The sequence below is a fragment of the Saccopteryx leptura genome, chromosome 1, assembly GCF_036850995.1.
Source record: "Saccopteryx leptura isolate mSacLep1 chromosome 1, mSacLep1_pri_phased_curated, whole genome shotgun sequence".
Classification (NCBI taxonomy): domain Eukaryota; kingdom Metazoa; phylum Chordata; class Mammalia; order Chiroptera; family Emballonuridae; genus Saccopteryx; species Saccopteryx leptura.
Window position 1 is genome coordinate 245041135 of NC_089503.1, and position 70333 is coordinate 245111467.

At 50.9% G+C, this 70333-nt stretch overlaps 2 protein-coding genes across 2 annotated transcripts; both read right to left on the minus strand.

Annotated features, from left to right (window-relative positions):
- Positions 1-6074: 6074 nt before the first annotated feature.
- Positions 6075-34822, minus strand: BTBD2 (BTB domain containing 2). The gene is made up of 9 exons (XM_066342798.1): positions 34409-34822; positions 17334-17453; positions 13847-14003; positions 12772-12877; positions 12272-12469; positions 9494-9686; positions 8541-8628; positions 7948-8094; positions 6075-7155 (listed from the first exon to the last, which is right to left on the minus strand). Exons 1-9 carry the CDS (start codon positions 34783-34785, stop codon positions 6994-6996), a joined length of 1548 nt encoding a protein of 515 aa, XP_066198895.1. The 5' UTR covers positions 34786-34822; the 3' UTR covers positions 6075-6993.
- A 22102-nt stretch (positions 34823-56924) lies between these two features.
- Positions 56925-69203, minus strand: MKNK2 (MAPK interacting serine/threonine kinase 2). The gene is made up of 14 exons (XM_066342681.1): positions 69034-69203; positions 68766-68901; positions 65931-66018; positions 65722-65823; positions 65540-65637; positions 63279-63358; positions 62610-62683; positions 62232-62336; positions 62012-62067; positions 61813-61908; positions 61069-61263; positions 60368-60532; positions 59379-59422; positions 56925-59086 (listed from the first exon to the last, which is right to left on the minus strand). Exons 2-14 carry the CDS (start codon positions 68814-68816, stop codon positions 58849-58851), a joined length of 1392 nt encoding a protein of 463 aa, XP_066198778.1. The 5' UTR covers positions 68817-68901; positions 69034-69203; the 3' UTR covers positions 56925-58848.
- Positions 69204-70333: the final 1130 nt, after the last annotated feature.

Here is a 70333-nt window from a genome sequence, read left to right on the forward strand (position 1 = left end):
ACCTTGGGTCCAAGCTGGTGAGCTTTTTGCTCAAACCAGATGAGCTTGCGCTCAAGCTGGTGACTTCGGGGTCTCGAACCTGGGTACTCTGCATCCCAGTCTGATGCTCTATCCACTGCGCCACCGCCTGGTCAGGTGGGTTGTCTCTCTTTTTAAAAAAAAGTTTTGTTTGGTTTCATCAAAGAACCCAACTAATTTTATATTTCGTTTATTTTCTGATTTTTGGTCTCATTTTTTTAATTTGATTTTTATAGAGAGAGAGAGAAAGGGAGAGAAAAAAACATTGATTTGTTATTCCACTTATTTATGCATTCATTGGTTGATGCTCATATGTGCCCTGACCAGGGACCAAAACCTGCAATTTTGGCATATTGGGACAATACTCTAACCCAATGGTTCCCAACCTTTTTTGGGCCACGGACTGGTTTAATGTCAGAAAATATTTTCACAGACCGACCTTTAGGGTGGGACGGATAAATGTATCACGTGACCAAGACAAATGTCAAGAGTGAGTCTTAGACTGATGTAACAGAGGGAATCTGGTCATTTCTTAAAAATAAAACATCGTTCAGACTTAAATATAAATAAAACAAAAATAATGTAAGTTATTTATTCTTTCTCTGCGGACTGGTATCAAATGGCCCACGGACTGGTACTGGTCCACAGCCCGGGGGTTGGGGACCACTGGGTTAGAGCATCATCCCGAAGCGCATAAGTTGCTGGTTTGATCCCCAGTCAGGGCACATACAGGAACAGATTGATGTTCTTGTTTCTCTTCCTGTCTCTAAAATCAAAATAAACATAAAAAATATTAAAAATACATAATCTCAATATTATTTAGTTCCAAGTATTTTCTATTTTTCATATGGTTTTTTACCCTGTTTATGCAAAAGTGTTTGTTTTGTTTTAGTGAGACAGACAGGAAGGGAGAGAGATGAGAAACATCAACTCGTAATTGTGTCACTTTAGTTGTTCACTGATTGCCTTGACTGGAGGTTCTGCCCAAGCCAGTGACCCCTTGCTCAAGCTAGAGACCTTGGGCTCTAACCAGTGACCTTGGGCTTCAAGCCAGCGGGGCTCAAGCCAGTGGGGCTCAAGCCAGTGATCATGGAATCATGTCTGTGATCCCATGCTCAAGCCAGATGAGCCCACTCTCAAGCTGGCAACCTCAGGGTTTCGAACCTGGCCCCTTGCATCCCAGTCTGACGCTCTATCCACTGCACCACTGCCTGGTCAGGCAAAAATGTTTTAATATCAATGTAAAATGAGATCAGGGTTTCACAAACAAGTTTCAGAACAGAAACACCAATTTTTAAAAAGGTTTATCTTCCTTTCAGAAGCCTAAATATGAATACATAAAGTTGACTTTTTTTAAAAAAAAAAAGACTTTATTCATTTTAGAGAGGAGAGAAGGAGGAGAGAGAGAGAGTGAGAGAGTGAGGGAGAGAAGAGGGGAGGAGCAGGAAGCATCAACTCCCATATGTGCCTTGACCAGGTAATCCCAGAGTTTTGAACCGGCGACCTCAGCATTCCAGGTCGACGCTTTATCCACTGCGCCACCACAGGTCAGGCAAGTTGAGGACTTTTAAAAAATATGATGGTATCTTTCACATTTTAAGTTATATACAGTTGACAGACATGCAAAAATAACTAATTTGCAAATCAAAAGTCTGTAGTAGAAACATTCAAATTAAAAATCAAGCATTTTAGCCTGACCTGCGGCGGCGCAGTGGGTAAGAGCATTGACCTGGAGTGCTGAGGTTGCCGGTTCAGAGCCCCGGGCTTGCAGGGTCAAGGCACGTATGGGAGTTGATGCTTTCTGCTCCTCCCTCCCTTCTCTCTCTTGGCCTCTCTCTCTGTTCCCTCTCTCTAAAATGAATAAATAAAATCTTTAAAAAAAAAATCAAGCATTTTAGCCTGACCTGTGGTGGCGGTGAGGTCACAGGTTTGAAGCCCTGGGCTGCCTGGTTAGGGCACTTACAAGAGGAAACTGAAGGTTGATACTTCTTGCTCCTTCCTACTACCTTTCTCCTGTCTGTAAAAATCAATAAATAGCCTGACCAGGTGGTGGCACAGTGGATAGAGCGTCAAACTGGGATGCGGAAGGACCCAGGTTCGGACTCCGAGGTCGCCAGCTTGAGCGCAGGCTCATCTGGCTTGAGCAGAGAGCTCACCAGCTTGGACCCAAGGTCGCTGGCTCCAGCAGGGGGTTACTTGGTCTGCTGAAGTTCCCACGGTCAAGGCACATGTGAGAAAGCAATCAATGAACAACTAAGAAGTCGCAATGTGCAACGAGAAACTGATGATTGATGCTTCTCATCTCTCTCCGTTCCTGTCTGTCTGTCCCTGTCTATCTCTGCCTCTGTAAAAAAAAAAAAAAAATCAATAAATAAAACTTTTCTTTAAAAAAAGCATTTTAATTACTTATTGGCCATAAACCCAACAAAAACTCTCCTTTCCTCCCTCACCTCAGAAAAACCACCACCATTTTCTTTTCTAGGGCATTGATGGCATTAAGAGTACTTAGTCCTCCCTTGTCATCTGGACATCCTGGTTTGATCTGTGTAAGTTAATGATACAGTTACAGTTGCTGGAAATGCCTCAACATCTTTCTTTTTCTTTTTTTTTTATTAAGTGAGAGGCAGGGAGGCCAAGAGACAGACTCCTGCATGCACCCTAACTGGGGCAATACTCTGCCTATCTGGGTCCTGGGGCCACTGCTCCATTGCTTGGCAACCAAGGTATTTCAGCACCTGAGGCAGGCCATGGAGCCATCTTCAGCACCCGGGGCCAGCTTGCTTGAACCATTCAAGCCATGGCTGTATGAGGAGGAGAGAGAGAGAAGGAGGGAGGGGTGGAGAAGCAGATATTCTTTTCTGTGTGCCCTAACTGGGAATCAAACCTGCGACTTCCACACACCAGGCCGATGCTCTACCGCTGATCCAACCGGCCAGGGCATATTTTCCTCACTGCATTATACTTGGCAAGGCACCTACCAGTATTACACAGGGTACGAAATGAGACAGGAAGAACATAATGGCTTGACTGAAAAGCTAACCAATCATGGGTCTGCTGGTTGAGTGAGGATATTAAGGAAATGTATAATTCAAGGAAGAATTCTTTTTTCATCCTGTCCAAGGTACCAGCATGAATAGTACTGGGAAGTAAATAGTAGAGGAAGGTGAAAACAGCCACATAGATGAAAACTCCCTAGAATTAAAACCAAACTAAACAAAATGCAAACTATAATGGGCTAAAGAACTTACTCCCATTTGGGTTTTATTTGTGGCTGCAAGCAGTGTCCGAACTGAGAGGTTCATAAATTAGTTCCAATGTACTGAGGAATCAGAACTTTGCATAAGAATACTATTTAAATATTTTCTAAGAGTTGTGTATGCTTCATTGTTGAATTAGTGCCAACAAAAGTTAAGAAATAACCAAATAGCCCTGGCCAGATAGCTCAGTTTGTTAGTGTATCACCGGATGTGCAGAGGTTGCTGGCATGATCCCCATTCAGGGCACTTACAGAAACCAATTGATATTTCTGTCTCTCTCCCTCTCTCCCCTTTCCTCGCTCTCTATAAAGTCAATCAATCAATTAAAAACAAAAAAGAGCCTGATTAGGCAGTCACGCAGTGAATAGAGCATTGGACTAGGACATAGAGGACCCAGGTTTGAAACCCCATGGTCGCGGGCTTGAGCACAGGGTCTCTGGCTTGAGTATGGAGTCATATGACCCTATGGTCACTGGATTGAGCACAAAGGTCACTGGCTTGAGCAAGGGGTCACTTGCTCTGCTGTAGCCCCCCCCCCCCGTAAAGGCACATAGGAGGAAGCAGTCAATGAACAACTAAGGTGCTGCAACGAAGAATTAAAGCTTCTCATCTCTCTCTTCCTGTCTGTCCCTATCTGCCCCTCTCTCTGACTCTCTGTGTCTCTGTCAAAAAAAAAAAAAAAAAAAAAAAAGATTAAAAACCCTCAAACATTTTTTTACTATTCCCACTTCCAAATATTACACAGCATCTTTAACACAATTTTTTCTGCCATTCCTCAAGTGAATCAGTAAAACACTCCAAAAGTTTTAAATTTTAATTGATTTTATGGGGAGGGGGTAGGGAGAATGAGAGGTATCAACTAATAGTTGCTTCACTTTAGTTGTTCATTGATTGCTTGTTGTAGGTGCCTTGCACAGACAGGCAAGCCCAGGGTTTCAAACTGGCAACCTTATCATTCCAGGTTGATACTTTATCCACTGCGCCACCACAGGCCTGGCAGAAACTCAAAATTTAACTGTAATATTACACATAATTTTCCTTCAACAACTTTGTTGCAGAGTTTTTCTATCCAAAATGTATAGTTGCAACAGGATGAACTTCAGTAGTTAAAAGTGTGATCTCTGGAAACTCGAATGATTGACTTGGCACCATGAGGAGTGGAGAACAGACTGAGTAGGAGGATAATATTGGGTTGAACTCCATGTTCAATTACATTATTCCCAGTGCTGCTTCTCAATGTGCAGACCCCACAATTTCTCTCAAATTTCACTCCTTCATACTTCTACCATGTTGGAGTGGTCACCATGCTTTTTTTTTTAAGTGAGAGGAGGGGAGAGAAACAGACTCCTGCATACACCCCAGCTGGGATCCACCTGGCAACCCATCGGAGGCCGACACTTGGACCAACCGAGCTATCCTCAGCGTCCAGGGCCAATGCTCAAACCAGTTGAGCCACTGGCTATGAGAGGGGGAAAGTGATAGAAGGGCCCTGGGGTGGGGGGAGAGGGAGGGGTGAGAAGCAGATGGTCGCTTCTGCTGTGTGCCCTGACTGGGAATCGAACCCAAGACACCCATATGCCTGGCTGATGCTCTACCATTGAGCCAGCCAGCCAGCCAGGGCCAGCTCTTATCCCTTCATGTACATCCTGTGTGGTGTCTTCCCACCCCACCTTTGGGACTCCACTGACAGATGCCATGCCCTTATGTCCCATATCTCCTGTGCTTTGCTCTTTTTATTCTTCTTTTTGTTGTGCTTCACCTTGGACATTCTTCATTGTCGTGTTCTAATTCACTAATTCTGTCTTCTGTTGCTCCTAGCCACTTAGTTCTTCCATCATAGAAACTGCATTTTTTAGTTCCAGGATGTCAAAAGATATTCTGTTGAAATTCTCCATTATTTGGCCTGACGTGTGATGGTACAGTGGATAAAGCGTCGACCTGGAACACTGAGGTCACTGGTTCGAAACCCTGGATTTGCCCCGTCAAGGCGCATACAGAAAGCAACCACTATGAGTTAATGCTTCCCACTTCTCCTCCCTCCCTCTCTCTCTCCTCTATCTAAAAATCAATAAAAAAAATTCTCCATTATTTCATCTATTTTGTTCATCATTTTCTCTACTGCTTTAAATGCATAAATCTTCTGATGATTCCCGTTTCTGAAGTACATGTGCCAGAAGTCCCCAAGGGGCCTATGACATGTGTCTATTTGTTTTCTATTTTTTCTCCCACTTTTTAGTTCTCAGCATGCCCTGTAATTTTTAAATGGATGCGAACATTGTCATGATAGCTAGCAGTGACGGGCAGAGGCTGCCCAGGTCAGGTTATCTATGCCTGCGCAGGTATGCCTTGGACAAAGCTAAGCATTTCTGGTTGCCTGCCTCATGCCAGGTGCAGCTCCCAGGTCCGGAGAGCAGAGTCCATAAGAGCTCTGCACAGCTCACTGCAGCAGCTTCCCTACTGACACAAAGTGCCAGGAAGCCCCAAGGGGCCCCACCTGGGCTCAGCCCCACAGTATGACCTCCCATGCTGGTGCCCATGGCCATGTTGCCCATCCACCTCAGGGTCCCCTAATACTGTACAGCAGGGGCAAGGCAAGGCCCCAGAGGTTTCATGCAAAGGACAGAAGTCACAGGAAGGGTTCCCAATCACCCCAGAACCCCTATGTAATGTGGATGTTTCCAGATGTAGGTGGAGGTTCCAGGTCCCCCTCTTAGAGTGGGGAAAAGAGCCACAGAGAGGACAGCACCAGGGCTCAGAGCTACAGGGTTCTGCTGGTTCGGACAGGAAGAAACACACAGGTAAGGGCAGGCATTTCTTTTCCTTTATTAAAAAAAATCATTTAGGGTGTGGTGTGAGGAGGGCACACCTTTCATGGCTTTGGGGAGAACAGTTTCCAGAAGGAATCACAGGGGCAGAAATACATGGGGAGGGCCTGGGGGTCAAGGAGAGGGCTGTGCCCTCCAGCACCTCTGGACAGAGCGCACACTCAGGCTGGGTAGGGTGGGGAGACAGTATGTACAGGCAGGTAGGCGGGCAGTGCCCTCTGGCCCCTATGGGCCAACGGGGATGGGACCACTGTGGCCAGCCCACAGCATTGCTCCTCCCTGGCAGATGGGCTGAGCCCTGTGCCCTCATCTGCAGGGCTAGGAGGGGCCGGTTCAGAGAGGTTGGGGCGGGGCCTGGTGGTAAAGGCAGCCTGCAGGACCTCCCATGGATCCTATCCCCTGGGACTCGGGCCTACATCCTGGGGGCCAAGATCAAGGTGGCCTGAACATCCCCAGTGAACAGACAAGAATGAAAAGAACAGAGGACCCCAATCAAATGCACTAGAGGCGCCCCACACACCATCTCCTAGATAAATGGAAATCCAAGATGCATTGCCATGTGCAGTGACACAAACAAGACGATGGCTTCCGTGATCTTACCGTCAGGCAGCTGGTCAGGCAGCCCTGAGCTGCAGGGATGGTGAGCGGGACACCCACACCCAAGGGCCTCTCACCCCCAGTCTTGAGGGATTGTCTCACGGTCCTGTCTGCCCAGCCACCTCTTGGCTCCTGAATAGGCAGCCATATTCGCCACCATGGAGACACCCAGAAACGTGGCCACAGGTGGGCACGGCGTGGGGAGCTTGCCAGGGCTGGCATGGAACGTGGGGCAGTCCACTTGTCTCAGGTGGCCTAGCACTGCCGTCCTCATGGCTGTGTGCCGTCTTGGGGGCCTAGGTGTAGAAGATCACCTCCGGGATCTGGCCGTCCTCCACGGACGTGCCATTGTTGTTCCCAGCCGCGTAGCAAAAGGTGAAGCATGTCTTGGCCCCCGTTGTGGGTGACTCGTGGGTCACCTTGCGCAGGCCTTTGGTGCCGTAGTGGGAGTCTGGGCCCTGTGGGGTTGGGGCCATAGTGCAATCAGGACCCCCACCCCAGCACTGGGATGCCAACTGGGCAGAGGGCAGCAGAGCCCCACACAGAGGTGTCTGCTGTGGGACCCCAGGATAGCAGATCCTCCACCCTACAACCGATGACCAGTCCTCTGAGCCCCACACCACTGGAGGTAAATGGTGGAGTGGGTCAGGATTCAAGTCAGAGTCCTGGAGAAGGGTCAGGTTTTAAGGTTGAGGTCAATATGAAAGGTTCTACCAGGCATTCTACACTGGTTAGGGGTCAAAATTAAGGTCAATGTGGGGGCAGGGTTACAGTCCTAGATAGAGTGTAGGGATCAGAGTAAGGGTCAAATATTGAGGTTGGGGTTCTGGATAGGGTTCAAGGATCAGATTTGGGGTCAGATGTCAGGATCTGGGTCCTGGATAGGATGGAATGGGGAAGCAAGATTTTATGCTATTCAGGAGGGCACACAATTTAAAGTTGATGAATTATTTTTGTAATTTTCCACTTAATATTTTTGGACTATGGGTAACTGAAACTACAGATAAGGGGGCACTACTGTACTACCAAACTAGAATTCTATGCCTTTCAAAAATTAAAGACAGAGTTGGGTTCAGGACTCAGTTGGGGTCAGATGTCACGTGCTGAGTGAGGGTGTCAGGGGTCCGGGGTCGAGTTCAAGGGTCAGATTTGGGTTTCTGTATAGTGTTCAGGGATTGGAGTTTACTTCAGGGTCAGGGTTGGGATCAGGATCAAGGCTCTGTGTGGGGTAGGGTCAGGGTCAGGCACACCTTGAGTGTGGCGCAGGCTGTGTAGTTGACGTTGGGCAGCACCTCCACCGGCTCCTTGAACATGACTCGGAAAGTGCTGGCAGAGCCGTCACAGCTGAAGCCTGTGTCATTCTGGCCCAGCACCGTATTGCTGTCTGTGTGGATGATCTGCGAGGGCAGGAGCCAGGCACTGCTCACCTGGGGCCTCCATCCCCCTGCCTCCACCCATGGGACCCCACAGAGGCAGGAGATGGGGCTGAACTCCACTCCGAGCCCTACAGCACCGAGTCCCACTGTGACCCATAAGGAGGCCATGGGGTTGGAGGCATAAGTCTTCTCAGACTGCAAAACATTCCCTCCATACAGGGTTTGACATGGCACAGTCCCTAGCAGAGGAGAGATGGGGGTATTTGAAGGGGGTACTGGGGATGGGCTGTAGAGGGGCAGGGCAAAGGGAGGAGTCTGGGACACTAGAGGGGCCGGGCCAGATAGGACGTGGGCTGGTATCTGGGTGTTGGGCCTGAGATGGGACAAGGGAGCAGGGCATGATACAGGGTGGGGCCTGACCTAGGATGGGACCTAAATCTGGAAGTGAGGTCAGGCTGGATGGGTACCTGAATGTTCACTTGATAATCCGTGGGCCCATGGATGGAGCCATACAGTCCAAAGCCAACCACGAAGATACGCTTGTTGACCGAGAACCTGATGGACAGAGGAACAGGTGCTAACTTCAGGATGACCCTACAACCACGTGAGAATATACAGGGACAGGAGCCCTACAGAGCTTCCACCTGCCATGGTGAGGTCTAGAGACCTCCCTGGTGGGGCTGACTCCTCGCCAGGAAGCCCCTTCCCAGGGCACCCTAGCAGCTGCACTTACTGCCTGCACCTCACTCTGGCAAACCAGCTCCCCCATCCCCAGCACCCTCACTCAGCACCCCGTCCCCAGCACCCTCACTCAGCACCCCGTCCCCAGCACCCTCACTCAGCACCCCGTCCCCAGCACCCTCACTCAGCACCCCATCCCCAGCGCCCTCACACAGCACCCCGTCCCCAGCGCCCTCACACAGCACCCTGTCCCCAGCGCCCTCACTCAGCACCCCGTCCCCAGCGCCCTCACACAGCACCCCGTCCCCAGCGCCCTCACTCAGCACCCCGTCCCCAGCGCCCTCACACAGCACCCCGTCCCCAGCGCCCTCACACAGCACCCCGTCCCCAGCGCCCTCACTCAGCACCCCGTCCCCAGCGCCCTCACACAGCACCCCGTCCCCAGCGCCCTCACACAGCACCCCGTCCCCAGCGCCCTCACACAGCACCCCGTCCCCAGTGCCCTCACACAGCATCCCGTCCCCAGCGCCCTCACTCAGCACCCCGTCCCCAGCGCCCTCACACAGCACCCCGTCCCCAGCGCCCTCACTCAGCACCCCGTCCCCAGCGCCCTCACTCAGCACCCCGTCCCCAGCGCCCTCACACAGCACCCCGTCCCCAGCGCCCTCACTCAGCACCCCGTCCCCAGCGCCCTCACACAGCACCCCGTCCCCAGCGCCCCACTCATCCCCTCACTCACCTGATGCGGTCACTTGTGCCACTGTAGCCCCAGCGGCTTTCTACCTGCTGGAAGCGGTTGATGCTGCATTCCTTCCCACGGAGGCAGCAGCGTGGCCGGTCTATGAAGTCCACGCGGGGCTTGGGGTTGACGGTGAAGTGCAAGAAGAGGCTAACAACCTCCCGGTCCACAAGGATGCCCGACTGTGCAGGCCCTGCAGGCACAGGGGGCAGTGAGTTGGGCTGGGGTGGGGTGGGGTCTGGCCTCAGGTTGGGAAAGGGCAGGGAAGGGAAGGCAGGGGTGAACCCCCAGTGCAGAGAAGACACTGGAATGCAGGGGCATCTCAAGTGCATAGCATCTCTCAGAAGTGATGTTGGATCTTCTGCAAAATGTTAGGGGTCCAGGCATCCCCCAAATGGGACCGTTCTGGTGTTTAGGGAGGGGTCCAACACAGACCCTGACACTGATTAGCTGGCTCATTGGGAAAAATGTCCCCTCATGGCCCCAGGTCTCTCTCCCTGCACTGGGACCACCCCTCAGATCCATCCCTACTTGACAGAGCAGGTGGCACGCTGCCTGTCCACACTAAGTGCTATTAATGGCTGAGGGGTGATTCTCAACTACAAGTAGCCTGGGGAATTCAGGCCAGGCAGCACTGGCACAGAGCAGGGAGCTGACAGGACCTGCCTAGGACAGGCCGGGAGCCAGGGAGGGGAGAACCCAGGGACCTGCCTAGGACAGGCCGGGAGTCAGGGAGGGGAGAACCCAGGGACCTGCCTAGGACAGGCCGGGAGCCAGGGAGGGGAGAACCCAGGGACCTGCCTAGGACAGGCCGGGAGCCAGGGAGGGGAGAACCCAGGGACCTGCCTAGGACAGGCCGGGAGCCAGGGAGGGGAGAACCCAGATGGCGACAGTGGAAGACATGTGCAAACAAAGACAGGCGGGAATGGGGTAGAAACCTGGGCCTGGGCGCCTTACACATGCCCTGCCCATCGCTGTTCAGCCTCTAGGACAGAAGGCTTTACAAGAATCACTCATTGATCCTGGCTGGTTAGCTCAGTCGGTCAGAGCATCATCCAGAAACACCAAGGTTGCAGGTTTGATCCCCAGTCAGGGCACATATGGAAAGCGACCAATGAATGCACAGCTAAGTGGAACAACAAATGAATGCTTCTGTTTCTCTCTCTCTCTCTCTCTCTCTCCCCCCCCCTCCTTTGTCTCTCAAAAATCAATCAATAAAAAAAATCACTCATTTACCAACTTGGACCCCATTTCTGCAGGATGGCCACAGCATCACTCACAGCTCCCATAGCCCCACATAACAACAGAGACCTTTGCAACAGTGGACAAGGCACATCTATGGATTCAGTGAATAAGGAAGATACAAAATTGAATGCAGAGTGTTGACTATTTTTTTTAATATCTGCATAGAAAATGCAGAAAGAAAAATACATCTGACCTCAACCATGATATATGGAGCTAGGAGGATTCAAACCTACTTTCTTATATATTCCAGTGGAACATAAGCCGGGAATTCTCTAATACACAGTGACAAAGGGCTGAGGCCCCAGAGGAAGCATCACAGAGAGACAGGGCCAGAAAGCCCAACGCAAACAGGAGGACACACAGTCCTTCCCTGTGCTTTTAAGCTGGGTGGGGGATTGAGGGGGTAGCAGTTCCAGAAGATAGGCCATGTCACAGGTACCTAAGACTCAAGGGGGAAGGGGTGTCTCCTGTCAGCCAGGTAGGCTGGGGGGACCTTGAGGAGAGGGGCTTTGGAGGGGAAAGGTAGTCTGGAGAGGGAGATCCAGCAAGACTCCTGTAGGTGGTCTTAAGATAAGACAGTCCAATGGGTACACCTCAGGGGACACCAGGCAAGGTATGAAGACATCTATGATTATTATGACTGAGGGTGCTCCTGGCTTCAAGTGGGTGGGGCCAGGGCTGCTGCTCAACACCCCATAGGTGCCCGGAAGGCCCCATAGAGAGTAACCCTACCCTAGTGTCCTCAGAACACAGACTCTCTGGGGCAGCACCCCAGCACTGATGTAACACCGTGGACCTCCAGAAGAAACACAGGACAGCCAGGAAATCCGATTTGGATCAAAGAGAACACATCTGTAGGGTAAGCTTGTTCCAGCCAGTGCATGGGAGATACACTCAATTATTCGTTTGTTGCTATTGCTAAATCAGGTGACCGTAAGCCTAAGCAGGGCCAGCGACATCATGGAGCCAAGAGAGACAGGGTAGCCAATATGCACTGGCCCCAGGGCTGCATTACAGAGCCCCATCCAGAACTTTCCAGGTCTGTTTGGCCCCAAGATGTGGGCATCCACATGGGACAGGACGCACAGTCAGGGCCATCCCCACATTCAGCCAGACCCAGGCCTGCACAGGGTCACTATGAGCCTGGCCATTTCCCAACCCTTCACAGGCTTGTCAAGGATACTGAAGCTGGAGCCCAGCCCGCAGGTCGTGAGCCCAAGACGGGGACCTCAGTGGCCAGTACACTCATATATGTGTGTGGACACGGGAGATACAGAGGGGAGGAAACATTGAGATGAGGGATGGCCGGATGGCATCTGTGGGTCACCTGTGTTTACACGTTTGTGTACAGTCCAAGCTTACCATCAACATGAAGAGTCATCAGCACAGAGGGGCGCACTAGTGGTCCAGGAGGGGCTCTCGGGCCAGCACAAGGCTGGTGCAAGACCCAGCAGGACGTGCAACTGAGTCACACACCGGGCTCCCAGGGGTCACACTCCTCCCGAGCGGCCCCCCAGACCCCCTGAGCATTACCTGCAGCAAACTCCTCGATGGTCATCAGTGGGAAGCGGATGAGGGCCAGTGCCTTGCCCAGGACCTTCCGCTTGTTTTCAGGTGTCACCTGCAGCTGCTGACGCTGACATTCAGCCTCGGACCAGCGGACAACGGCACTGAACAGGCGCACTTCGCGGATGCCCAGCGTGTCCCGCTCCAGGACAGCCACCAGCGTGTCTGTGGGGGACAGGGGAGCCAAGTCAATGTGGATACTGTGGTCTCAGACTGGGGTTTTTGGCACACCACACACTGCCTCTGCCTCTGCTGGTGAATGAGGTCTTGCTGGCTCATGGCCATGCTCATCCACCATCTGTCACTGATGGCAGAAGACTGCGGTGGACCAGGCAGAAGCCCTCTGGCTGGCGAGGCCGAAAACAAGGACGACCTAAACCTCTGCAGAAGCAGTATGCCCACCCTACCTTAAGATGGTGGAGCCCAGGACACGAGGTGACCTCCCCGAGGTGCCCCACAGGCTTTACCCAGGTCAATATCCGTGAAGCCCTCTGCAGTGATGGCATCAGCTGTGTTTTTGTCAATGTTCTCCAGGCACAGGCTGGCAAGCTGTGGTTCGTCGAAGAGCCGGGCCTGCGAGGGACAGTCTGTCAACATCCAGCCTGAGACAGGCTCAAAATGGACTCCCTGATTCAAACCCTGTCATAAGTTTTAAGTCTTGGGGCCTGTGTACACGCCTGCACAGTGTCAGCCCCAGGGACCGGGAGATTTTCTCCAAGTTCACTGACTTAGTGAATGAAGAACCCTGCTCCAGGCCAGCACACTTAAAGCTGAGCCGCTAGTGGTTCGGGGTTGCAGCAGACAGGACTGACCCCCAGGGAGGTAGGCCCCATCCCCTCCCAGGTAAGCTGGGAGTCCCTGTGGAGAGGGCCACAAAAGATGTCAGGACACAAAAGCACTATGCCGCAGACCATCTGGGATTGCCCTGTCAGGAAAGGGCACACAGGGCAGGGGCCAGGGAGGGAAGAAGATCCTGACTCCTGCCCAGGAAGCTGGGCAGCAGCGAGACCCCTAACCCCTTGGCACTGTTCTTTGCCCAAGGCCTGGATAAAACATCCACATGGCCACGTATCTCAGGAGACGGCTGAGAGTGCTCCCCCAACAGTTCTCGCTCTGGCAGTTCCGAGTGGCTCAGTGAGTAGCCAGTCACGGGCCGAGGTCACTCTGAGGTCAGCAAGCAATTTGCAGATCTAACTTGTCTGTGACCCACCAGGGAGAGGGCACCCCAACTCCCACATGTGTACAGGCCTCCTGGTCCCCTACAGCCTCACCACAGCCAGCTGACCTCAGAGTCTGAAAGGGACCTTCTCAAAGAAACATGGACACTGTTCTCCCCATACCTAACCCCCTATAAAAAGGGCAGAGTCAATGGGAAACCTGCAGCTGAATGAATGTGGGAGCCCTGCCTCCTGACCAGCTGCCAAGGCCACCTAGAGACTCACGGGGCCACCACAGTGGAGGGATGAGGGCACACTCCCAGGGTGTCAAAAACTCAGAAATCCTCCCCCCCGCCTGCCGCCGTGCCCCAGCCAGGCCCCACACCTGCGTCAGCAGCATGAAGGCATTGTCCGCCCGCAGGTTCTTCTTAAGGAACTCCACACAGTGGGCCTCTAGCGCAGGCACCGCATACTTCTTGGCGGTGTACAGTGTGGTCATGACTGTCTCAGGCCCAATCTGAACCTCATCCGAGTAGAGAAACCTGGGGTGAGATGTGGGTGGCCATGAGGCAGGACCCTAGGGACTCTGGTGCCATTAGACCCCTAGCAAGACCCTACACCAGCCCCCCACCCCCACTGACCCGGCCCTGAGAGACCTTCCAGAGCTAGCATCTGTTACCCTCTGGCCTGCAGCCATGACCCATCAAAGGCCATTACCAGTGAAAACAGTAACAAGCTAAACCACCCAAGCTCCAACATGGGGAACACGTCTCTATCATAGGCCTGCTCCTTTCTCATGCAGGGGCACCAGGGCTGAAGACCACTACTGGTTTACCAGGGACACAGGACATTTTCACACCTCCTGACTTGATGGCAAAGCTAAGTGAAGTCTGGGCAAATCACAGACACTCTTGGGCAGTATGAGCAATCACCATTGGCCCAACTCTAAATGTGGGTCAGAAGTTGGGGGTTGGCTCTGCCCAGTTGGCTCAAAGGTAGAGCATAGGCCCAGTGTGTGGATGTCCTGGGTTCGATTCCCGATCAGGGCATACAAGAGAAGCATCCATCTGCGTCTCCATCCTTCCCCCTCTCGCTTCTCCCCCCCCCTCCCCCTCCTGCAGGCATGGCTCGATTGAAGGAATTGGCCCTGGGTGCTAAGGATGGCTCCATGGCCTCTGCCCCAGGTGTTAAGAAGAGCTCAATTGCTGAGCAATGACCCAGATGGGCAAAGCACACCCCCTAGTGGCCTTGCCAGATGGATCCTGGGTGGGTCACATGTAGGAATCTGTCAATCTGCCTTTCCCTCCTTTCACTGAAATAAAAAAATAATAAAGAAGTTGGGATCAACAGAAATAATGATGAAGCCATGGAGACATCAGAGTCCTGTCCATGGCAGGTGGGAGTGCAGAATGGAGCCCAAACACAGCCTAGCAGCTGGTGTCCATGGGGTCCCTGGTGTGAACTGCTGTGAACACAGGTGTGCAAATATGTTTGAGTCTCTGCTTTCAATTCTCTTGGGTAAATATCCAGAAGTGGAATTGCTGGGTCATATGCCAACTCTGTGTTTGATTACTTAAGGAACCCCTTGGACTGTTTTCCATAGGGGCTACCTCATTTCACGTCCCCTCCCCAGCCATTCACAAGGGTCCCAATTTTTCCACATCCTTGCCAAATACTGTCATTTAAAAAAAATAATAGCCATCTAGTGAGTGTGAAATGATGTCCACTTGTGGTTTTCTCACCTGTTTTTGTAAATAAAATTTTATTGGTACACAGCCCCACCTATAGTTTACCAAATGTTCTGGCTGCTTCTCCAAGAACCGAGGCCCAGATGAATGAGCTGACTAGTGGGCCAAGAAGCATCTCCCATCCAGCCCTGGGCCGGGGGAGCCATCTGAGACGGTGCAGAGAGATAGATACACAAACTTGTTCCTCAGAGTGCTGTTAAGACCAGGAAGATGCTGGGAATGGCCCACAGGACCCATCAATATTAGAGGAATCAGGGGTTATGGGGCATCCACAGACAGGACTAGAACAAAATTATACCCAGCGATGAACCGTGGACACCAGTGGGAAAAGGGGATGAAGACACAATGGGGTGGAAGGGGGCTGCAAAAACATCACACTCACGGGACACGAGCCAGGTGGGACCAGCAGAGGTGGCGTCCTGGCTGTCTGAGAGGGGAGGCAGGGTTAGCTTCACCTCGTTCATTGTGCTTTTTGGTATTAATTTTTCTGTGTTTCTGTGTTCGAGCCTATGCCATTTTTATAATCAGGATGGAATAAATAAACTATGCATTCAAAGAAATTTTTTCACTGACTGGGATAATTTTTAAAGTTACACATGACAATTTACATCCAGTGTTCCTGGAAGCCAGCTGGGCCAGGAGAATGGAGGACACTCTGGAGCTCACCCCCTGAACAGTCAGGGCCTCCACACAGAAGCTCATAATGCCTGTGTGGCCACCTAAGCTCCTCCTCTCCTCCCTCTTGTCCGAATTCGCTCCATTTCCTGCAATTGTGTGACAGCACCCTCTAACCCCAAGCAGTCATTGTACTTCAGAAAAAATTCTGAAACTTAAAAGGGAAAAATACAGGGGCATTTAAAATCCTCACCTTATGCTATTTTTTAACTCTGTCAACTACAAAGGACCAAAAGCCTCATATGCATATCATATAAAATGTGGATGGACCTTGAAAACGTGATGCTCAATGAGAGAAACCAAACAAAAAGGTCAAATTAAACAGGTGACAAAACCACAAGTGGACATCATTTCACTTTCACTAGATGGCTATTATTTTTTTTAAGTGACAGTGTTTGGCAAAGATGTGGAAAAATTGGGACCCTTGTGAATGGCTGAGGAGGGGACGTGAAATGAGGCAGCCCCTATGGAAAACAGCGTGCTTCCATTTATGTGAAATGCCCACAACAGGCACATCCAGAGAGAAAGGGGCTCATGCTTGCCAGGGGCTAGAGAGGGGGCTGGGAAGTAACTGCTAATGGGGATGGGGCTTCTTTTTGGGGTGACAGGATGTTCTAATAGTATTTACAGGTGGTGGTTGCACATATCTGTAAATTACTAAAAACACTACTAAACTGCACACTTTAAATGAGTAAACTAGGCCCTGGCAAGCTGCTCTATGGATAGAGTGTCAGCCTAGTGTGCATATGTCCCAGGTTCAATAAAATGAGAAGCAACCATCTGCTTCTCTGCTTCTCTTCCCCTCCCTCTCCCCTTTCTCTCTCTCTTCCCCTCTCGCAGCCAGTGGCTCTGTTGGTCCAAGCATCAGCCGCAGGAGTTGAGGATAGCTCAGCTGATTTCAGCATCGGCCCCAGACAGGGGTCGCTGGGTGGATCCTGATCAGGGTGCATGGAGGAGTCTATCTACCCATCTCTTACTTAAAAAAAAAAAGAGTGAACTATGTGATATATGAATTAAATAACTTTTTTTTTGCTTTTAATTATTTATTTATTCATTTTAGAAGAGAGAGAGAGAGAGAGAGAGATTGAACGAGAGAGAGAGAAGGGAGAGAGAAAGGGAGGGAGGAGCAGAAAGCATCAACTCCCACATGTGCCTTGACTGGGCAAGCCCAGGGTTTTGAACCGGCGACCTCAGCAGTCCAGGTCGACGCTTTATCCACTGCGCCACCACAGGTCAGGCCTAAAATAACAATTTTAAAAATACAAAAATTAAATCAGAGTGGGGGCCTCACTATGGAGGCAAATTCTAAAAAGTTCCAGGGAGCCAGGGTTTTGGGGGCAGTGGCAGCAGGACCTTTATTTTATCCCTGAGCTCTGCCTGTTTCCCAACATTTAAACCATCAGGCCATCTACTCCCTCTCCTCTGCTGAGAGGTCCCAGAAAGTCTTACTTGAGCAGCGCCAGGAAGGCAGCCGGCTCCACGTCAGGCAGCTCAATCTCAGTGGACGTGGTAGCCATGCCCCCATTAAACATGGCATCAAAGACGGCGCTGCCCACGGCCAGCACGAACCTGGAGTGAAGAAAGGACCTGGTTACCCTCCGTGTGGCCCCGCCTAACCCCGTCATCCAAGCCTGGGACTGTGGGAAGGAGGGGTGAGGATGTGTAAGTCAAGTGTCCCCACCACAGGCTTCCCCATCGGAGGGAGATGCTGTAGCAGCTACTCATCTGCCAGGTGCCCCCAAATAGCCACCATGCTCAGAGCATCCTGGTTGCAGATGCTTCCAGAAGGAAGGCATTGCAGAGTAGGAGGGCCATTTGATGGACCAATAACAACACAAGGCCAGAAGTGAGATTGTGTTTCCCACGGCAGAGGGGTAAATGTTCTCTGCCAGCTCCCTCTGTTCTTCCCTCTGCTCACTCAGTCACCCACTCACTCAACTCATTCACTTACTCACTTGTTCGCTTGCTCTACACACACCTCCCCCATGCTCGGGCTTAGGTCCTAGGGTCCCCACTTTCTTGGAAGGAGGCAGACAGAGGTCAAGGGCACAGACAGCCTGACAGTGGAGTAGAAAGCAGGTGAACACAGGCTGAGGGAGTGAGTCAGGAAAGGCCTGGCAGGGACATCTGGGCTGGGCTGTGTGGGGGGGCAGGGCATCAAGGTCAAGGGAGTGGCGGGGCACTAGAAGGCAGTGGCTGTGGGGAGACCCGTAAATTCTGCCAGGAGTGACTCCCCCACCCGGCTACCTGCCTCTGTCCTCTTTACCTCAGAGGGCAGGGAGGCCCGGTGGGTGAGAACAAGCTGTGAGGAGCCCCCAGCTTTCCCTCCAGCCTGCTGGGAAGCCTCCTACTGACCTAATCGGTGGGGGCCAGAAGATAGTTGCGGGAGGACTCCACGGTGACCACACTACGGACAGTGCCATCCACTCGCAGTGCTGCCCAACCTCGGTTACCAGGGCCCACCCCACAACAGTCTCTTCCCAGGGAAGCAGAGATGGCGTGGGAGCCATATCCGCTCACTACAGAGTGCCTGTCCCAAGGTCTGCAAGGCTCCAGCATCACACCGCTTCTTGGGGTCTCCACTGTGACAAATGCTGGGCCCTGGGCAGCCAACCTACTCAGAAGCCTCTAAAGTCAGCAGCCATCAGTGGGTGGGACAGAGCCAGTCTCACATTGCCTGTCCTGGCCTCTGTGCGGTGCCTGGGTGCCCTACCCGTAACATCTGGCCAGACCCTGCCTTAGACTAAACTGCATGCTGGATCAAAGGCTGCTCTCCTCCCCATCTCTTTCTCAAGCTCATATCACCAGGCTGGAACAGACAGACTTCACAGTCTTCCTGATATGATGCACTGAGGACACACATCACTGGGTAACATCCAAAGACACAAGGCGGATGAAAACAGAAAGATGGAAAAGATGTGTGCTGCAAACCGGAACCGTGAGAGCAGGAGGGCCTGCCTTACAGTAGACATAACAGTGTGAAGACTAAGAACATTTCATGTGAACAGAAGGGCAGCCCACCAGGAACAAGTAACAATTATAAACATGACACCTAGCAACAGAGTCCCAAAATACACAAAGCAGAAACAGTGTTCAAAGGAGAGACAATTCAATTACAGTTGGAGGTTTACACACCCCACTCTCAGTAACTGACAGAACAGCCAGAAAATCAGCAAAGACAGGGAAAAACTGAACTTCAGCATCGACCAACTTGACCAAAGTGACTTTTAGGCACACACAGGACACTGTGCAGGACAGAATACAAATGAGACCACACAAATACACTTAAAGGTACTGCAATCAGGCCCTGACCAGGTAGCTCAGTTGGCTAGAGTGTCAACCCAGTACACCAAGGTTTCAGGTTCAATCCCCAGTCAGGGCACATACAAGAAGCAACTAATAAATGCATAAGTAAGTGGAACAATAGATCAATGCTTCTCTCTCTCTCCCTTTCTAAAATAAATGAATAAATAAGTACTGCAACCAGGCAAAGCATGTTCTCCAAAGAGGGATTAGATTATGTATCAACAATAGAGAGAAATATGATATATCCCCAAATGCTTGGAAATGGAATGACACACTTCCAGGTAACCCAGTGGTCACAGAAGGAACACAAGGGACATGGGAAAATGGACACGACACATCCAAATGTGAGGGGTGTAGCTAACCCAGTGCTCATGGGTAAGTATCATGTATTTACTAAATAAAGACTTCAACAAGGTAAGCTTCCACTTTAAGAATCTAGAAAATGGCCTGACCTGTGGTGGTGCAGTGGATAAAGCGTCGACCTGGGAACACTGAGATCGCTGGTTCAAAATCCTGCACTTGTCTGGTCAAGGCACATATCGGAGTTGATGCTTCCTGCTCATTTCCCCCCCCCCCCCTCTCTCTGTATCTCACTCTCTCTCTTCTCTAAAAAAAATGAATAAATTTAAAAAGAATTTAAAAAAAGAAAATCTAGAAAATGAAGAGCAAACCAAACCCAAAGAAAAAAGGAAATAATAAAAGTGGGAGCAGGAATTAGGGAAATTAGGAATGGAAAAATAGAGAAAATCAATGAAACCAAAATTGTTGTTCTTTGCAAAGAAATGAATTGCTTAACCTTTAGTTAAACTGACCAAGAAAGAAAAGTGTGACACAACCAGAATCGAGAACAAAAGAGGGACCATCACTGCAGACCCAAAAGAAAAGAATTCTAAAACAATTTCATGGCAACAAATTAAGACAACTTAGAGTAAATGAACACAAACCATCAAACTGATTCATGAAGAAAGAGAAAATCTTCCAGCAAAGACAAGCCCAGCTCAGATCACCCCATGGGAGTACTAGCAAGAATTTTAGAAGAAATACCACTACCCCATGCACGCTGCTTAGGAAACTAGACGAGAACATTTCCAACTCATCCACAAAGCCCCAGGCATCACAGAGCCCTCAGCATTGTGGGGAGTGGGAGATGGTGTGGCTACTTGGGAAGGTAGTTTCCTACAATGTCAAAGGTAAGAGCCCATGATGTATCCTTCCACCCCTAGGCATTTGCCCATGAGAAAAAGAACCATATCGCCACACAGATCTGTGCATGCATGTCATGGCAGTTTTTCCCAACAGTGAAACACTGAAAATACCTCCTAGGACCATAACTAGGGAACACACAAACTGGCATTCAGCAGTAAAAAGGAGAGACAATTCAATTACAGTTGGAGGTTTACACACCCCACTGAGAACATGCTTTGCCTGGTTGCAGTACTTATTTATTTATTCATTTATTTTAGAAAGGGAGAGAGAGAGAAGCATTGATCTATTGTTCCACTTACTTATGCATTTATTAGTTGCTTCTTGTATGTGCCCTGACTGGGGATTGAACCTGAAACCTTGGTGTACTGGGTTGACACTCTAGCCAACTGAGCTACCTGGTCAGGGCCTGATTGCAGTACCTTTAAGTGTATTTGTGTGGTCTCATTTGTATTCTGTCCTGCACAGTGTCCTGTGTGTGCCTAAAAGAACATGAGTGAGGGTTCCATAAAAGTCACTTTAGTCAAGTTGGTAGATGCTGAAGTTCAGTTTTTCCCTGTCTTTGCTGATTTTCTGGCTGTTCTGTCAGTTACATCTGGCCTGCCTTAGACTAAACTGCATGCTGGATCAAAGGCTGCTCTCCTCCCCATCTCTTTCTCAAGCTCATATCACCAGGCTGGAACAGACAGACTTCACAGTCTTCCTGATATGATGCACTGAGGACACACATCACTGGGTAACATCCAAAGACACAAGGCGGATGAAAACAGAAAGATGGAAAAGATGTGTGCTGCAAACCGGAACCGTGAGAGCAGGAGGGCCTGCCTTACAGTAGACATAACAGTGTGAAGACGAAGAACATTTCATGTAATTCTACTTTAGCAAGAAAAAGACATTAATTACTGAGACACACAACAGTGTGAATGAATTTCAAAAACATTATACTAAAAGAGAAAACTAGAGAAACAGAAAGAATATAGATCAGCACTTGCCTGGGGATCAGAATCGGAGGTGTAGAACTTTTGGGATGATGGGTACCCTAAAACTGGCCTGTGACAGTTGACAGCCATATAAAATTTTGTCGTCAGATCAAACAAGCCCAAATCTAGCAGTGCTTGATAGCACTCCATAGCCATATTTCCTGAACACTGAATAAACAAGGTATAAAAAGGTTCCATACCTTGTAAATAAGAATTTGTGGGAAACCAATCTCAAGGCTCACATGTAATTATGAAAAGCACCAAGGGAGGATGTTACTGTCACCCCTGTGGCAGAGCAACACCCTGGGGGGTAAGAAATGCAGTAAGAACCAAAAAACAGCCCTCGCCAGGTTGCTGAATTGGTAGAACATCATCCCGATACGCCAAGGTTGTGGGTTCAATCCAGTCAGGTCACATACAAGAATCAACCCATGCAGGTGACGCAGTGGATAAAGCATTGACTTGGAATGCTGAGGTCACCAATTCAAAACCCTGGGCTTGTCCAGTCAAGACACATATGGGAGTTGAAGCTTCCTGCTCCCCGCCCCCCACTACCTCTCTAAAATGAATAAATAAAAGTTTTTTAAAAAAATCAACCAATGCATGGATGGGTGGAACAACAAATTGATGTTTCTCTTTCTCTCTCTCTCAACCCCTTCCTCTCTCTAAAATCAATAAATAAAACATTTTTAAAAAGAACCAAAAACCGTCTGATCAGGCGGTGGCGCAATGGATAGAGCGTTGGACTGGGATGCGGAAGACCCAGGTTCGAGACCCCGAGGTTGCCAGCTTGAGCGCGGGCTCATCTGGTTTGAGCAAAGCTCACCAGCTTGGACCCGAGGTCGCTGGCTCAAGCAAGGGGTTTTCTTGGTCTGCTGTAGCCCTACAGTCAAGGCACATATGAGAAAGCAATCAATGAACAACTAAGGTGTCGCAACAAAAAACTGATGATTGATGCTTCTCATCTCTCTCCGTTCCTGTCTGTCCCTCTCTCTGACTCTCTCTCTCTCTCTCTCTCTCTCTGTAAAAAAAAAAAAAAAAAAGAACCGAAAACCGACTGGACCTGTGGTGGCGCAGTGGATCAAGTGTTGACCTGAAATGCTGAGGTTGCCAGTTCGAAGCCCTAGGCTTCCCTGGTCAAGGCAAAAACGAGAAACAACTGCTGCAAGTTAATGTTCCCCACTCCTCACCACCCCCTTTATCTCTCTCTAAAGTCAATAAATAAAATCATTTAAAAAAATTTTTTTTTACAGAGAGCGAGAGTCAGAGAAAGGGATAAATAGGGACAGACAGGAACGGAGAGAGATGAGAAACATCAATCATTAGTTTTTCGTTGCGACACCTTAGTTGTTCATTAATTGCTTTATCATATGTGCCTTGACCATGGGGCTACAGCAGACCGAGTGACCCCTTGCTCGAGCCAGCGACCTTGGGTCCAAGCTGGTGAGCTTTGCTCAAACCAGATGAGCCTGCGCTCAAGCTGGTGACCTCGGGGTCTTGAACCTGGGTCCTCCGCATCCCAGTCCAACACTCTATCCACTGCGCCACCACCTGGTCAGGCTAAAATAAAATTTTAAAGAATGAAAATATCAGCCCAGGCCTGTTGGCTCAGCAGTAGAGTGTCGGCCCAGTGTGTAGAAGTCCTAGGTTCAATTCCAGGTCAGGGCACAAAGGAGAAATGACCATCTGCTTCTCCACCCCCCCCCATCTCTCTTTCTCTTCCCCTCCTGCAGCCATGGCTCGAATGGTTCGAGCAAAGTTGGCCTTGGGTGCAGAGGATGGCTCCGTGGCCTTGCCTCAGGCACTAAAATAGCTTGGTGCCAAGCTATGAAGCAGCAGCCCAGACAGGCAGAGCATCTCCTGGTAGGGTGCTTGCCAGGTGGATCCCAGTCAGGGTACATGCAGGAGTCTGTCTCTGTCTCCCTGCCTCTCACTTAATAATAATAAAAAAAGAACCAATAAATCTAAGAGGCAGAAATACAAGAGAGGGAGAGAAACAATTTGCCCACAAAAATGATTCTTTAGCCTGACCTGTGGTGGCGCAGTGGATAAAGCAGGGGTCCCCAAACTGCGGTCCCCTGAGGCCATTTATCCGGCCCCTGCCGCACTTCCAGAAGGAGCACTTCTTTCATTGGTGGTCAGTGAGAGGAGCATAGTTCCCATTGAAATACTGGTCAGTTTGTTGATTTAAATTTACTTGTTCTTTATTTTAAATATTGTATTTGTTCCCGTTTTGTTTTTTTACTTTAAAATAAGATATGTGCAGTGTGCATAGGGATTTGTTCATAGTTTTTTTTATAGTCCGGCCCTCCAACAGTCTGAGGGACAGTGAACTGGCCCCCTGTGTAAAAAGTTTGGGGACCCCTGGGATAAAGCGTCAACCTGGAAACACTGAGGTTGCCGGTTCAAAACCCTGGGCTTTGTGGCCCTGGCCGGTTGGCTCAGCGGTAGAGCGTCGGCCTGGTGTGCAGGAGTCCTGGGTTCGATTCCCAGCCAGGGCACACAGGAGAAGCGCCCATCTGCTTCTCCACCCCTCCCCCTCTCCTTCCTCTCTGTCTCTCTCTTCCCCTCCCGCAGCCCAGGCTCCTGGGCGCTGAGGATGGCTCTGTGGCCTCTGCCTCAGGCACTAGAATGGCTCTGGATGCAACAGAGTGAGCCCCCAGAGGGGCAGAGCATTGCCCCCTGGTGGGCATGCCGGGTGGATCCCGGTCAGGTGCATGCGGGAGTCTGTCTGACTGCCTCCCCGTTTCTAGCTTCAGAAAAATGGAAAAAAAAACAAACAAACCCTGGGCTTGCCTGGTCAAGGCACATATGGGAGTTGATGCTTCCTGCTCCTCCCTCCTTCTCTCTCTCTCTCTCTCTCTCTCCTCTCTATAATGAATAAATAAAAATCTTAAAAAAAAAAAGATTCTTTAATACAAAATTCTAGTTCGGTTGGCTAGTGCATTGTCCCAGCATGCCAAGGTTGTGGGTTCATTACTCAGTCAGGACACATACAAGAATCAACCAATGACGGCATGAGTAAGTGGAACAAATTAATGCTTGTTTCTCTCTCTCTCTGCCTCTTTCTCCCTTCCTTTCTCTCTAAAAATAAATAAATAAATAAAAATCTAAGTCTTCACTGCCAGCATGGTAGCTACTGGCTACACAGTGCTGTCTAAATTAAAATTAAAGTCCATAATAGTTTGATTTCTTGATTGCAACAGCTACATTTCAAGTGCTAAGGAGTCACATGTGACTTGAATACAGATCTAGAATACAGTGGTCCCTCATCTATCACAGGGGTTAGGTTCCAGAACTCCCCGCAATAGACGAAAATCCGCGAAGCAGTGACCTTATATTTATTTTATTATTTATAAACCTTTCCCACACTGTTATTAACCTTTTGTACACTCTTATAAACACTTCCTACGCACTTAAACATTTTATAATTAAAATAATATATAAAAATATCTATATACCACAAAATCCCGCAATATAGCAAAAAATCCACGATACAAAATTAGACATATACAATTTAAAAGTCCGCGATACAGTAAGACCGTGAAAAGGGAATCGTGATATGGCAAGGGATGACTGTATTCTTATCGGCACAGAAAAGCTTATACTGCACAGAGCCAGGCCAGAGTCTGCTGAACAATTATGAACACTAAGAATGTTCAGAAGAAAACTGTTTAAATCATATAAAAATATACCCTAAAGCCTGACCAGGCGGTGGCGCAGGGGATAGAGCGTTGGACTGGGATGCAGAAGACCCAGGTTCGAGACCCCGAGGTCGCCAGCTTGAGCGCGGGCTCGTCTGGTTTGAGCAAAAGCCCACCAGCTTGAACCCAAGGTCGCTGGCTCCAGCAAGGGGTTACTCAGTCTACTGAAGGCCTGCGATCAAGGCACATATGGGAGAGCAATCAATGAACAACTAAGGTGTTGCAACACGCAATGAAAAACTGATGATTTATGCTTCTCATCTCTCTCCGTTCCTGTCTGTCTGTCCCTGTCTATCCCTCTCTCTGACTCTCTGTCTCTGCAAAAAATAAATAAAAAATAAAAATATGCCCTAAAATCTACAGTTTCCCAGCAGTAATCAGCAAGAAAAATATGGAGATTATTTAAAACAGAGAAAAACAAACCACCTACACAAAAACTCAGCAAAAAATCATGCAAGAGTTATACAATGATGAAAACAATAAAACTTTCATAAGGACACCAAACAATGCCCTGACTAAATGAAGAAACCATGTCCCCAGACATACTTTGTACTTTGTTAGTTCTCTCCAACCCCGCATCTCTGGGAAGACCAATTCCTCACTAAATTTCTTTAGCAATTGACCAACTGATTTTTTTTTTTTTTTTTTTAGAGAGGAGAGACAGAGAGAGAGAAGGGGGGAGGAGCTGGAAGCATCAACTACCATATGTGCCTTGACCAGGGAAGTCCAGGGTTTCGAACCGGCGACCTCAGCATTTCCAGGTCGACGCCTTATCCACTGCACCACCACAGGTCAGACCCCTGATTTTTTTTTTTTTTTTTTTTTTTTGTATTTTTCTGAAGCTGGAAACGGGGAGAGACAGTCAGACAGACTCCCGCATGCGTCAGACCGGGATCCAACCGGCACGCCCACCAGGGGGCGATGCTCTGCCCCTCCGGGGGGTCGCTCTGCCGTGACCAGAGCCACTCTAGCGCCTGGAGCAGAGGCCAAGGAGCCATCCCCAGGGCCCGGGCCATCTTTGCTCCAATGGAGCCTCGGCTGCGGGAGGGGAAGAGAGACAGAGAGGAAGGAGCGGGGGGGGGGGGGGGGGGGGGTGGAGAAGCAGATGGGCGCTTCTCCTATGTGCCCTGGCCGGGAATTGAACCCGGGTCCCCCGCATGCCAGGCCGACGCTCTACCGCTGAGCCAACCGGCCAGGGCCTGATTTTTTTTTTTTTTAATTGACTTTACAGAGAGAGGGTGGGAGAACGGGGAGAATCAACTCATAGCTGCTTCACTTTAGTTGTTCATTGATTGCTTGTCATATATGCCTTGACCGGGTAAGCCCAGGGTTTTGAACCAGCGACTTCACTGTTCCAGGTTGACGCTATATCCACTGCGCCACCACAGGGACAGGCTGGGCAACTGGTTGTTAAGATCATTAAGAAACAACTAGATCAGCCTGACATGTGGTGGCACAGTGGATAAAGCATAGACCTGGAAATGCTGAGGTCGCCGGTTTGAAACCCTGGGCTTGCCTGGTCAAGGCACATGTGGGAGTTGATGCTTCCAGCTCCTCCCCCCCTTCTCTCTCTCTCTCTCTCCTCTCTAAAATGAATAAATAAAATAAAAATTTTAAAAAATGAAACAACTAGATCAGGGGACAGCAAACTCGGCCTTCAAATCCAATCTGGCCCACAACTTGCTTTTGTAAATAAAGGGTTTTTTTTGTTTTTTTTTTACAGAGATAGACAAGGACAGACAGACAGGAACGGAGAGAGATGAGAAGCATCAATCATTAGTTTTTCGTTGCGTGTTGCAACTTCTTAGTTGTTCATTGATTGCTTTCTCATATGTGCCTTGACCGCAGGCCTTCAGCAGACCGAGTAACCCCTTGCTGGAGCCAGCGACCTTGGGTCCAAGCTGGTGAACTTTTTGCTCAAGCCAGATGAGCCCGTGCTCAAGCTGGCGACCTCGGGGTCTCGAACCTGGGTCCTTCCGCATCCCAGTCCGATGCTCTATCCACTGCACCATCACCTGGTCAGACTGTAAATAAAGTTTTAATGCAACACTGCCATGCTTATTCACTTAAGTGTTAGTTTTTGTGTTGCAAAGGCAGAATTAAGCAGTTGGGATAAAGACTGTGCAACCCACCAAAAATATTTATTATCTGGCTCTTTACATACATTTGCTGCTGCTATCTTAGAATGTACATTCCACAGGGAAAGAGACGTTTTTCTGTTAGCACCATGTTTCAATGGCTGGTGGCTGGAGGGATGGACAAGTAGACCTTTTTTAAAAAATTTATTTTTTACAGAGACAGAGAGTCAGAGAGAGGGATAGACAGGGACAGACAGATAGGAATGGAGAGATGAGAAGCATCAATCATTAGTTTTTCTTTCCGCATTGCAACACCTTAGTTGTTCATTGATTGCTTTCTCTTATGTGCCTCGACCGTGGGCCTTCAGCACACCGAGTAACCCCTTGCTTGAGTCAGTGACCCTGGGATCAAGCTGGTGAGCTTTTTGCTCAAACCAGATGAGCCGGCGCTCAAGCTGGCGACCTCGGGGTCTCGAACCTGGGTCCTCAGCATCCCAGTCCAACACACTATCCACTGAGCCACTGCCTGGTCAGGCTTTTTTTTTTTTACAGAGACAGAGAGAGAGATAGAGGGATAGACAGGGACAGACAGACAGGAACGGAGAGAGCTGAGAAGCATCAATCATCAGTTTTTCATTGTAACACCTTAGTTGTTCATTGCTGGTTCTCTCATACGTGCCTTGACTGTGGGGCTACAGCAGACCAAGTAACCCCTTGCTCAAACCAGATGAGCCCACACTCAAGCTGGTGACCCTGGGGTCTCGAACCTGGGGCCTCCACATCCCAGTCCGATGCTCTATCCACTGCGCCACCGCCTGGTCAGGCCAAATAGACTATTGATTCCAGAAGAGTCCATGTATTAGACCAGCTGAAAAAGTCTTGACACAATAAAATTGGGAAGAACTTCCTCAGCAATATTATTTGTTTTATTTATTGACTGATTTTAGAGAGTTAGGGGGAGAGGGAGAGAGGAGAGAGAGGGAGAGAGGGAGGGAGAGGAAGAGAGAAACATCAATTTGTTGTCCCACTTATCCATGCATCTATTGGTCAATTCTTTTTTTTTTTTTTTTTTCTGAAGTTGGAAACGGGGAGGCAGTCAGACAGACTCCCGCATGCGCTGGACCGGGATCCACCCGGCATGCCCACAAGGGGGCAATGCTTGCCTATCTGGGGAGTTGCTCTGTTGCAACCAGGGCCATTCTAGCGCCTGAGGCAGAGGCCATGGCGTCATCCTCAGCGCCCAGGCCATCTTTGCTCCAATGGAGCCTTGGCTGCAGGAGGGGAAGAGAGAGACAGAGAGGAAGGAGAGGGGGAGGGGTGGAGAAGCAGATGGGCGCTTCTCCTGTGTGCCCTGGCCAGGTATCGAACCCAGGGCTCCTGCATGCCAGGCTGACGCTCTACCACTGAGCCAACTGGCCAGGGCTTCTATTGGTCAATTCTTGTATGTGTCCTGACCAGATATTGAACCCACAACTGAACACATTGGAACAACACTCCAACCAGCTGATATATGCAGCCAGGGTTTCCTCAGCAATTCTTAAAAACACACCATACAGCCACTGTCATCATAAAAAGGTGTCAATGGACTAAGAACACAGAACAGATCCATGCCACACAAAAAAACACCCAGACATAATACTGTTCCACATTCTAAACTCCTCGCGGTGGCTACATTTTCCATGAGAGTGAAGAAAGATATCTGAGATTGATGGTCTCATCAGGCTTGAGCACAGGCTTACCAGCTCAAGTGCAGGGTCACCTGTTGACCATGGGATCACAGACATGACCCCATGGTTGCTGGCTTGAGCCCAAGGTCTCTGGCTTGAGCAAGGGATCACTGGTTTGACTTGAGCCCCCCAGTCAAGGCCCGTATGATAAAAAGCAATCAGTGAACAACTAAAGTGCTGCAACTATGAGTTGATGCTTCTCATCTCTCTCCCTTCCTGTCTGTCTCTCTCACAAAGAAAGAAAAGGGAGTGAGGGTGGGAGGAAGGGAGGAAGGAAGGAAAAAAGAAAGAGAGAGAGAAAGAAAGGGAGTTATCTGGAAGGTTAATTTTGTGGATCACCAGATTCCATGAATGTGCTACCCTGAAGACATTCGCTATTTCCTCAGAGCAAGCCCTAAGAGAGAATGTACACATTTGATTCCAGAAAAGGTCAATGTGTATTTATTGAGCACCTACTGTATGCCAAGCATTACTCTGGTCACTTAGGATACAGGATGAAAGGAGACAGGCAAAGCTTTGTTCATAGCAAGTCAAGGATAACGTAATATAGACTTCAGGCTTAGGAAAGTTAGAAGAAAAAAGCACATGGGCCTGACCAGACAGTGGCGCAGTGGATAGAGCATCAGACTGGGATGCCAAGAACCCAGGTTCGAGACCCCAAGGTTGCCAGCTTGAGCAAAAAAAAAAAAAGGCTCACCAACTTGGACCCAAGGTTGCTGGCTCCAGCAAGGGGTTACTAGGTCTGCTGAAGGCCCACGGTCAAGGCACATATGAGAAAGCAGTCAATGAACAACTAAGGTGTCACAATACACAACAAAAAACTAATGATTGATGCTTCTCATCTCTCCATTCCTGTCTGTCTATCCCTGTCTCTGATTCTGTCTCTGTAAAAAAAAAAAAAAAAAAAAAAAAAGCACATGGGGTGATGGGGTGGGAGCTGCAGAGCTAAGCAGAGCAGGAGACAGTACATGAACTTATCCAGGGCCTGGGCCAGCCCCTCCCACTGTCACAAATGCCCTCTGTTCCAGGGCCTCAGGCCCCACTTCACCCTGTACCCAGAGTTCAGGGGCAACTCTAAGCCCTAGCCATGACCACCCCAAGCTGGGCCCTGGGAGCCAATGGGTACAGACCACAACTTAAAATTATGTGGCCTAAATCTCTCCCTGTTTTCTTTTGTTTTTTGTTTTTCTCTATTCTTTTTATTTAATGAGCTTGTTTGGGGGTTTTTTTACAGAGACAGAGAGAGAATCAGAGAGAGGGACAGATAGGGACAGACAGACAGGAATGGAGAGATGAGAAGCATCAATCATCAGTTTTTTGTTGCAACACCTTAGTTGTTCATTGATTGCTTTCTCATAAGCGCCTTGACTGTGGGCCTTCAGCAGACTGAGTAATCCCTTGCTCAAGCCAGCGACCTTGGGGTCTAGAACCTGGGTCCTCAGCATCCCAGTCCAACGCTCTATCCACTGCGCCACCGCCTGGTCAGGCTCCCTCACTGTTTTTTAAAGTCCTCCTTAGGCCATGCTCCCAAAAACCAGTTCTGGCATTAACATCCTCTTTCTGCCCCAGGACCGTATCCAGTATCCCATGTGGCACGTAGTTGTTCCCTTAGGCTGCCCAGGCAGTGACACTTTCTCTACCTTTCCTGGTATTCATGCCAGGAGGAGCACTGGCTGTGTCCTGCACAAGCTCTCCCAGGCTGGGTTTGTTGTGTGTTTTCTCCTGATTAGACTGGATAGACTGGTTTCCTGGGGCTGCTATCCAAAGTGCTGCAAACTACTCACAGTACTGGAGGCCAGACTTCTAAATTCAAGGTGTCACAGGGCTGTGTTCCCTCCAGAGGCACTTCCTGCCTCTCCTAGCTCTGGGGTCTCCAGTGTCTCTGGGGCTCTGGCCACTTCACCTTAGTCTCTATCATCACATGGCTGTCTGCTCTGTCTCTGCTCTACGAGTCTCTTTTAAGGACCTTGTCATAGGGGTTAAGGCCCATCTGGATAATGAACTTATCTTGAGATACTTAACTGAATCACATCTATAAAGTCCCTTTTTCCAAATAAGGTCCCAATCACAGGTTCTGGGAATTAGAATGTGAAGAACATTATCTTTTGGAGGTCCACCACTGAGCCCACTACACCAGCGTCAGAGTTTTGGGAGAAAAGTATAACCAAGTGAGGTATTCTCATCACATTCCATTGGGGTCCCTGACACACACACATATACGCACACGACATCACCCTCATGTTGACACTTGACCACCTGAATGAGGAGTGGGAACAAGGGCCCGCTGGGGGGTGTCCCACATATAACCAGGAACTCTCCAGACCACTCTTCTCCCCCACTCACTCACATGTGTTCAATGGTCGCTCTCCATCAATATGGCCTCCAGGATGTTAACTCTGCGCCGGATTATGTCCCTGCCTTCATTTAAGCTCCCCGATCCTTTAGAGGAGCCCTGGGCCACTAGGATAAGCACATGGTTGGGTCATGGAGTCAATCCTGCCAGTGGTCCCAGGACAGAGATGTCTGAGTGGTCAGTCTCATTTCACAGGTATGGTACAACAAACCCAGGGTCACTCACTGGGCAGCCATCCACGTGATCATCACAGGTAAAATTTTAACAATTTATATGAAATAATAACCCAAAGGCTAAAAAGAACTGGAACCTTCTACTGGGGGATCTAATAGAGTGAGGCATCAATACTAGGACAATGGGCCTGACCTGTGGTGGTGCAGTGGATAAAGCATTGACCTGGAAATGCTGAGGTCGCCGGTTTGAAGCCCTGGGCTTGCCTGGTCAAGGTACATATGGGAGTTGATGCTTCCAGCTCCTCCCCCCCTTCTCTCTCTCTGTCTCTCCTTTCTCTCTCTCTCTGTCTATCCCTCTCCTCTCTAAAAAAATGAATAAATAAATAAAATAAATAAATAAAATACTAGGGCAATGGAACAAGAAAAGTGCCATCAGCCTGGCCCAGACACCCTCTGGACATCAAGGGCACAGGGTCAGGAAGCTCCCAGGTCCCAGGGGGTCAACCAATGCCTGTAGGAGCAGCAATGTATGCCAGAAAAACCAGGCAGAGAGCCACTGGGTGACATGGGACTTGTGAAGCTACTGACATGAGAAAGTGAAAGGTCCAGGGGGTGGGCCAGTCTGATAGTGAACGTCAGACTGGCCCCACCTTGCCACCCAGAAAAGCCTACATGCCAGCCCCTACTTTCAGGGTGGCTCCCTGCTGCCACTCCTGAAAATCCGTCCTGCTCCATCCGTATGCTGCCCACAGGCTGGCCCATCCACTTCCATCATTATGGAGCCCTGCAAACTGCAGACCCCAAAGGCACACCCCTCTGGTCATCTCTCTGGGTGTCTCAGTCCCTCCAACACAATGTGTCCATCCCTCTATGTCTGTTCTCCCCTGGGATTCTCAAACCACAAGTCCAAGAAACCCCATCATAGTCCCCTACTCTCCTTCAACTGCCAAGCCATCTCCTTAGTACATCACAAGAATGTGCTTCAGCCAAAGAGAAGATGAACCCTTTGTGTCCCCACCAAGGCCATCATCTCCCATGGCATCCTGGCCCATTCTAGCCTTCAAAGCAGAGGCAGTCACTGCGGCCCACAGTACCTCTCACTCACTCCCTCTGCTTAGGCCTTGGTTTGTGTCTCACTAGCCCAGCTGCTCTGGTCTCCATGCCTCATATCCCTGAGCGAGAAGCCCTGTACTCCCCTTCCTTCCCGTTGCCCTGCTCAGCATCACTTGCTCAAGTGTCTATCCTGGAACATGTCAGCCTTGTCATCACCCCCCGGGCCCTGTGTCCCCCTTCTGCTTTTAGAAATTCTCAGTATATGTCACGCCTGTCCTTCCTCACTTCCATCACCTACCAGATACCAGGCTCCAGGGCCACCAGCCACCTGGCCGGGCCAGGCCCCTCTCATGCTTCTCTCCAGGGGTTCCTCATGGTCACCTTTCTTGTTCCTATTTTTCCACCGGCCAGTGGACCTTCAAGCACAACTGAGTACTTACTCCAACGTCAGCCAGCAATCTGGGGTAGGGACCCCCACCAGTCCCCTTGCTCCCCTGAAGCAAAAACCCTGAGGTTCCCTCGGGGGAGAGCATCCAGCTGCATTGACTTGCCCATTCCCAGAGGGCGCTAGTTTAAGAATCATGTGGGTGGGAGAGCCCGGACAAGACTGAGCAGTATTTAGGAGCCAGGGGTCAGGGAGGGACTCAAAGGTGGCAATCCAACCAGCCCTCCTGCCCCCACACTCTGAGCTTAGAGGGGCAGCCCACATAGAAGACAGGAGAAAGGGCTGCACAGACACAAGGGAGGGACAAGCCAGGGGAGGTCCTGGGGACCCAATCACAGGCCTGGAACTTCTGAGGACAGGAATCCAGACCCAACTGTACATAAGTAACCAAGAAGTCAGAAAGACTCTGCAAGGCACAGATTAGAGAACACACGTCAGAGAGGTAGGAGGACCTTCACAGCATGTTGTAGGTTAAACACTACCAGAGGAGAAGCAAGGAAGCCCCCAACCCCTGCCCTAGTGGAGCGTCCACCCACCCACCCAGTGAGCCTTCCCCACCAAGGTCCCCAGGGTGCAATAGAGAGCAGGGTCAGAGGGATCAGAAGTAGGCAGGTCGGTGTCTGACATCAGCCCACCCGGCTCAGGAATCTGGGGGCTACACTCTGGAAACTGGCAGAGGGATGGGGCCTAGATCAACAACGCCCCCTTTTCCAGAGGCCTAGGGATTGGGGGGGTGAAGGCACTGAGGAGGTTCAGGGACTCAGATGAGGGGGCTGGAAGGGGTCAGGGAATAGTCGGGGGTGAGGGGACTAGGAAAAGATCAGGAGTCTGGGGGAGGCAGCGGACTGGGGGTCACTCCATGGAAGGCTGGGAGGGGCTATGTGGTTCAGGAGTCTGGGGGAGGCTTGGGTTTATGAGGGGGAACTCTGGTGGAGTTCTGGGGGTCACAGCTGGGAGAGAATGGGGCATTGGGTGGAGGTTGCGGGGACAGGATAGCAGAGATGGTGGGGGTTCGGGGCCTAGAAATTCTGGCCCTGGTGGCACGGTAGTGGGTCATGGGGCCAGGAATCTCTGATGGGGGTGGAACGATGGAGATCCTGGGTCTAGAGAATGGCTAGTATTTGGAGGATGCCGGGTGGGTGGGGGCCTGGCAGAATCACAAGGCCCATGGTTGGTGGAGCCTAGGGAAGGTGGTTGGACAGGAGAATGTGGAGAGGTCCTGGGATATAACGGGGACCTAGCAGGGTCCTAGGGTCCACGTGTTGGGACATAGGAGTCCTGGGGGGTTCTTGGAGGGTTCCGGACATGGCGGGTCCTGGGATGGTTGGGTCTGGGTATGGGCCGTCCGAGGGTCCTGTAGGTGGCGGGTACGGGGATGGTGGGGTCCCGGGATGACGGGTCCCGGAGATGGTAGGTCCCGGGGTCCGGGGATGAGGGCTCCGGGGTCCCGGGTTCGGGGATGGTGGGTCCCGGGGTCCGGGTCCCGGAGCGGCGCGGCCCACCTGTGCGCCGGGATGCGCTGCGCGCCGAGCCCCTTGCCCACCAGGAAGTGCACGTCGCACAGCACCTCGTTGTTGAAGAGGAAGGCGAAGCGCTCCTGCACCGTGGGCTTGGTGGCCTGCCAGTTGTACACGGGCTCGCGCAGCAGCGCCGCCGCCCCCGGCTCCTCCGCCGCCCGCTCCCCGCCCGACGCGGCCTGCGCGCCCGGTCCGGAGCCCGGAGGGGACGCCCCGGGGGCAGCGGGAGCCGAGGCGGCGGCAGCGGCGGCCGCGTTGCCGAGGGCGGGGGCGGCGTTGGCACTGGGACCCGGGCCGCCCCCCGCGCCCGCACCGACACCCGGCGGGCAAGACGCGCGGCCGCCGCTCCCACCCGCCGCCATCTTGTCGGTGCGGCGCCGCGGGGCGGGCGGGGCTGGCCTGTTTGGTGGTGCAGGCGCAAGGAGGGGGCGGGGAAGTGCGAGGGGAGGAGGAGGAGAGGAGGGGGCGAGGGGAGGGGGAGGAGAGAAGAGGGCGAGGGGAGGGAGGGAAATGGGGTGAAGAGAGGAAAGAGAAGGGGAGGGAAAGAGGGAGGGACAAGGGAGCATTGGGGGGGGGGCATGTTGGTCCAGACCCGGTACCTCAAACCCTGGCCGGAGAACCCCAGATCCCAGACCTCAGACCTGGGGCCAAACATGCTACACCTCCTACTTAGACCCGCACCTTGGATTCTATAACTTTTGTGGTAGGCAGTTTGACAGAACAAAGCAAGGACTATAAGCCAGACACAGGTCACCAGGGCAAAAAGCCCCAGGTGCCTAACAAGGGGCAAACTGGGAAGATAAGGATCTCCACCAGCATATTGGTGGTCATGCAGTTTAGACCCGACCCCCCCCCCCCCCCCCCCGATTTCGTATCTCCAGTCATGCGATTCCCACCCTCCCCTGACCTTTACTCCGTTGGCAAGTTGCTAGTCATTCGGGTTTAGACCCCTTTAGCAGGGAGTGAAGAAGGGAGCCAGATAATAGCCCTTTAAGCATTAACTCCTAGGGATAACATCTAGGCCTCAGTTGTGTTTCAGTTCTAGACCCAGAAAAGTTACAAAACCAAATCGAGGGATGCCACAGCTAACCCCAGGACCAGCTGCAGTTACCTAATGATCCCCTGCTGTGCTGACCAACCAGTGGAGACCAGGACCCTGAAAGGACACACCTGGAGAACTGATGACTGTTCCATTGAGATCCTTCCCTGGGATCTTCCCTAAAATCCTTAACCTTATTAAAATCCTTAGGACTGAGGACCTGGTACATTCTCCCTCCAGGGAGTACCCCAGCACCTTTCTCTGCCCTATTCCCCTCTCCCCCCCCCCCCCCCACAGGGTTGTATCTCCTAAACTCTAAGGGTCCTTAAGAGACTTGCAACAGGGGAACAGTCAGCAGTAGCATCTCATCCCGGCCTAACCCGCTGAACCTGTCTCCAAGGCCAGAGACAGATTAAGGTAGGTTGAGGCCCCGAGGAGGGGCAGAAGAAAATATTGGGCCCCTTAAAAAAAGAGAGAGACAGGGAAAAATACTACACTTGATCTTAGCCAAAGGCCGAGAAGCGATAGAGACAGGGAAAATAAAAATACATGTTAACCATATTTTTAAATAAGTAAAAAATATTATGTACCTGACCAGGCAGTGGCACAGTGGATAGAGCGTCGGACTGGGATGCAGAGGACCCAGGTTCAAGACCCCGAGGTCGCCAGCTTGAACGCGGGCTCATCCGGTTTGAGCAAAGCTCATCAGCTTGGACCCAAGGTCGCTGGCCCAAGCAAGGGGTTACTCAGTCTGCTGAAGGCCCACGGTCAAGGCACATATGAGAAAGCAATCAATGAACAACTAAGGTGTTGCAACACGCAATGAAAAACTAATGATTGATGCTTCTCAGCTCTCTCCGTTCCTGTCTGTCTGTCCCTGTCTATCCCTCTCTCTGACTCTCTCTCTCTGTCTAGGAAAAAATTAAAATAAATTTAAAAAAATATTATGTACTGTACTATTAATGTTAAAATTGCACACATGAAACCAAACTTGGTGTCATTAGAAAAAAGTGTAAAGTTGGGGTTTTGCGGGGCCCTTCAGAAATTGGGGCCCAGGGTATGTGCCTGGTGTGCCCGCTGTTAAATTTGCCTTTGTTTGAGGCCCCCTTTTCTCTGACTTCCCAGGGAGCCAAAGCAGACCTGCCCAAGGCTCTCCAGTTGCTTCTTCTGTTCTAGGCCCTTTCTTGTTTCACTGCCCCCAGCTTTATTAAATTTATTCTCAAAATCACCTGGACTCATGTTGTGAAATTTTTCCTGCACAAAGTCAAGAACCCGGCCCTGGCCAGTTTGCTCAGTGGTAGAGCATTGGCCCAGTGTGTGGATGTCCTGGGTTCAATCCCCAGTCAGGGCAGACATGGAAAGCGACCATCTGCTTCTCTTTCCCTTCTCTCTCTCTCTCCTCCTCTCTCGCAGCAGTGGCTTGATTGGTTTGAGCGTCAGCTCTGGGCACTGAGGATAGCTCAGTTGGTCTGAGCATCGGCCCCAGACAGGGGTTGTAGGGTAGATCCTGGTCAGGGAGCATTCAGGGAGTCTGTCTCACTATCTCCCCTCTTCTCATTTAGAAAAAAATAATAAGAAAAAAAAACAAAGTCAAGAACCCACACATTACTGGCTGGCCTTAGGAAGATTTCAATGGCCAGATCCCATGTCCAGTAACAATTTCACCTCAGAACCCAGCCCCAAACTCTAGATCCCATTCCTTAGATCCCCAACATTAGACTCCAGACCCTGGATCTTTTTTTTTTTTTTTTTTTTTTTTGGTGGCAGAGACGGAGAGTCAGAGAGAGGGACAGACAGACAGGAAGGGAGAGAGATGAAAAACATCAATTCTTCGTTACAGTTCCTTAGTTGTTCATTGACTGATTTCTCATATGTGCCTGGACCCGGGGGGGGGGGGGCTACAGCAGACCAAGTGACCCCTTGCTCCAGCCAGCGACCTTGGGCTCAAGCTGGTGAGCCTTGCTCAAACCAGATGAGCCCGCGCTCAAGTTGGCGACCTCGGGGTCTCGAACCTGGGTCCTCCACATCCCAATCCGACACTCTATCCACTGCGCCACCGCCTGGTCAGGCAGACCCTGGATCTTGAATGCTGAATCCTGGATCTGGACATCAGACTTTCGGTCCTAGACTGAACCCCAGTACTCACACCCCAGATCCTACATCCCAGACCTCAGGCCTCAGTCCACTTGCTCCACATACCAAACTTCGGACCCCAGACTCAGGACTGCTAACATCAGACCCCAGTCCCAAACACTGAACCTAACCACTAGACCCCACATCCAGATCTCTGACCCAGGTCCCCAGATCCCAAATCAGTCCCCAACCCAGAACTTGGACCCCAGAGTCCATATCCCAGACCTACGATCCTGGACTTCAGCCCTCAGCCCTGGTTGGTCTGTCTGCCCAGTGGAGGGGATCCCTGCTGTACAGAAGGATAAACTGACTGAGGCCAGGGGTAGGGGTGGGGAGGAGAATTGCTGCTGTATTGGGTGGGGGATACTCTGTGCATCCAAGACTTATCAAATACACAGGCCAGATCCCTGTGGATCCTACAGCCCTCCTATTTCAATGCCTTGCAGCCTCACCTCATACAATACATGTATGAAAAATAAAGGTAGATTCTGGCCATGAAACTCAGTTGGTTAGACTATCATCCCGAAATTCTAAGGTTGCAAACTTGATCCCTGGGTCAGGGCACACACCGCTCCCTCTTTCTCTCTAAATATCAATCAATAAGAAAAATAAAGGTGAAAACTTTCAAATGACAGAAAAACATAGGGAAAAGATTAATATCATTGGTCAATGTATTATGCATAAACTACTACTGTATTTGCTTTTATTATGTTTGTTTTTTTTGTTTTTGTTTTGTGTTTTAAAAAGAGTAGAATATTTTTATAGAGTTGGGATCACCAACTATATATCATTTAGTAAGGGGATATCAGTCTTTTTATGTGGGGATGCTGAAAAATGGTTCACCCATATGAAATCAGGCATGCATATAGTACTAGTGTCTTGATAAAGAATGAAAATCCTGATCTGACTTTTGAGAGGATAATTATGAATTCATGGCATTCAGACTTGACTCATTTTAATTACCTATAATCATTATTGATGAGGGATACCTTCAGCTGGACTCCTGTGCGCCTTCCAACACTCCCCAGCACTTGGAGAAGTATCCGCACTTGCTGACAATGAGATATTCCAGCCCATATTGTACCTTCTCTGCCCAGAAACATAAAAGCAGCTATTTTTCAAAAAGCCCTCATTCCTTGGGATGAGAAAGAGTATTGATGACTGCAGTTTAAATATTGGGAAGTTCCTTCCAATTATTTCACACAAATTTTTGGTGGAAAATGGACTAAAGGTTACTTCAGGGTTCAGGTAGAACCTACGATCCTGGACTTCAGCCCTCAGCCCTTATCAAGTTTTATTTTTTGTTTTTCTCTTAATTTTTATTTATTGATTTTAGAGAGAGACAAAGGGGGAGAAAGAAACATCAATTTGTTTCAATTATTTATGAATTTATTGGTTGATTCTTGTATGTGCCCTGACTGGAGATGGAACCCACAACCTTGGAGTATTGGCATGATGCTCTAACCCAGTGATTTTCAACCTTTGTTTCTCACGCACTCATAAACTAATTACTAAAGAAAAAAGGGCCCTGATCTCTTCTTCCTTAGTAACTAATTTATTTGTGCCATGAGATGAAAATGGTTGTATTTAGTCAGGGGCACTGACTTTAGTAATTAGTGTGTGTTTGTGCCATGAAAAAAAAAGGTTGAAAATCACTGCTAACCAACTTAACTACTTGGCCAGGGCCACAGTTTAAGGTCCTGATTATAATTTGTGTAATTTCTTATTCATTTTATTTATCAAAATAAGGTATAAGTTTAGCCCTGGCTGGGTAGCTCACTGGCTTAAGAATGGGGTTATGGCTTGAGCATGAAATCACTGACAGTGGTGGGATTTAGCTGGTTCGCACCGGTTTGGCAGAACCAATATCTATTTTTTTTTGTTGACTTCAGTGAACTGATTGTTAAAATGGTACTTGTAATCAGGGTTCTCTCTAAGGTAGGAGCCTGGTTAGTCACCCAATGTGGAAATCACAAATTTACATTCCTCTTTTTTTTTTAATTTTTTTAAATTATTCATTTTAGAGAAGAGGGAGGGAGAGAAAAAGAGAGAGAGAAGCAAGGAGGATTAGGAAGCATCAATTCCCATATGTGCCTTGACCAGGCAAGCCCAGGGTTTTGAACCGGTGACCTCAGCATTCCAGGTCAACGCTTTATCCACTGTGCCACCACAGGTCAGGCCCTTACTTTGTTTTTGTTTTTGTGTTTGTTTTTTTACAGAGTCAGAGAGAGGGATAGACAGGGACAGACAGACAGGAACGGAGAGATAAGAAGCATCAATCATTAGTTTTTCGTTGTGTATTGTGACACCTTAGTTGTTCATTGACTGCTTTCTCATATGTGCCTTGACCGTGGGCCTTCAGCAGACCGAGTAACCCCTTGCTTGAGCCAGTGACCTTGGGTCCAAGCTGGTGAGCTTTGCTCAAACCAGATGAGCCCGGGCTCAAGCTGGCGAACTCAGGGTCTCAAACCTGGGTCCTCGGCATCCCAATCCGATGCTCTATCCACTGCGAAACCGCCTGGTAAGGCCGGCCCTTACTTTTTCTTAATGTTCATCTATGCAACAGCATATTCTGAGCACCCACAGTAATGTCCATTCCGTCCATAGGTGAAAAAAATTGCAAGTGAGGACGCCAATCGAGAAGCAATATAAAAATATCTTAAATCACAGTTTTATTGTTTTTTGTCAGGTATTTTTATTATCTTTTCATTAATATTTTTAAACTTTCTTATAATCTAGTTTTGTGTACCTCTTTTATTGTTCTTAGTTAGGTATTAAATGCATGAAATAATAAACTACCTTTCAGAATATCTTTTTTCATACTTAAAACAGTCATTAGGGCAGAGAACTGGTTAAATTATTTGAATCCCACCACTGATCATAGATATGACCCCATGGTCGCTGGCTTAAGCAAGCAGTCACTGGATCAGCTGGAGCCCCTGGGTCAAGGCACATATGAGAAGCAATCAATAACTAAGGTGCAATATGAGCTGATGCTTCTCATCTCTCTCCCTGTCTGTCTGTCTCTTTCTCTCTCTTTCTCTCTCTCTCTTTCTCTCTCTCTCTCTCACTAAAATAAATAAATAAATAAGTTCAGACCATAATAATAATATCAACAGTATCTAAAATAACTTCTCGGCCCTGGCCTGGTGCTCAGTGGATAGAGATGTCCCAGTATGCAGAGATCACGGGTTCAATACCTGGTGGGACATATGAAAAGTAACCAATGAATATAAAACTAAATGAAACAACTAAGTAGAACAAGTTGATGCTTCTCTCTCTTTCTCTCTCCCTTCCTCTCTCTCTCTGAAATCAATTAAAAAAAAATTTTTAAATAAATAAATAAAATAACTTCTGATTGAAAATTAAGATCTAAGACCATAGCAGCTATCATGGCATGGACTGGCCTGCTGATCAATACAGGGACCAGGTGCTGGCCAATGAGATGAGAGGACAAGCCTGCATGGTGGGGGATTCCAGGAAAAGTTTATGCAGACTAACGCCCAGGAGAGCAGAATAGAGAAATGGAAAGAATCTGGGTCTAAAATGACACTGTTGCCTGACCTGTGGTGGTGCAGTGGATAAAGCGTCGACCTGGAAATGCTGAGGTCACCGGTTCGAAACCCTGGGCTTGCCTGATCAAGGCATATATGGGAGTTGATGCTTCCAGCTTCTCTCCTCTCTCTCCCTCTCTCTCTCTCTCTGTCTCTCCCTCTCCTCTCTAAAATGAATAAATAAAAAATAAAATAAAATAAATTAAAAAATAATAATAAATAAAATGACACTGTTGAACTGTCCTGACCATCCTGAGCCTGGACGCTGCCCTAGCTTGGGACTGTTTGTTCTTTTTTTTTTTTTTTTTAATTTTTTTATTTTATTTTATTTATTCATTTTAGAAAGGCGAGAGAGAAACAGAGAGAGAGAAGGGGGGGAGGAGCAGGAAATTCAATTCCCATATGTGCCTTGACCAGGCAAGCCCAGGGTTTTGAACTGACGACCTCAGCATTTCCAGGTCGACACTTTATCCACTGCGCCACCACAGGTCAGGCTCTGGGACTGTTTGTTCTTTAAGCCAATAAACGTCTTTATGAAGTCAAGCAATTCTGTATGAAGTCAAGCAAACAGAATCAGGTATTCTGTTACTTGTGGCTAAGCATGTAACTGATACAACTGGTCCTGGTGGCCACTTTGAACGCCTCTTGCTAATGACAGGGAAGAGATTTGTCCCCCCCCCCCTTTTTTTTTGTATTTTTCTGAAGTTGTAAACGGGAAGGCAATCAGATAGACTCCCGCATGCGCCTGACTGGGATCCACCCGGCATGCCCAACAGGGGGCGATGCTCCGCCCAGCTGGGGCACCGCTCTGTTGCAACCAGAGTCATTCTAGCACCTGAGGCAGAGGCCATGGAGCCATCCTCAGCGCCCGGGCCAACTCTGCTCCAATGGAGCCCTGGTTGTGGGAGGGGAAGAGAGACAGAGAGCAAGGAGAGGGGAAGGGGTGGAGAAGCAGATGGGCGCTTCTCCTGTGTGCTCTGGCCGAGAATCGAACCCAGGACTCCTGCACGCCAGGCTGACACTCTACCACTGAGCCAACCGGCCAGGACCGATTTGTTCCTCTTATAATAAATCCCTACTATGTGGTTATGTGTATAAACAGTTAACTCATGAGTAGTTTTGTTTATCTGAGCACATATAAAGATTTAGAACTTTCACTCCGTGAGCAGGCAGTAATTGGCTGGGAAAGGACATGACGGAAATTTCTGGGGATGTGTGTTAGTATCCTAGGGTTGTTGTAACAAATTTTCACAAATGTAGTGGCTTCAAACAGCACATTTGCCCTGGCCAGATGGCTCACTTGGTTAGAGCATTGTCCCAATATACAAAAGTTGTGGGTTCAATCCCCATTAAGGGCACATACAGGAACAGATTGATGTTTCTATTTCTCTCTCTCTCCCTCTCTCTAAAATCAATAAATAAATTTTAAAATAATAAATAAATGAATAAATAAGATCCTTAACTTCATCCTATATACAAAGTCCCCCCTTTTGTCATGGAAGGTCACAGTTTCACAGCTTCTGGGATTAGGTTGTAGACATGGGGGTGAGCATTATTCTGCTGACCACAGAGTGAATGGACTATTATTTTTATTATTTTTTGGGTTGGCTGGTCATTTCCTGTGTAGATTTCACCTGGGCTAACTTATGAAACAACAGACACCTGGAGGATTGGGTGGGCTGGGCTGGAAGGTGCAAGATGGCTTCGCTGACATATTGGGCAAGGTGCTGGCTGTTGGCTAGTTCTCCACACAGCAGCCCACCCTTCAAGAAGCTACACTGGTCCCGACCGGTTGGCTCAGTGGTAGAGTGTCAGCCTGGCGTGTGGAAGTCCCGGGTTCGATTCCCAGCCAGGGCACACAGGAGAAGCACCCATCTGCTTCTCCACCCCTCCCCCTCTCCTTCCTCTCTGTCTCTCTCTTTCCCTCCCGCAGCCAAGGCTCCATTGGAGCAAAGATGGCACGGGCGCTGGGGATGGCTCTGTGGCCTCTGCCTCAGGTGCTAGAGTAGCTCTGGTCGCAACAGAGCAACTCCCCGGATGGGCAGAGCATCGCCCCCTGGTGGGCATGCCGGGTGGATCCCGGTCGGGCGTATGTGGGAGTCTGTCTGACTGCCTCCCGGTTTCCAGCTTCAGAAAAATACAAAAAAAAAAAAGAAGCTACACTGGCTTCCTTACATCATAGTGGTCTAATTCCCACATCTCACTTCTGCCACATTGTATAGATCAATGCAAGTCACATGGCCATGCTGCCTAGATGCAGAGAGGTGGAGAGACAGACTCCCCCTCTGGACGAGAGGAACCTCAAAGTCTGATTACAGAGGGGAATGGGAGGTGGTCACTGCACAGCCCACCCTAGTCCTTTGGTCCAGTTTTTTTTTAATGTTTATTTTATTGAAAGGAGGAGAGAGAGAGAGAGAGAAAGAGAGAGAGAGGGAGGAACATATATCTGTTTCCTTATGTGCCCTGGCTGGGAATCAAACGAGCGACTTTTGTGTTTTGACACAATGTTCTAACCAGCTGAGCTATCTGGCCAGAGCTCCTTTGGTCCAGTTATTTAAGTTCATGTTCTTTGCTGGTGTTCTGACTTCTGACAGTTTTCACTTCGTAAGTTTCAGCCATGAATTCTTACCTGATAATGTAATGTTGGGGAGGACAGCTCTAAGCAGTTCTGTATGAGGTCAGCTCCAAGCAGACTGTTTGAGACAGAGGGAAAACATCGGAAGACATTCAATGTCTGAAGGTTTCATGAAAAGACCCAGCAAGCACCCACCAATGATGAAATTCATACTTGGGGACAGTAGTGTATTCAAATAATTTAACAACCGGTTCTCTGCCCTAATGACCATTTTAAGTATAAAAAATTGATATACTGGCCTGACCTGTGGTGGCATAGTGGATGGAGTGTCGACCTGGAACACTGAGGTCACAGTTCGAGCCCCTGCACTTGTCTGGTGAAGGCACATATGGGAGTTGATGCTTCCTGCTCCTCCCTCCTCTCTCTCTCTCTCTCTCTCTCTCTCTCTCTCTTTCTCTCTCTCTCTCCTTTCTAAAATTAGTAAATTAAATTTTTTAAAAAATTTTTAATTAAAAAAGCAATCTTTAAAAAACAAACAAAAAAAGCAATATACTGAAAGGTAGTTTATTATTTCATGCATTTAATACTTAAATAAGAACAATAAAAGAAGTACACAGGCCCTAGCCGGTTGGCTCAGCGGTAGAGCGTCGGCCTGGCGTGCGGGGTCCCGGGTTCGATTACCGGCCAGGGCACATAGGAGAAACCCCCATTTGCTTCTCCACCCCCCCTCCTTCCTCTCTATCTCTCTCTTCCCCTCCCGCAGCCAAGGCTCCATTGAAGCAAAGATGGCCCGGGCGCGGGGTTGGCTCCTTGGCCTCTGCCCCAGGCGCTAGAGTGGCTCTGGTCGCAGCAGAGCGACGCCCCGGAGGGGCAGAGCATCGCCCCCTGGTGGGCAGAGCGTCGCCCGTGGTGGGCGTGCCGGGTGGATTTCGGTCGGGCGCATGTGGGAGTCTGTCTGACTGTCTCTCCCCGTTTCCAGCTTCAGAAAAATACAAAAAAAAAAAAAAAAAAAAGAAGTACACAAAACTAGATTGTTATAAGAAATAATTTTAAAATATTAAGTAATAGCTGACAAAAAATGATAAAAACTGTTATTTAAGGTATTTCCAATGACAGCTTGTCATCCCTTGGTTGTTTGGCACTTTTTCTCTTTACGTTATATGTTTGTTTACTGAAGTACCAAATGCGAGAGAATTAAAGTGTAGTATTTCATCAAAGGCATAATGAGTTTTGTGAAATGATTAAATAAATATTATAAGCGTAGTTCTGTCAAATTTTTTTCACCTGTGGATGGAATGAACATTACTATGCGTGCTTAGAATACGCTGTTGCACAGATGAATATTAAAAAAAGAGTAAGGAATGTAAATTTGTGATTTCTACATTGGCCAGCTGCCCAGGAGTCCACCTTAGAAAGTACCCTGGTTGCAAGTGCCATTTTAACAAACCGGTTCACCGAACTCAACAAAAAAATTAGCTATCGGTTCTGCCAAACTGGTGTGAACCGGCTGAATCCCACCACACTGCATGGAGATAAGTGGAAACTCAAATGCACACAACCTGCTCAGACCCCACCAGATGACATCCCATTCATTTTTAAGTTGGAGGGGTTCTGGGCTCTCCAGGATAAGAAGACTGGTGAAGTAGGTGATATCACCGAGAGTTTGTAACTCTTCGTGAAATTATTGATTCAGGAAAAGTTACCAACAGTGTTGAGACCCGCCTGACCAGGCGGTGGTGTAGTGGATAGAGCGTCGGACTGGGATGCGGAGGACCCAGGTTCGAGACCCTGAGGTCACCAGCTTGAGCGCAGGCTCATCTGATTTGAGCAAAGCTCACCAGCTTGGACCCAAGGTCGCTGGCTTGAGCAAGGGGTTACTGAGTCTGCTGTAGCCCCACGGTCAAGGCACATATGAGAAAGCCATCAATGAATAACTAACGTGTCGCAACAAAAACTGATAATTGATGCTTCTCATCTCTCTCCATTCCTGTCTGTCTGTCCCTATCTATCCCTCTCTCCAACTCTCTGTCTCTGTAAAAAAAAAAAGCCCTGGCCAGTTGGCTGAGTGGTAGAGCGTCAGCCTGGCGTACAGGAGTCCTGGGTTCGATTCCCAGCCAGGGCACACAGGAGAAGCGCCCATCTGCTTCTCCACCCCACCCCCTCTCCTTCCTCTCTGTCTCTCTCTTCCCCTTGCGCAGCCAAGGCTCCATTGGAGCAAAGTTGGCCCAAGTGCTGAGGATGGCTCTGTGGCCTCTGCCTCAGGCGCTAGAATGGCTCTGGTTGCAACAAAGCGACGCCCCGGATGGGCAGAGCATCGTCCCCTGGTGGCCATGCTGGGTGGATCCCAGGCAGGCTCATGCAGGAGTCTGTCTGACTGCCTCCCCGTTTCCAACTTCAGAAAAATACAAAAAAAAAAAAAATTAGTAGTGCTGATATAATTAGCTGAGTCATTAAAGGGGAGCCAGGTCCATAATCTTATTACATGAGTTGTAACCTTGCTTCTTGCATCACTCTAGTCTAAGGTTAAATTACCATGAGTTGTGGTCTCAGGTCCACTTCTGTTTCAAATGAGACACTGAGGGGGAAAACTCCATTTGGGGATCTGTGATTCTTCAAATTAATGGAAAGGACTACAAGAGTCAGAGTGACGGGTCTGATCAATGCAGTGATTTTTTTTTTTTTTTTTTGCATTTTTCTGAAGCTGGAAACAGGGAGAGACAGTCAGACAGACTCCCGCATGCGCCCGACCGGGATCCACCCGGCACGCCCACCATGGGGCGATGCTCTGCCTACCAGGGGGCGATGCTCTGCCCATCCTGGGCGCCGCCATGTTGCGACCAGAGCCACTCTAGCGCCTGGGGCAGAGGCCACAGAGCCATCCCCAGTGCCCGGGCCATTTTTGCTCCAGTGGAGCCTCGGCTGCGGGAGGGGAAGAGAGAGACAGAGAGGAAGGCGCGGCGGAGGGGTGGAGAAGCAAATGGGCGCTTCTCCTGTGTGCCCTGGCCGGGAATCGAACCCGGGTCCTCCGCACGCTAGGCCGACGCTCTACCGCTGAGCCAACCGGCCAGGGCATTATTTTTTTATAATTCGGTTGAGAAGCAAATTCTGTTCCCTGCTTCAAACATACTCTAGAGATTGACCTAATGACCTGTTGTTTTACAAGCTTTGGGATTGAGAGTTAAACTTCAGCAATGAGTATTTAACAAACTAGAATGTTCTGGAAGAACTTTGCACCCTGTTCAGGAAGGATTATGCAGCTTTTAGCAACCTTAGGTAAATGAATGGGGGCACCTGAGCGAAAGTGATGGGGTCCCACCTCCATCCCTCCTCTTTAGGATGTGGATAATTCAAAATCCTCCAAATAATGAGGCTCTCTCCTTAGTGATGAGACATAGCACTGAGGTTTGCTTTCCATCCATTTAGCAGATATTTCATCAGAGTCATGTTTCTTTCCTGGAGGCAGCACTGGGAAGAGTGAAGTGTTTGGCATATGTTACATGGGACAGGCAGGAAGTCAACTTTGCAGAATCTGGAGACACTCGTCACTGTCATCTGGGGAGGGTAGAGGCCACAGGGACGTCAGTGTCTTTTCTGTTTTTTTGTTTTGTTTTGTTTTGTTTTTTTGTTTTTTCTGAAGTTAGAAACGGGGAGGCAGTCAGACAGACTCCCACATGCGCCTGACCAGAATCCACCCAGCATGCCCACCAGGGGGCGATGTTCCACCCATCTGGGGCGTTGCTCTGTTGTGACCAGAGCCATTCTAGCGCCTGAGGCAGAGGTCACAGAGCCATCCTCAGTGCCCAGGCCATCTCTGCTCCAATGGAGCCATGGCTGCGGGAGGGGAAGAGAGAGACAGAGAGGAAGGAGAGGGGGAGGGGTGGAGAAGCAGATGGGCGCTTCTCCTGTGTGCACTGGCGGGGGATCGAACCTGTGACTCCCGCACGCCAGGCCAACGCTCTACCACTGAGCCAACCGGCCAGGGCCTACTTTACTTTTTTATTGTAATAAAATATACTTAACCTTTTATTTATTTATTTATTATCAACTTTTTTTTTTTTTTAGATATTTATTCATTTTAGAGAGAGGAGACAGAGACAGAGAGAGAGAAAGGGGGAGGAGCAGAAAGCATCAACTCCCATATATGCCTTGACTAAGCAAGTCCAGGGTTTTGAACTGGTGATCTCAGCATTACAGGTCGACACTTTACCCACTGTACCACCACAGGTGAGGCTATACTTAACCTTTTTTTTTTTTTTCCTTACAGAGACAGAGAGAGAGTCAGAGAGAGGGATAGACAGGGACAGACAGACAGGAACAGAGATAGATAAGAAGGATTAATCATCAGTTTTTTGTTGCGACACCTTAGTTGTTCATTGATTGATTTCTCTTATGTGCCTTGACTGCGGGCCTTCAGCAGACCGAGTAACCCCTTGCTCAAGCCAGCGACCTTGGGTCCAAGCTGGTGAGCTTTGCTCAAACCAGATGAGTCTGTGCTCAAGCTGGTGACCTCAGGATCTCGAACCTGGGTCCTTCCGCATCCCAGTCGAATGCTCTATCCACTGCGCCACCGTCTGGTCAGGGTATACTTAACTTTTTTAAAAAATATTTTATTTATTGATTTTAGAGAGAGGAGAGAGGGAGAAAGGAAAGGGGTGGGAGAGCAGGAAGCCTCATCATGTTGTAGTTGCTTCTTATATGTGCCTTGACCAGACAAGCTTGGGGTTCTGAACCAGTGACCTCAGCACTTTGGGTCAGCACGCTATCCACTGCACCACCACAGGTCAGGCTTAATTTCTTTTCTTTTCTTTTTTTGTATTTTTCCAATGTGAGAAGTGGGCTGGGAGCGGCAAACAGACAGACTCCCGCATGTGTCCAATCAGGATCTACCCGGCATGCCCACCAGGGGGCAATGCTCTGTCCATCTGGGGCATTGCTCTGCTGCAACCAGAGCCATTCTAGCGCTTGAGATAGAGGCCATGGAGCCATCCTCAGTACCAGGGCCAACTTTGCTCCCATGGAGCTTTGGCTGCAGGAGGGGAGGAAAGAGAGAGAGAGAGAAAGGAAAGGCAGAAGGGTGGAGAAGCAGATGGGTGCTTCTCCTGTGTGCTCTGACCAGGAATCGAACCCAGAACTTCCACATGCCAGGGCAACACTCTACCACTGAGTCAACTGGCCAGGGCCAGGCTTAACTTTTTTTTTCTTTTATTCATTTTAGAAAGGAGAGGGAGAGACAGAGGGAGAGAGAGAGAGAGAGAAGGGGGGGAAAGCTGGAAGCATCAACTCCCATATGTGCCTTGACCAGGCAAGCCCAGGGTTTCGAACCGGCGACCTCAGTATTTCCAGGTCGACACTTTATCCACAGCGCCACCACAGGTCAGCCAGGCTTAACTTTTTTATTTATTGACTTGAGAGAGAGAGAAAAAGAGAGAGAGCTAACAATTTGTTGTTTACTATTCAGGCATTATTTTTTTAAAAATCTACTTTATTTTATTTTTAAGTGAGAGGAATGGAGATAGAGAGACAGACTCCCACATGCACCCAGACTAGGATTCACCCAGAAACCCCCGTCTAGGGTCAATGCTCAGATCAACCGAGCCATCTGCAGTGCCCAGGGCCGACATTCGGACCAACTGAGCTACTGGCTGCTAGAGGGGAAGAAAGAGAGAGAGAAGAGAGGAACGGAAAGAGAAGCAGATGTTTGCTTCTCATGTGTGTACTGACTTGAGATTGAACCCAGGATATCCACAAGCTGGGACAACACTCTATCCACTAAGCAAACCAGCCAGGGCCACGGGTTTTTTTTCTTTTTTCTTTTTTTTTTTTTTTAAAAAAGACAGAGAGAGTTAGAGAGAGGGACAGACAGACAGGAACGAAACGGAGAGAGATGAGAAGCATCAATCATCAGTTTTTTTATTTTTATTTTTTTTATTTATTTTTATTTTTTTTTACTTTTCCGAAGCTGGAAACAGGGAGGCAGTCAGGCAGACTCCCGCATGCGCCCAACCGGGATCCACCCAGCACGCCCACCAGGGGGCGATGCTCTGCCCCTCCGGGGCGTCGCTCTGTTGAGACCAGAGCCATTCTAGTGCCTGGGGCAGAGGTCAAGGAGCCATCCCCAGCGCCCGGGCCATCTTTTTGCTCCAATGGAGCCTCGGCTGTGGGAGGGGAAGAGAGAGACAGAAAGGAAGGAGGGGGGCCGGTGGAGAAGCAGATGGGCGCTTCTCCTGTGTGCCCTGGCTGGGAATCGAACCCGGGACTCCTGCACGCCAGGCCGACGCTCCACCACGGAGCCAACCGGCCAGGGCCTTCAATCATCAGTTTTTGTTGCGACACCTTAGTTGTTCATTGATTGCTTTCTCGTATGTGCCTTGACTGCAGGCCTTCAGCAGACCCAGTAACCCCTTGCTCAAGCCAGTGACCTTGGGTCCAAGCTGGTGAGCTTTGCTCAAACCAGATGAGCCCACGCTCAAGCTGGCGACCTCAGGGTCTCGAACCTGGGTCCTCCACATCCCAGTCCGACGCTCTATCCACTGCGCCACCACCTAGTCAAGCCCAGGGCCACTTTTATGAATGCATTCTTGGTTGCTTCTTGTATGTACCCTAACTGAGGATCAAACCCACAAACTTGGCCCTGGCCGGTTGGCTCAGCGGTGGAGCGTCAGCCTGGCGTGCAGGAGTCCCGGGTTCGATTCCCGGCCAGGGCACACAGGAGAAGCACCCATCTGTTTCTCCACCCCTCCCCCTCTCCTTCCTCTCTGTCTCTCTCTTCCCCTCCCGCAGCCAAGGCTCCATTGGAGCAGGGTTTGCCCGGGCACTAAGGATGGCTCTGTGGCCTCTGCCTCAGGCACTAGAATGGCTCTGGATGCAGCAGGACAACACCCCAAAGGGGCAGAGCATCGCCCCCTGGTGGGCATGCCGGGTGGATCCCGGTCGGGCGCATGCGGAGTCTGTCTGACTGCCTCCCTGTTTCCAGCTTCGGAAAAGTGAAGTGAAAAAAAACAACAAAAAAAAAACCCCCCACAAACTTGGCATATTAGGCTAATGCTCTAACCAACTGAGCTATTTGGCCAGAGTTGACCACTTTTTCTTTCTTTCTATTTCTTCTTTCTTTCTCTTTCTTCTTTCTTTCTTTCTTTCTTTCTTTCTTTCTTTCTTTCTTTCTTTCTTTCTTTCTTTCCTTCTTTCCTTCCTTCCTTCCTTCCTTCCTTCCTTCCTTCCTTCCTTCCTTCATTCTTTCCTTCTTTCTTTCTTTCTTTCTTTCTTTCTTTCTTTCTTTCTTTCTTTCTTTCTTTCTTTCTTTCCTTTCTCCCTCCCTCCCTCCCTCCCTCCCTTCCTTCCTGTTTCTTTCTTTCTATCTTTCAGGGTTAACTTTTTTTTATTATTTATTTATTCATTTTAGAGAGGAGAGGCAGAGACAGAGAGAGAGAAAAGGGGGAGGAGCTGGAAGCATCAACTCCCATATGTGCCTTGACCAGGCAAGCCCAGGGTTTCGAACCGGCGACCTCAGCATTTCCAGGTCGACACTTTATCCACTGCGCCACCACAGATCAGACAGGGTTAACTATTTTTAAGTGCACCGCTCAGGGGCATCAAATAGTTATATTGTTGGACAATCATACCCACCATCCAGCTCCAGAACTTTCTCATCTTCGCAAATTGAAACTCTGTCCCCATTAAACACTAACCCCCAAATTCTCCCATGGAGAAATCAGCCCTCCCCAGTTTCTACCCTCAACCTGGCCACCAAAGGAAGGACCAGGTGCCAGGACCTGTCCAACAGAGAAGGCAAAACAAACCAGATCAGTAAAGCAAACTACAGACACAACACTGGTGGTGACAGTAACATCACCTGACATACCAGGATGCAGTGGGAGAGCCCCTCTGTAGGCAGAGATCATGTGATGGGGGGGGGGGAACCATAATCACTGCCTCCCTTCAGTGTGGACACCTTAAATGATTCACAAATTTGTTAAAAGTCACAGCGCAAATATATTTTATATATTTCAATCTTGGAAATAAAATAGTCCTGGGTATGTAGCAAATATATATTGCTTTAAAGATGAGAAAAAAGGGAGGCTTAACGGTGGTGGTGCAGTGGGATGTGTCAACCTGGGATGCTGAGGTTCCAGGTTTGAAACCCCTAGGTCACTGGCTTGAGTGCAGGATCAGCAACATGATCCCAAGGTCACTGACTTGAGCTCAATATCATTGGCTTGAAGCACAAGGTCGCTGGTTTGACCAACGGGTCACTGCCTTGGCTGGAGTCCCCTGGTCAAGGCACATATGAGAAGGAATCAATGAGCAACTTAAGTGCCGCAACTATGAATTGATGCTTCTCCCTTCTTGTCTCTCTCTTCTCAAAGAAGGAAGAGGAGGGAAGAGGAGAGAGAGAGTCAGGGATCAAGCCGAAAAAGAAAGGCAGACAGGCAGTAAGGAACTGATTAAAATGAAAAACAAAAACAACAAAACTTCTGGACAGCCCCCTCCAATTATAGGCACATTAGCTATTTGCCTGTGGGCAACTTGACAGCTCCATGTCTGCTTCCCCATCTGAAACTGCCTCTTCCTCCCTGATGGAGATGCCTGGAGGGGCCTTGCCTTCCCTGGACCCACAACATGGGGGTTTGTGGTTCTCCATTCCCACTGGTTCCTTGTCTCCTGCCTCCAACCCTCGCTCTAGTTTGGGGTCCTGGAGAAAACCCCCATTTTCCACCCACTGCTGCATAGTGTATTACCCCAGGTGGCCATCACAGAGCATGACATTCAGAGGGACTGCACCAGCAAGAGGTGTGGAATGTAGGAGGGTGACCCCACCTTATTTTACAGAGGTGCAAAATGATGCCTGGGCCTCATCCTGCATGAGCATTTATTGAGTACCAACTATGTGTCCAGGGCTCAGGACAATGGACGGAGGACATGAGAGCTGAGGACAAACTAAGCAAGGGCTTGGAGTAAAACCCAGGACAGTGCAGAGGCCGGGCCTCTTCTCCTGAGAAGGAAAGGATGGATCTGCATTCCCCACCTGCTGGGCTACATGAGGTTAAATCCCTAAAAATGAAGTAACCAAAGCATTCTGCTTCTCATTTTCATTGGCCACATGTCATGTGTTTAATAGCCACCTGAGGCTAGTGCCCTGCAGTGTTAGTGCAAATGGAGAACATGTCCGATTTGCCAGAAATTTCTACTAGAAGCCACCGGTTCAACAGTCCAGCTAGATGCACTTCCATTTCCAGGTGAGAACAGAGGGTGAGCTGAGTTTCTTTAGGTTGAGTACCTGCACTATTTGCTTTGAGACCTGAGGGTGGACAAGGGAGGAACTGCACACACACCATGGTGGCTACAGTGAAATTGGTGACTTCCCAATGAGATGTATTTTAGCAATATCAGTATTGTAATAGAGTTTTGCAAAGTGTTACCACTGGGGAAAACTGTGCAAAAGGTCATTTCTTTCAACTGCATGTGAATCTACAATAGTCACTGCGAAAACTCACAGCACGAAATGTTATCTTGATGACTATTTTTTGGTGCCCCTTTAAATTTCCTGTCTAGGCCAGGGTCTTGCTCACCCCTCCTTGGTTCTGGCCCCAATTTGGAGAGATTTCAAACTGGCTTCTTGCCATTCTGTGCCTGGTACCAGGGCACAGTGAGGGGTAAAACCATCCTGGGAGATGGAGATTGCAATCTATGATGAAGGTTTACAAGTTGGACAGGGTAGAGTCATTGGGATGATGACCTCAGGCCAGGAGTGACGAGGGCTCGAACCCACAACTCTTATAGGGCCCCTCCACATGGTGGTGGGTGCCACCTTGAAATTACAGATAAAACTCTGGCAATGCCTGCATATCCCCATTTGTTATTTTGTGAATCTGTTTCTGAGGACTTGCTAACCTCTCACCAGAAGCTCTCCCAAAGACCTTTGGAATGGGCATCTTGGGACCCCAGACCCTGGAGGCCTCTCTGACCCCTGAACCAAGTGTGCATCACAGGACAAGCTTCCTTCTGACTCACAGATCACAAAAGGAAACCGAGGCAGGGGGAGATGAAGCTGTTGCCCTCACATTCCATGTGGGAAAACTAAGTCATCATGAGAGACATTACGGACATGATGGAAATCTCATGGCATCTTCCTAGAGTTGTCCACAAACCCCAAATCCTATTTGGGGAGGAATGCTATGCAGATTTGAAGGAGGGAGTGACTGCAGCCCAAAGTGTGGACCAGAGCCACCAGGCTCCAGCTGCCCGTCCATACTTCAGAAACTAATGAAGAGGGTTGGGAAGTTCCCTGTGCTCACCCAGGTGTCCCCAGTCTAAGAATCTGGCCCTCCCCTCCCTTCACCCCAGCTTAACCATCAAGCTTTGACCCATGTGGTATGTTATTCTTTACATCTATCTGACTTGATTCCATCATGCTTTGCTCCAAACCTGTTTCTCCTCCTTTTGAGTGAGTCTAAGACCAAGACAGCTACTAATTTCCTCTGGAAATGGGAGAATTAAGGAGGACAATGATATGGGGTGATTCATAGGCAGGGCTTGTCAAGGGATTAGTGACAATGATAGGAATGAAAACTTGCACAAGTCCCTGATTCTGGGAGGAGACGCCTGTGCTGGCCTCCTCACCTCTCACCACCCTCATGGTGATAAATCACTCCTTGGTGCATTTATTGAGCATTTGCTGTATACCAGACCATACACAAACTTGGTCCCATCATCCTTTTAATTTCTGAGAAGGACTTCAGGCCCTGGCTGGTTGGCTCAGTGGTAGAGCGTCGGCCTGGCATGCAGGAGTCCCAGGTTTGATTCCCGGCCAGGGCACACAGGAGAAGCACCCTTCTCCACCTTTCCCCCTCTCCTTCCTCTCTGTCTCTCTCTTCCCCTCCCACAGCCAAGGCTCCATTGGAGCAAAGTTTGCCTGGGCGCTGAGGATGGCTCTGTGGCCTCTGCCTCAGGCGCTAGAATGGCGCCTGGTTGCAGCAGAGCGATGACCCAGATGGGCAGAGCATCGCCCTCTGGTGGGCATGCCAGGTGGATCCTGGTTGGGCACATGCAGGAGTCTGTCTGACTGCCTCCCCGTTTCCAACTTCAGAAAAATACAAAAAAAAAAAAAAAAAGACTTCAGCCCCAGCTGGTGTCTCAGTGGTAGAGTGTTGGCCTGGAATGTGGATGTCCCGGGTTCAATTTCCAGTCAGGGTACATCATCTGCTTTTCCACCCCTCCCTTTCCCTTTCTCTCTCTCTTTCCTCCCCTCCCGCAGCCATGGCTCGATTGGTTCGAGTACATCAGCCCCCCACACTGAGGATGGGTCCATGGAACCTCCACCTCAGGTGCTAAGAATAGCTGGGTTTGAGCATGGCCCCAGATGGGCACAGCATCAACCCCAGATGGGGGTTAGCAGGTGGATCCCAGTCAGGGCGCATGTAGGAGTCTGTCTATCTCCTCTCCTCTCACTTGGAAAAGAAAAATTAAAATTAAAAAAAATATTTAAAAAATGTTTTTAGTTTGCTTGGTCTGTGGTAGTGCAATGGATAGAGCATTGACCTGGAACGTTGAGGTCGCCAGCTTGAAACACTGGGTTTGTCTGGTCAAGGCACATATGACAAGCAACCAATGAAAAACTAAAGAAAAGCACAAAATCAAGAAATAAAATATTTTTTAAAAACCTCATAAGAAATACACATTAAAAAATTTTTTGGTTTACAGGAAAACTGTGCCATTAACACAAAAGTTTCCATAGCCCTGCTTATTCCTCCTATTATTAGCATCGAACATCAGCATCACCACTGTCTTGTCAAGGGGAGTGGAGGGCAGGTCCTCAAGTCAAAGACTTGGTTTTGACAGCCCCACGCTGGGACATATAAGCCCAGTGTCTGTGGCAGCTGGGAAGCCCAAGCTGGCATCTCCATTTACGCAGGTGGAGACTGAGCCTAGTGTGGCCAAGGCAGCCGCAGTCACCAGCCTGGGAAAGGCTCTCAGCTTCTCCAGCTCCAGGATTTTCCTGCTGCTCCTAGAGGAGAGAGACGTGGAAGGGTGGGATCCGCCAAGAGGAAACCACCAACATAAAATCTACAGCAGAGGTTCCGAGAACAAGCTGTGCCCGGCTTCAGTTCTTGGCAGGCAGCAGGGGGCAGGGAGCGGTCATTAGCATGGCCTGGCAGGGCTGGACAGGGCTCTGTGCCACCTGGGAGGGTGGTGGCTAGCATCCACCCCTCCCTGCCACACACATATGCCAGGCCGGGCAAGGGACAAGAGAGGGGCCTTGCGGAACTTAGATGCAGCCGGGGGGGGGGGGGCACACCAAGCTGGGACCCTGGTCCTGGAGGGGGGTTGGTGGTGGCTTGGCCCAAGGGGAGGGTAGTTGTACGGTCTGAGAGGAAAGGCCTAGGAGGTGGCTGAACAAAGGCAGGAGGCAGGGAACAGGCTCAAGGGTGCTTAGGTTTCCTCCTGATGGGAAGGTCAGGTGGGAGGAGGATGTGCTATCTGATCTCAGGTTTCTAGGGAGGTGAGGAATAACCTGCTCCCCAGTGTCCCAGGGGATCCTAGTACCTATGCCTTACCAGGTGTGCCTTTCCTCCTAACAGTCCAGAGAGCTCCCTCTCACTCCCACCCATCACCCAGGCTGTCCCCAGGTGCTGGCAGGTTCACCTCCTAAGTCTGGCATTTGTAATTTTGCAAGCTACTGGGTACACCCCCAATAGGCCTGTCAGCCCTCACTGGGCTCGCTTCAAGGGTGACAATGGTTCATTGGGTTCTGGCCCCAACTCCACATTTCATGTGGTGGCAAGAACAGTCCTTCCAAAAATGACATCTGATCGGGTCTCTGTCCTGCTCATGTCCTTTCTGTGTTCACCAAGGAGAAACAAAAACAAACATCCACACAAAACCTATGCACGTCTCCAGCAGCAAGATTCACAGCAGCCAAAAGTGGTAATGTAGACAGATAAATAAACACAATGCGGTCCATCAGTAAAGCACTGGTACTAACATGAATGAACCATGAAAACACGGTGCTCAGTGAGAAGCCAGGCACAGAAGACTCCAGGGACCAACACTGGATGGACCACCCAAGACTGCCTGATGCACACCCCTGCAGAGACAAACCAACCCCACATGCACTGTCCAAACTCCTGACTCAGCATCAGTATCAACAAACGGTTTAGGGCCACTAGGCTTGGGGCAGCCTGTCATATGGCAAGAGAACAAGGACAAGTTTTTATGAGTTTTATTAAATCCTTATAAAACAGAATACAAAATTCTGGCATTGACAGTTGGATTCAAGGAAAACTTTTGAGCTGTATCAGTTGACCTGGTACAGTGGAGTTAAAGTGCTTGGATGTTTTTCCCCACTTCTAAAAGTTGTTTTGTCTTTTTTTATACATCTTAACATTGCAACACTGCTGCCCCCTTCCCCCAGCGCCACAGCAGCCTAGCAGCCTGGGCCCCTGGGCCCAGCTGCTCATTCACAGTAATGGTTCTGGCTAGTCCTCCAGGTGGCACTGTAGATGTGATGGGGGGAGAGGAAGTGGCTGTCCCACCTTTGAAAAACAAAAAGGCTGCTTGCTCACAGCTCAGCTTTCCAGACTGATGTGGTCACAGTGCCAGTAGCCGGCAAGTCCATTTCTTTTACAAAAGAAACCCCCAGCTGTGATACATGGAATCACTGATGGGCAAGAAAAGATGAAGGTGGGGGTGGCCACCCACCCCAGGGTCTTTGGAAAGGCCAGTCCACAGATTCAGGTGGGCAGACATGGGCATTGGCCCCCAAACTTCAGTAATCATACAAGACTTGGGGGGGCAGTGTCTGAGCCCCCAACCCACAAGGCCCCAACATTCAAGTATTCTTCAAGAATAGGAAAGGGAAATCAACTGATGTTCTTTAAAAACTAAGAAAACAGGATGAAAAACTAGATGCTAAATGGGTGTCCAGCTGGCCTGCCTGAAAGACCTAGCCAGAACCAGGGCCAAGCTGCCCTGCTGAGGGTTGGGGGCCATCCCGTGGGCAGAAGCATGTGTGCAGGAAGGAAGCTCGTATTGCATAGTGTTTCCCATCCAAGGACAAAGAGGGGTCGCGGAGCCTCCTCAAGCCCAATGGGTCACAGGACATCTGATCTGGGCCCTGGGGTGGGCAGAAGGGGCAGGGCAGTTCCTGGGTGCCTGAGGGTGGCCATTTTCCTGAAGGTGGGCAGAGCAGGAACGCTGCCTTTGGGAGTGGGGGGATTCAGTGGGACTCCCAGGCAGCCCTGGGTTGAAGAAGGGGAGGAGGCAGGGCTGGCAGAGCTTCCATGCCAGCCTTACAGTTGACCAGGGTAGGGGTGGGGGTGGGGGGAGGACATGGCCTTGGTCAGACTGAGCCCTGAGAAGGGGCACTAGGGTGCCACGGGTGGGAGGTCTATGGGACCCCCATGTTGGCTGATGGGTGCTGGTCCAACCCTCCCATTCCTTCAGTGGCCCCCCTGGACAGTGCCCCCAGTGGAGGGGGAGGGGTGTTATGGCAATGGGTACAGCCACTCCCTGTTACCTGCAGCTTAAAGTCGAGGTTGTCAGTCAGCGTGGGGGTGGGGATGCCCAGTGGGCAGCTATTCACCCTGTCTGCCCACACCCAGGATTCCACTGACGACCAGGGCACCTTTCAAGTGACCTAAGGTGCAGGGTCAGTCCGGCCTTGAGAACACTGTGAGGGCTAGGCAAAGGGGGTAGGAGGATATAAGGTGTGTTCCGGGGTCCCCCAGCTCTGGAAGACAGCAAAGTCCTCTCCTGAGTCACATCGGGCAGAGGCCATCAGCATAGGGCCTTTCACAGTACAGGTGAGCGTGTGGGGCCAGGGTAGCAGGACAGGGGCACACGCAGCACATGCACCCTCTGCTCTTCTCCCAGGGCGCCTGTTTGCGTTTAACGCCATTCAAAGGGAAAAAAAACAGGGGTGGGGAACAGAAAAAAAGGAAAAACCCAACAGCAAAACTTTATATAAAAAAGAGCCCCCCCCCACAGCTGAGCTGGGTGCCTCACAACCCACAGCGGGGGGGAGGGGCAGGGCAGGTAAGCACAGCCTACTGGTCACTGGCTGGCAATAGCTTAAAAAAAATCTTGAGATTTGATGGGGGGGCAAGCTATGTACAGAGAGAGGGAGGAGTCATGCATGGTCCCCCACCAAGACCACGGGAGCTGCAGACAGGCTGGCTCGCTGCCGCCGCTGGGCCAGCTTAGACTGGGATGGTGGGGACAGATGCAGGCAGCGTGAGGTAGCTCGGATGACCACGGGCTGGCCCTGCCCCACCTCCTCCAATGCGTCCTCCTCCCGCTGGGCCAGCTGCCGGTTCATGGCGATGGCCTCGGCTGCAAAGGACGTGAGGTCTTTGGCACAGCTGTTCCTGGGGACAGGGTGTGGCAGTCACCAAGGAGGTGGTGGTGGCTGACAGGTGTACCCTGCTTTCCTTGGGACCCCAGGGTCTTTGCAGTGCCCTGGAGGAATTATGGTCACTAAACCTCCCAGCCAGGGGCCTAATCCATCACCCCATACAAGGACACTTAGTACCTAAATGGCTTCCCTGCAACTTAAAGAGGACTTATTTTATCTTTTTTAAAATGCCATAACTTTTAACTGCCCCCCACCCAGCACTAGGGTCGCTGATTTCCGAGCCCCAGACCCCACACAGGTCTCACCTCTGCAGGACCATGGGTGTGGGCAGGGTATTCTCCGGGGCGCACTGCAAGGAGACCGGAGATGCAGGGCTAGAGAACAGAGCCAGACCTATCCTCCCAGGTCAACCCTCCTCGGTCCCCAGCTGGCGAGGATGCCACTAAGGATTAAAGGGTACGCTTGCCTGGTAGCTGAGGCAAGCTGAGGCAAAGGGGATGTTCTAGGTGCCTATGATGGGGAACCAGTGGCTCCCCAGCAACCCTGCCTATCCATTCCCAGGGCAGCCCCGCTCCCTTCCCAATCCACAGGCCTCCTGATGCTTCCAGCAAAAATTCAGAGCTCCCTGCACTGGTTTGCCTTGAGTAGGTGGTCCTTGCTCCCCAGGGAGCACCCAACCGTGCTGACCCCAGCTTGGATGACCAGCGCCCAGGAGAAATGCCAGGCTTTTCTGGGACCAGAGAGGACAGGACAGAGCCCTGTCCAAGACCCACCCACCCATCTGTCCCCTAGATGACCTTGGCTTGTTCTGTGCCAGGCAGCAAGAGGCACCAGCACCTCTAGGGCACAGGCCAGGGATTTTCTAAGTAGCTCCTGTACTTCCCATCCCAATCTGGTCAGGAGATAGGGGAGATTTCATAACTGTGCCTTGGCCCCCAGAGGATGACAGTGACTGATCCTCAGATCCACGCAAAGGATATTGACACAAGGCCCTGAGGGATTCTCTACACCAGGCGTCCCCAAACTAGCCCGCGGGCCGCATGTGGCCCCCTGAGGCCATTTATCCAGCCCCCCGCTGCACTTTCAGAAGGGGCATCTCTTTCATTGGTGGTCAGTGAGAGGAGCACTGTATGTGGCAGCCTTCCAACGGTCTGAGGGTCAGTGAACTGGCCCCCTCTGTAAAAAGTTTGGGGACCCCTGCTACACTTATTTCGAGTCACAACCCCAGTCCATTGGAGGCAGGGCAGAGACAAGGCTGCCATGCCCGCCTGGCCCCAGCAGGATTAGCACTCACCCCCTGCACCCAGGGGTGCTGTAGGACCTGTGCAGCACTCAGCCTCTGCTTGGCATCACGAACCAACAGCTTTGAGATGAGGTCTTTGGCAGCGAAGGAGATGTGGGCCCAGTCCTTTTCAGGAAACTCGTACTTGCCCTCTTGAATGCTTTCAAACAGCATGTTCTGGGAGACCACATAAGGGAGAGATCAGTGGCAGACCAAACGGCCAAGGCCCTGACACCATCTGATGGGCAAACCTAGACACCAAGAAAGGTATGACACTGCTGATTGACAGGCTCTGTCTGGGCTCCAGGCCTAACCTGCGGCCCAGGCACCAGGTGCTAGGACCCCAGACTGGCTACCCAGACAGCAAGGCGGAGCTCGGGCCCATAGTCCTGGGATCAACTGGCAGGACAGGGGTCCCTGAGGGACCAAGCAAGATGAGGATATAAAGGTCTGGGTGTATCTGGTCAGGAAACGTGGCCTCCTGAGGGCTCCAGGACCTCAATCTTGAGCCTCAAGCCATGCACAGGAACAAGAACCTGCTCAATCCAAACCATAGATCTGACCTTACTCCAGCTCCCTGACAGACTGCTCTCTGCTATAAGGCAGGGGAAGGTCAGGCCAGTATACTGTGGATATATAGTCAGTGTTCAGAGGCCAGGCCCTAAGGTTTGCACAGGGAAGGGAGTACAGGTGCCCACAGGTCCCTCACAAACCTGGCAGGCTGGGCAGGCCTCACCGCGGTCCCAGCCACAATCGCTGCCGCAATGGCCCACAAAAGGTGGGTAGCCACTGAGCAGGATGTAGAGGATGACACCCAGGCTCCATAGGTCACAGCGCTTGTCATAGATGCTGGCTTCCTCACTAAAGGCCTCCACCACCTCAGGGGCCATATACTCTGCAGAGCCGCACTGCAGGGGGAAAGGGAAAGAGAAAAGAGAAAAGAAAATGCTGGCGCAGGGGCACTGCAGGGGGAAAGGGAAAGAGAAAAAAGAAAATGCTGGCGCAGGGTGTCAGGTCTGGGGAACTGGGGAGAGGAAGGGTGATGGCAGGATGCTGAGGGAGGGAGCACCACTAACAAGGGCTTCCCAGCTATAAGTGAGTCATCTGAGCCTGACGATTGTGAGGGACAGCCTCGCTCCAGCAATCACAGACTGAAGTCTGGTGCCAACCCCACCCACATCCGACCGAAGCCCCGCCCCAACCCCAGCCCCTGCCCAATCAACAGGTGCTGAAAGCCTGCCCCTCCCTGCCTGACCGTAGCCCCACCTCATCACACTCGGAAGGGCCAATCAGTGGCTGTTACTAAGCGAAAGCCCCAGTTCCAAGGCCCTAGTACCGAGGTGTGAGCTGCACCTCGTCTGGCCTGGAGGTCCCAAAACCCAGCTTGGAACAGGATGCTGTCCCTTTCCCTCACCTCTCTACCCTCAAAGCCCAACCCTGACCCCACAGGATCTCACCGGGGTTAGCAGCTCTGGGGTGGAAATGGGGGAGCAGTCCCCATTGAGTTTGATGCCACTGCCCAGGTCAAAGTCACAGATCTTCACGGGGGAGACCTGGGAGGAATTGGAAAGGGACAGTGATGTGGCAGTCCTGTCCAGCCTGCACAGGGTCCCATCCACCCGTTCTGCAGGGAAGGCCACCCCTCAGTGCCCTCACCTGGTTGGGGTGCTCACAGAGAATGTTTTCTGGCTTTAGGTCCCTGTGGGCAATGCCTGTTTGAGTAAAATCAGGAGAAGTCAGTAGGTGTGGTGGGTGCATCTTTTGGGAGTCCTGGGCAGGTTGTATTGGGAGCAAGGTTGGACACCCATGGGACCTGGGAATCTCTGGGCAGGATGGCAAGTAGGTGACATCCTGAGCAGCCAGCCCCACCAACCACCTTTGTTGTGCAGGAAATCCAGGGCGCTGGCCACGTCCTGCACAACCACGCTGGCCTCCAACTCGTTAAAGTGTCGTCGCTTGTGAATGTGGCTCAGGATGGAGCCTGGGGCCAGGCCATGATGGAGGGAAGAAAACATGTCAGGATCACCTCTGTGTCCCCAGGCCACCGCCCAGCACCCACTCCCACTTGGTAAGGAAACCACCACTCTGACTTCCTTGGGCCCAAAGATCCTGACCCCAGCTGCTGTGAGGACAGGAAGCTCAGACCCCACAGGCCCCCTCTGATGTGCAGGACCCTCTGCAAGGTTTTCCATGGTAGCCCTGAGTGCACAGCCCATTAGGACCTAGCTGGACATGTCTCCTAGGCCCCACATACCGCCCCGCATCTTCTCAAACACCAGGTAGAAGCGGTCCTCCTCTTCGAAGAACTCGATTAGCTCTAGAACATTCCTGAGATAGGGGGGCAGGATAGGAATAAGACTTCTTGAGGCCCTTGGGCATGCTCAGCCCAGGAGGGTCCCACCCTCTCCACCTTCCCCACCCCTACCTGTCCATAGGAAGGCTGGGACTGGGTCCACAAGCTGATTCCACCTTGCCCCTAACACTGCCTGCCCAACACTGAGTTTACCCACAATGGCCTACAACCCAGTGGTAACTCTAAATGCTTGCTGGGCCTGACCAGGTGGTGGTGCAGTGGATAGAGCATCAAACTGGGATGCAGAGGACCCAGGTTTGAAACCCAAGGTCGCCAGCTTGAGCACGAGCTCATCTGGTTTGATCAAGGCTCATCAGCTTGGACCCAAGGTCACTGGCTTGAGCAAGGGGTCACTCAGTCTGCTGTAGCCCCTGGTCAAGGCACATATGAGAAAGCAATCAATGAACAACTAAGGTGCCACAACGAAGAACTGATGCTTCTCATCTCTATCTGTCCCTATCTGTCTGTCACACACACACACATACACACACACGCTTGCTGGGGGTAAACAGGACTCTGGTCCATTCCTCCACTGAATGATGGCTCAGGGCCAAAGGTGGGTCACATTACCTGTGTCCCTGGCACTGATACAGCATCTCCACCTCACGGAAAACTCTACTCCGAATGTGGCCGGGCTGCTTCTCAATGATCTGAAACATGTGGGGGTAGGGGGACACAGCGGCTGAGTCAGCCAGACTTTCCACTGCTTGAAGGGCCCCCACCAGAAACTTTCCCTGTGCTATCCCTGAAACTGTTAAGAGTTTTAGACTGTTCAATTTCAGAAAGCAGAGCTCTCCTATGGGGACTCAAAATTTGCCAGAAATCAGAACTGCAGCGTCAGCACAAATAGTAGGCAATGTGTTTCCCAAGCAGCACCAAAGGAAGAGTGAGTAGGACAGGACAGGCAAAGTGGAGCCAGGTCCTCTCCACTCCTGAACCCAACAAGCCTCAGGAATATATCTGTGGCCTAAAGCCCCTACAAAATACACCCTCACAACATCAGAGTCTCTTGGATTGGGTGGCCTTCCTTTCTCAACAACCAGGAGACTGGTGGCCACTGTGCTGGCTCCCATACCACCCAGAGGACTAGAGGGGCCTCAGAACATCTAGCTACCAGACAAGCCACACCCACTTGCCTCTGCACCAAGTGCTGCCTACCCAGTTTCACACCAGTCTGGGTAGATGTCTGTAATGTCTGTAGCCCCACGAGCCTGGTGTTTCAGGCTAGCCCAGATTGGCACCCCTACCCACCAAAAGACGCAGTCTCCCACACCTCACATCCTTAGGAAGCCAACCCACACTGGCACCCAGGAGCTCTAAGAACCAGAGGATTCTGGGCCCATCCTCCATATGCCCACCCACCCCACCATCTTTACTCATAAGGAAGAGGGGTTAGAAGGTGCCTCTGGGCCCTAACTGGTTAACTGAGTTAGAGCATCATCCTGAAACACCAAGGTTGTGGGCTCACCCCTGGTCACGGCACACATGGAAAGCAACCACTGAACTCACAACTAAGCGGAACAACATATGAATGCTTCTCTCCTTCTACCTTCCTCTCTCTCTCTAAAATCAATCAAAGAAAGAAGGTGCCTCCAGTCACCTCTTGTTGGGCAGATAGGTAGGCCAGGTCCCCACCCATGCCTGGGGCTCCCTTCATACCACAGCAGCCTAGAGGAAGGAATGCAGCATGTTCCATGGGCCATGTTCCTGAAGCAGTGGACACAAGTCCACTGGCCTCCACAGCTCTGGTCTATGTATTGTCCCACCTATCTAGTGACCAGATTCCAGGGTCTCTTGAGACAAAGCCACTAGTCTAACCTTTCTGCAGTAAACTGAACTTCATCCTGTCCCTAGGAACCTGGTAGGACCCCACTTCATGGAGAAGACTACAGTCCCTTAGAGAGCAGAAACGACCTTCTGGGAGATCACACACAATATGACTTGGACTACCTAACTCCTCCAAGCCTCAATTTCCCTATCTGTTAAACAGTGACAGTAAGTCAGACTGCCCAGTAGGATCCTTAGGAGACAGATGGTCAGAGATATACCCAGTATGCAGAGTACTCCATTCTAAGTGTCCAAGTCTCCCACACCACTGCCCCTCGCCACCTGGAGCCACCTTCCAGGGGGCAGGAACCAGAGCTGCCCTAGTCACTGGAGTTCACCAGGGATTGAAGCTTCTGATCAGCCTGGCTCAGGGAGCACCTGGCCTCTCTGCATGGGCAGTCAACCGGCTGTGACCCCATCCAGCCCCAGATGCAGGGTCATGAGGGGAGCCAGGCAGTTTCTTGGAATGCAGGGTCTGACAGTCTGGTCAGACAACAAAGATCACAGGGCCACAGCTCCCAGGCTGCACCCTGGGTCAGAAGCCACATGGGGCACGAAGGAGGCTTTGCCCTGGTCTCCTTGAATGCTGAGTCCCCCTGGGCCCTAAGTATAACATTGTCTTTTAATCCTAGTAACCAATATGGGGAAGCACTGCTGTCCCTAGGGACCAGCATGAGGTAACCCAGCAGGCGAACACCAGCTTTGGCCGACACCCAGCCCCCTAATCCCTACCCCACTCTCAGTGGCCACTCTGGTACCACATCCTCAAGCCACCTGCATAAGAGGCCACCATTCATAGTCACTTTCCATCTCCGCCTCGATTTGGGGGCTCAGCCCAGGCTGACCTGAGTCACTGACCCTGGTGCCATTTTTAGACACTGGTTTTCCCCCGTTGTGTCTGGGAGCTCAAATGGCAGGTCCCTTCCTCCCACCACCCAGGTCAATGCCAGATCCTAGGTGCTGCTGGGAAGAGGTAAGGTGACAGGTGAGGGCTTTGTGCTCACCTTGACGGCATACTCCTGGTTAGTGATAAGGTTGATGCAGGTCTGCACCCGGGCATGGGCACCCTCCCCAAGCACATCCTCCTGCAGCTGGTAGACATCTAGGGAGCAGAAATGGTGGTGAGAGGTGCCCTGAGCAGCCTAGTCATCTCCCCTCTGTCCCTAGCCCCGCCCACCCAACTCACCTTCAAATTTGCCTGAGAAACTGTCAGTTGCCCTGCATCGCTTCTTTTTCTTGCCCCTCTTCTTGGCATCTGGGATGTCAATGGGCTGGCTTGTGGGCATATCTGCACCAGAAGACCCAGGCATGATGGCATGATTTCCACTTAGCCCCTGTGGCTCTCAGGCCTCATCTGGCACTCACCCATAGCTCCTTCCCCCCTGGACCTCTTACCAGGGCGGGCTGGGCACTCCAGGCTGAAGTCAGTCTCCCCGGGGTGGGCCTGTTCTAGGGAGAAAGCCAGCTCGAAAGGATTCTGCCCCTGCAGGGGAGAAGAGGAAAGAGCTCTCAGGTCCTAATGCTGACAGGGTTGTCTCACCATAGAGTGATCCAGTCCTCCGTACAAATGCCAAGGAGGAGACAGCCTGACTTTGCCTGACCATGATGAAATATACCTTTTACCCCTAGCCCAGGGCCCTTGTGGCTTCCAGGAAGATGTTGCAGCAGTGCAGGGAGGAAGGGGTGCAAAATCACTGTGGGCACCTTGATTTTGCTTACCTGCAGAATGGGGACAGTTGGCTGGGGATCAAAGGCGAAGAGCAGTCAGTTGGGGGTGAGTCACCAGCTCTAGGGCGGGGCTCCCAGCTAGCTTCCCTGTATGCTTTCCCACGGCCTCATGTGCTCAGTCCTTCCTGTGTTGGGATGCTATCGCTCTCCCTGTCTTACGCTGCCCTCTCTCCTGCCCTACTGCCACCCCAGAGGCTCACAGGAGAGGCACCCACAGGCTGCAGCATAAACATTGCTGCTCTTTGCCTGGGCCACAGCTTGCACTGTCCCGTTCACCTCCAGATACCTGAGGAGGGAGTCCTTCACCAGCTTAGTGCCCACTGTCAGGAAGGGGCCAGCTCAAGGTCATTGGATGGCCCCCAGGACTGTGAAAAGGGACACCAGACCCTGCTCAAGGAAGACAGGGATTGGAGAAATCTCCTATATGGCAAACATAAGGCTGCTGGGATAAATGCCATTTCTGCAGAGTAGATGATCTGTACAAAGACTGAGAGCCCCTTGCATAAAGGCTGACGCTTCAAGACTGGGACACTGAGGCCTGGCCAGGTTCCTTTAGCAGTTAGTTTTTATTTAGCTCCGAACATCCTGGTGGACCAGGGGGCCAGGACCCTGGTGGGTACTGGGGGAGAGGGTTGTATACACAATTGCTAAAGCTGATGCTGAGTGACCTGGGCAAAGTTACTGCTCCTCTCTGGTCTTGTGACAACTGGAGCTGGGGCTGTGGCAGGAGGGTCATTCAACAGAGGAAAAACTACAAGAGAGCCCCAGGGAGACCTGGAGGGGCCTACTATGCCAGGCCAGATTCCTGCAGCAGGAGGCCCGGAAGCCAGGCCAGCTGCAAAGGGGGCAGGCAGAGGTCAGAGAGAGCAACTGAAAAACATCCAGGCCCTCCCAAACTCCCTACCCACCCTGCAAATAGTTGTTAGGAAGTGCAGGGGAGAAGGGAAGAAGGGAGCACTACAGCCAGCCTACTCATACTCACCCACCAGCCCCTGCCCCTACCCACTGAGTCTGGCCCCTATGGGGACTAGAATCAACACTCTGATAAGTCTCCATCCTTCCACCTGGGAGGAGGGGTCCCAGAGTGGCCACAAAAGGGGGGGTATTAGAATGAAGGGTAGATGAGAAGAAGCTTCCCCCAACAACCAAGTAAGGGCACTAGGACCAGAAGAAACTATGGGTCCCCTCACCACTCACACATCTGTCTCAGCCCCCAACTCAGCTGGATCCTGGAGGGCCACCTCAGAGCCAAGATTCCCTGTTCAGTGTCCCTACTTCCACTCATAGTCCCACCTCAGCAAAGGGTACAGAGCTCTTGGGTGGTGTGCAAAGGCCTGCCGTCAGGCCTAAGTAGTGTAGGCGGGCCAGGCCCAGAGCTGGCTGCAGGCCTCTAGTCAGCAGGCCTTGGCAGGAGGTGGCTGGAACCATCTAGAAAGTTTGAGTATGCTTTGACCGCAGAGCTGGCCCTGCCCACTGACCCTGTTTCAGCTCAGACACAGCTCCAGGAGTTAACAGACCACCGTCAGTGACATCTTGCATCCACCTCTCCCCAACCCAGTCCCAGTTACTTGGACATGTCAAGGCTGTCACTATCCGGGGCGGGGGGGGGGGGGGGGGGGCCGGCAAAGATGACAGGCATGTACACAGGGTGGGGTGCTGACAGGCAACGCTGGCTGGACAGGCCTGGGAATTCTAACCCATACACTGTAGGCTAGCTCCTCCCACCCTGGTGTCAGGCTTGCCTGCACACACACACATCTCCAGGTCCTGCCTACTTTACAGGGCAACAGGTCCCTGCCCAAGGAGGCCCAGGAAAGCCATTACATAACTTGGCAGGGAGAATAGGGCGGCTGCTGACATCACTGCGTCCCGTGGGCCAGGCCCTATGGGGCCCCTCCCCAGCACCTGCTCGACCCCCCTAGACTTGTTCATCTGAGACTAGGACTTCGCAGCCTGGGGGCCAATGCAAAAACTTGCTGCTCTGACAAGAAATACTGCTTGGGCCTGGGGTGTCTAGGCGGTGCAGGGCTGAGGGAGCATCCAGTTCAGTCCCCCGTTCCACAGACCACCTCGGAGGGTGTATGTGAGGGTGTGGGTCTGCAGACCTGCCTGGGGCTCCTGGAGGAAGGACCTCAGAGACCACAGGGTGCTGGAGACAGGACTATGACCTGCTAAACCCCACCCAGCACTATGCACCCCGCTGGGGATTGCAGGGTACACACAACCAAGGACCTCCACGGGCAGGGGCCCCTAGCCCATCTAGGAATCCTAGAGGAAAGACGCTAGAGGCCCCAGAATGCATGAGGCCCCGGGAGTGTCGACCGCGGACTTCTTCACTGACGTCTACATAGGTAGGGCAGCCCCAAGGCGAAGGCGGGGAGAGCGGGGTGGGGGTGGGGGGCACGAGCCCCGGGGGATCCTGAGGGCGAGCTCCGTACCCTTCCCACCGGCCACTCAGGAGGTCCAGCCCCGAGAGCCCTACCAAATCAACCCGACCCTAACCTTGAACGAATGATGAAAGACCTGAAGTTCGGCTGTTTTCTTCTGCACCATCTTCTGTCCGGGCCCCGCCAGCAGGGGGAGGGAACGCAGGGCCCGGGGGGCGGCCCGTGGGCGAGGGGCGAGCGAGGAGGGGACCCTACAGGCGGAAGCAGACAAAGAAGGGTGTGAGTGGCCGCGGCTGTCGCACCGGGAGCCCAGGCCCGGGCGGCGAGGTTCCGTGGGGCCCGATCCCCGCGCCAGGGCCGGGGCTATGTCAAGCCACACTCACCGGGGTGGGGCTGTAGCCGGGGCCGCAGTTCCTTCGCCGCCGCCGCCGCAGCCGTCGTCCGAGACGCGTAGTCCGGACCCGGCCGAGCGGACCGCGCGGGTGAACAGCAGCAGCGCCGCCGCCGCGTTAAACCCTCCACTTGCCCCGCCGCCCGCGAGTAGAGTCGCGCGTCCCGCCGCCGCCGCCTTTATAGGACAAGTCAGGCCCCGCCTCCGACGCAGCGCCCGTCCCTCAGTCGCAGCTCACACGCGCGCGGCGAGGGCGGAGCTGGAAGGACGGCTCTGGGATCCAGTGCGGCTGTGCGTTTCGGTTGTAGCGCGTGTCTGTGCGCCTGCGCGCGGTGGTTCGGGCATGTGGTCCAGGAAGGGTTTGGGCGACTGCGGGAGGCGTTGTCTAAGACTCGGGGAGACCTGCGAGACCTTGATACGGAGCCGAAGCCCGCCCTTCCCTCTAGCAGCTCTCTCAGTGTGCCGGCTGAGGCATAGAATACACTGGTTCCTTTTAGCTACGCTCCTGTTCTAGAACCTGCCTTGGATCTCCCTGGTCCTGGCCCCAGCTGCCCTACAGGCACGCCTGAACATGTTTTGAACTCCCAAAAAGTTCATCCCACTGTTGGTGGGGCAAAGGGACCATAGTAGGAGGTGGGTACTAAGATCTATGAATGACCCTCCCTTTGGGAGTGTTTCTTCTGGACTGATGGGCGAGGGAGGACCAGGACATGAGGTTAAACAATCCCATTTTGGCTGGGGCACTCGACCAAGGCTAAGCTATATAATCAGCCTGGCCTCAGCTCCCTGTTCCCCCAGCACTGTGGGGCAAAGGCCTTAGATCCTGTGCCCTGGGTACATGGGGGCATAGGCCTGTGAGTTGGAGTCCTGTTCTCCAGGCCACAGCTTGTTCTTCCAGAGGCTAATAGCCACCCACCCTAACTTCTCCAACCAGGCCCAGCTGACCTGAAGCTAGACTGTCCCCTTCCCTGCCAGCCACTTTTTTTTTTCCAAAGTTTTTTTTTTTTTTTTTTTTTTTACAGGGACAGAGAGAGTCAGAGAGAGGGATAGATAGGGACAGACAGACAGGAATGGAGAGAGATGAGAAGCATCAATTATCAGTTTTTTGTTGTAACATCTTAGTTGTTCAATAATTGCTTTCTCATATGTGCCTTGACTGTGGGCCTTCAGCAGACCTAGTAGCCCCTTGCTGGAGCCAGCGACCTTGGGTCCAAGCTGGTGAGCTTTTTGCTCAAGTAAGATGAGCCCGCGCTCAAGCTGGCGAGCTCGGGGTCTCGAACCTGGGTCCTCCG

What these genes read in the sequence shown, in the direction of transcription:
- BTBD2 (XM_066342798.1), bottom strand. Translation starts at nt 34,785, where the DNA reads ATGGCGGCGGGTGGGAGCGGCGGCCGCGCGTCTTGCCCGCCGGGTGTC. An exon ending in CAGCGCATCCCGGCGCACAG is followed by an intron (nt 17,454 to 34,408) that starts GTGGGCCGCGCC and finishes TCTTCACTCCAG; the next exon opens with GTTCGTGCTGGCCGTGGGCA. An exon ending in CTTCACGGATATTGACCTGG is followed by an intron (nt 12,470 to 12,771) that starts GTAAAGCCTGTG and finishes TGTCCCCCACAG; the next exon opens with ACACGCTGGTGGCTGTCCTG.
- MKNK2 (XM_066342681.1), bottom strand. Translation starts at nt 68,816, where the DNA reads ATGGTGCAGAAGAAAACAGCCGAACTTCAGGTCTTTCATCATTCGTTC. An exon ending in AGCACCCCTGGGTGCAGGGG is followed by an intron (nt 59,423 to 60,367) that starts GTGAGTGCTAAT and finishes GTCTCCTTGCAG; the next exon opens with TGCGCCCCGGAGAATACCCT. An exon ending in ACACCCATGGTCCTGCAGAG is followed by an intron (nt 59,087 to 59,378) that starts GTGAGACCTGTG and finishes CCCTGTCCCCAG; the next exon opens with GAACAGCTGTGCCAAAGACC.